General features: G+C 44.3%; 2 long non-coding RNA genes across 2 annotated transcripts; one reads left to right on the top strand and one right to left on the bottom strand.

Moving 5' to 3' along the window:
- Positions 1 to 37,295: 37,295 nt before the first annotated feature.
- Positions 37,296 to 43,290, bottom strand: LOC138569269 (uncharacterized). The gene is made up of 3 exons (XR_011303195.1): positions 38,105 to 43,290; positions 37,876 to 37,982; positions 37,296 to 37,738 (listed from the first exon to the last, which is right to left on the bottom strand). It is a non-coding gene; the product is annotated as an uncharacterized lncRNA (long non-coding RNA).
- A 14,226-nt stretch (positions 43,291 to 57,516) lies between these two features.
- LOC138568932 (uncharacterized) lies at positions 57,517 to 59,233 on the top strand. The gene is made up of 3 exons (XR_011303009.1): positions 57,517 to 57,606; positions 58,386 to 58,468; positions 58,639 to 59,233. It is a non-coding gene; the product is annotated as an uncharacterized lncRNA (long non-coding RNA).
- The last annotated feature ends 12,856 nt before the right edge of the window (positions 59,234 to 72,089 follow it).

The raw sequence follows: 72,089 nt of genomic DNA, 5'->3' as shown, positions 1-72,089 counted from the left end.
CCTGGCCGAGGCTGGTTTGAAAAGTCTCTTGGAGAGGTAGCCTGGGGCGGTGTTGTCGAGGCAGTGGTGGTGGATGTTTAGGATCCTAAATTTGATCCGTTTGTGGACTGGAAGCCAGTTTGCCACTGTCCTGGCTGCAATGATGTGGTCTTGCTTGGTTAGCCCTAGTGCGACTCTCAAGGTGTTATTTTGCATAGTTTGTAATTAGTTCAGGTTCCTCTCTGATGTGCCTTCCAGGAGAGCATTACAGTAGTCCAATTCGGAGCCAATAATGGCCCCGGCAATGTTCAGGCAATTGTCAGTTGAGAGAAAGGGTTGGCCTTCGTTGATGAGTTTGGTTAGGTAGGCAGCCAATGAAGCACTGGTGTTAACATGTCGGGACAGTGTGAGTGTGGCATGAAGATGGAAGCCGAGCAGTTTGACAATTGACAAGATGTCGATAGGGTGATTGTCAATAGAAAACAGCTGGTAGTCTGGGCTGAGCTTGGGGAGGTGTGAGTGGTTGCCAATGAGAATGAGTTCAGTTTTCTCATCATTGAGACACAAGTGATGGGAAGCCATCCAGCCTTGGATGGTTTTGTATATTGTGTTGATTTTTTGGGGCTCTGGGCAGTGATCACAAGTGAGGGGGGTGAGGATCTTGGTATTTTTTTTTTTTTTTTATTATTTAGTTGGTTCGGTCTTGACCAAAGTCAAGACCTTTCAACTTTTATAAAAATTAAAATTCATTTACATATATTTACACAATTTACACATTTTAAAATACATACAACCATGTCAATACAATAAAAGGCAATTAGATCTTTACATATAAAAAACAAAATCAACATTAAATCGGTATTTTGAGATGATGTAAATAATTAACCACAGCATACCTTACAGCTTTTCTATTAGTATGAAACAATAAAACCCATAGGCTTTCCGGGGTTAGAATCTCTTGGAACATGAATAAGGGTTTGAAGTGAGCATAGCTTATTGACGATAGTTTATCACATTCTGTGCATAGATGGTAGAGAGTCTCTGGATGTTGCTTACAGAATCCACAGGGTAATTGGCTATCAACATTAACCCGTCGATTGATCACATCATTGGTCGACCACAGGTTTAGCCTAAATCTCATAAATCCATTCCGGTGGCTTGAGTTGGGAGATCTCACCATGTAATCAGCCACAGAATTATAGCATTTAAGTTCGAAGGGAAATGCTTCAAAATTTTTATAGTTTACACAGGCAAGGCGTGTATGAATCCAGTCAGCTTGCCAGATTTTTGATTTTGCTTTATCTGGGTTCTCTACTAATAAAGTTAGATCTATTTGAGCTTTTGCTAGAATAGACTGGATTTTTTGTCGCCAGGCTTCCGGGAAGGTATCCATAGAATTTAGTAAGTATGTGGATATGATTTGGGAGATTCCTGTTGTGGCTCGATTTAGGAGGCATTTACGGTATAAGGCACATAGGTTCCATTTATAGATTGCGTATAAGGAGATTAACCCCAACTCATGTCATACAGGTGGTAAGGGCTGCGAGGTTGGTAGCTGTAAGATTTGCCTCCAAAATCGACCTTCCCTGATAGCCCAATATGTATATGACATAATGTTTCGAGTCTCAGCACCGTATAAGATGACGGGTACCAATTTTTGCTTGTAATATATAAGAACCGGTAGGAGGGAAAATGTACAATATCTCGCCTTGATGATCTTAGCTTGTGAGATGCACATTTGGAGTTTATGGAGCCCTTGTTTGTTATACTGGTCAAAGGCACATACGTTAGAGATGATGATGCCTAGATATATATAGACATTAGTAACCATAATCTTACTATTTTGAAGAGGCCAATGATACTGAGATAGACTTTGTTTCTTAGTGCCAAATTGGGTGACATTTGTCTTGGCAATGTTGATTGTTATACCATTTGCTTTTGTGTAGACATCGAGGGCACCCAATAATTGGCGTAAGCCTTTAGGAGTGTGCGACATCAAGACCATGTCATCGGCATATAATAGCCATTGAATCTGAACTCCCATTAACCTTGGAGAGTCAGATATTAGTTTGCTGAAATTATGCTGGATGTCGGAGACATAGAAATTGAACAGGGCTGACGCTAGTAAACAGCCTTGCTTCAGGCCTCTAGCTGTTGGAATAGGAGGGGTTAATAAGCCCCCGTTAGTGAGTCATACTTGGATGGTGGTGTTAGTGTATAGTTGGATTATCCATTTTAAGATGTGCCACGGACAATCAGCATCAACCAGTTTTTTGTACAAGAGTTCTCTAGGTACCGCATCAAACGCCATCTGAAAATCGATGAAGGCGAGATATAGGGGCTGTTTCCTTTGATATGCTCGCTGTATAAGGCTTGATAGGGTGATGATATTTATACCAGTGCCTATCCCTCGTAAGAAGCCCGTTTGATATGGATCTCGCAAGTTACTACTCTGTAGCCAGGCGTTAAATTCTTTCAGGAGAAGTCTGGCAAATAATTTGCCAGGACAGTCCAGTAATGCTATAGGCCTATATGATCTGGGATCCTCATGATTGCCTTTTTTAAAATTCGGGAGAATAATAGATTTTTTCCAGGTTTCGGGAATAACACTAGATATCAGTACTTGATTGAAAATACGGTTGAGAATACCTGCCCATTCTTCAATATGCATTTTTAACATAGCATTATGCAGCCCATCCGGGCCTACCGCCCGGGACGAGCTCAATTTCAATATGCACTGTTTAAGATCATCAATATCAAACATGAATACCTTTGGAGCTGTTGGCAGATTGAGATCTAATTGCATGTCAGGGAAGGGAGAGCAATATAGTTTTTGAAAATACAACTGCCATGTCTCAGATGAGATCGAGTTGATTTGTGCTACATGTTGAGGGATGTCGGCTGTACGGTTAAGCAGGGCCCAGATGCCAGCCGTGGATTTTGAAACTAGTTGTTTTAGCATAGTTATTCCCTCTACTTCGTACAACTTGGCTCTTCTTATTCTGAGCCATTTCTTGTAATTTCGCTTAGCTGTTCTGATTTTTTTTAGCTATATCAACACTCTGCGATGTCCGTATATATCGAATTTCTTGTCTCAGCTCAGATTTTCGATGTTTTATTTCTACATCATAGATATGAGTATGCCGCTGTTTAATCAGCCCATCGCTAGTGGTAACTCGAGTGAACATCTTTATGGCAGTTGTATAATCTTTAACCATCTGATTACTTTGATATATGGTCTCTAGATTATGATCTAGAGTTCTCAATTTCTCTTTGTTCCAGGACAATCTGTTTCTCTCGTTGTTTAAAACAGCACCTGTTACATTCATATTAGACCAATGCATCGTTTGAATACCATTAATCTGCAATGACAATTTCAGTTTGTGATGATCACTTAGATCAGTATTGATCACTTGAAACTTTTGTATTAAGTTAAACATTCTGACATTAATGTAAATGTAATCAATTATAGCATGCTGTACGCCTCTCTGCCAGGTGGGCTGGGCAGGGCAATCCCCCCTCACATTGCCATTTACCATCAAGAAATTGCGCTCGGTCATAATTGAGCACCACTTTATTTCATCTTCTGGTAATGGAACAGCTCCCTCTCAAATTAGATGTAGATTAAGGTCACCCAATATCAGAACTTATGTCAAGGTGGAGTCAGCGGCCAGCGCATCTAATATTTCCACCAGTTGTTTAAAGAACTCTTCTGAGGCTAGTGTGTTACTACACCAGTAGAGGTTGATAATGGCCATTCTTTGATGAGTACTTGATAGCTTTACCACCTGAAATGATTCAGAGGGAACCTTGCATTTGGTTGCCTCTAGACCACAGGTTTTATTTACTGCTACTATAAGTCCTCCTTTGGGTCTGCCCTGAACACCTTTTTTTGCAGGGGTAAAAAGTATGGTATGTGAGTCCCAGACCGGTGGTAAGACAAGCCACGTTTCTTCGAGGGCCACAATATCACTGTCAATTAGATCCCTATTCCTTACAGCATTAAGATGGCTGTGACCCCGTGTATTCCAAGAAATCAAAGTCAAAACCTTAGTATCATGGCATAGTTATGTATGTCTGGTCTGACCCATTAAATCTTGATGAGTGGACTATTAGAGGCTGATGTGAATATGCGTGACATACGACCCTGTAATGTTGAGGGACCAGGTATTGTTTCTTGTGATAGGATGAAGCCTAGGTCAAAAAGTGCCATTCTAGACTGCCACAGGGTCTCAGCTTCCAATGAGGACCGAATATATAAGCGGACAACCGACAGGTCAGTATGGTTCGTGATTTCAATCTGCTCAATATCCACTGATGAGATGGCTGACAGAGCAGGGATTTCTGCACAGATGTTAAGAATGCTAGAGCGATTCAGATCATAAGACTTGAATGGTGCTTCTCGACATTTAATTACAAAGCGATGGTGAGATGAGTTTTGTTTAGCTTTAGTTTGTGCTAGATGATCTCTCGACAACATTGGTAGCCTTCCCGGGGAACGGGCTCTTCCGTCTTGGTGACTGGGAATAATTGCCTGGGGCCCTTGTATTAGGGGCTTGAGCACGGGAAACCCTTCTTCTGTCGGTTTAGATGAATTAGTCTCATTTGCCTGTCTGATAAAGGCTTCGATAGAAGCCTTAATCTCCTCGTGTAGCTCCTGTTGGGAAATTTCGGTCTGATTAGGGACAGGGGCAGGAGGGAGAACAGAACTCTGGGGCAGATGTACAGATTTTAATTGCAGATTAGAACTGGTATTAGGCGTCAAATATGCCTCCACTGAGGTTCTAATCTGTTCCTCCACATTTTTCGCATAACAGTCATCTTTTGCCGGAGCTAACTGTGCCACTGAGCTCTGTATTGACTGGCCATCAGACTGCGAAACTTGTCTATTGTCAGGTTGTGCTAAATAAGCCTTAACCTGATCAACTATGATTATTGGATGCATGGTATCGGAGTCTTCTTGCCTTGCTCTCTGAGGTGATTTGGTTGGCAAACACTTCAGATATGATTCAATAGATTTCTGTACCTGCGTCTGAATCGCCATCAATATGGGGGCGTTCTGGCCTCCAGCTCGGGAATTGAGAGACTCCGCTAAAGCTAGTGCAGCAGCAATTGAGGAGACCGGGGAAATTGCTTCGAAGCTTTTTAACCCGGGATCTCGTTGTGCGTTATTGCTTTTAACCATCTGCACTAAATCATCCAATGGTTTGTGCATGACCACCGGTAGAATCATTGGAGTCGCCTCAGGATTCTGGATGTCAGGATAAGACATGGATGTATTCATCTGATCGATTAATGTGTCCCCAGAATTTTTGCGTTTTTTCCCCACCATTGATTTTGTTGCAGGAGTTTTCGGTTTGATGGCATGGAGTTTCCTTCTTTTAGTGGGCCGTAGTGTGGTAGATTTGGCAGTTGCCGTGTTAAAGACCTCAAATACATTTTTTTTTTTACGTTAGGGTACAAGAAGATTGGCTTGTTTCGAGGCTAACAGCAGGTACTAGAACAGCTGTATGACCATTTGACATTGTTACGCTGACCAATTTAGTCCAGGCAGATCGAGTGCTACGGCTAAGGACGTCCTCCTGTTGAAAGTGTGCGGCTGTTGCACTGCAATTCTCCACCAAACGATCCAGGAAAGAGAGAGAAAACGCTCCGGGTCCTCGTCCTGAAATGGTATCATCGGCGTAGTTTGTGTATTTGATATTGATAGAATCAAGGGGGTCAAAGAGGGGTTTGGTATAGATATTGCAGAGTGTGGGGAATATTCAGGAACCTTGGGGAGCATCACAGGTGATTGCAGTGTGGGTAGAAGAGTGGTTGTCAGCAGGAGTGGTTCTGGTCTACACATTCCTGATATTTCTTCTCAGGACTTCTTGTATGCACACACTTACAATTGCCTCGTATACTCTCCTGCCAAGGCTTCTTGTATTGCCACACTTATAATTACCTGGTATACTCTCCTGACAGGACTTCTTGTTTTGACACACTTGCACTTGCCTGGTATACTCTCCTGACAGGACTTCTGTGCATATGGGGTCTCTGCCCATTCGTAAATGTGTACATCTACTTGGCTGGATAATGTATCCTGTTATTATATGGTTCTGTTTGGGTTTCCCATGTACTCACACTGCATTCATTCAAATATTTGCAAGGGTCTTGTTTGTAAAGTAGTTCCCCATTTAACAATAAGTCCTTTTGCTTTTCCTCTCTCTGTTGCTTTGATTATGATTATTTGCATTCAGCACGGTCGCTGATACGCCCGGGTGTCCTCGCTGCCTCTGGGTGGACTCACCAGCTCTTGTTGACATTCCTAAGCTCTCCACCAGTCAGCCGGTGAAGGTACTTCACCTGCTTCCTTCTTGCGTCTGCTTTCTCTTCGTTTCCCCATCTCCCACGGTTTCCACTTGACAAGTCTGCTTCGCTCCAGGCTCCAGTAAGCGAAGCGCTGCTTTCTGTCTCCTGTGAATGCCCAGGAGTCTCTCGCCAGCTCCTGGCACTCCTGCAGTGTGTACTGCTCATGCAGAAGCTTCTTTCTTCTTGGTCAGTGAGCTGCCTGACTTCACACTGCCTGTTTGTGCTTTTTGTGTTACTCGAGAATCACAGAGAGGTGCAGCTTTCTCTCACAAACAGCAGCATCCATTAATTGTTTGCTTCTGCTCTTTACATTTCCTGGGCACAGGTGTATTTGAACAACAGCTAGAGCTCTCGCTGGGCTTTTGTCCTAACTCGCTTTGCATTGCTCAATCTCTCTTCCTCATCCTAGTATTTAGGTAATTCTTGGAAAAGAAGTCTATTGTTGATGATTGGTTTGAAAAACATGGATAAGAATTTTCAATGATTGTAAATGGCAAATCAGTCTTGGATGATTGATAAGTGGACCTGGAGTAGGCGGTTTCATATGTTTCACAAGACGGACCAAAGTTGCACTACAGGTCTGGGTAAAAAAGTTTTCCTTATTCTTCATAGGAGGAGGAGTAGAGGTATGACAATAGGCCATGAAGGTCAGAGATATGGGAGGGTTATTTTCAAGGGAAAGCAGGGGATACATTGTCTCACCCGATGAAGGCATGACATCTCCCCTGAGAGGCTGCCTCCCCCATATGATCCTTCCTCATATAGTCACCTCCAGGGTCAGGATAAGGTAGCGGCTCCTGTCCTGTGGCCACATGGGATGAGGTCACCACCAGAAAATCAGTGATGACTCCATATTGTCCATCACAATGTTTTGCGAGATGCACACATGGCATTGGGGCATGCTATTTGAAAGGATGCATGCTCACACACAACTTGGATGAGAGTAGTAGCTGCCAGGAGCACTCACATTTCTTGTCAATCTTGGAGGGAAGGGCATTGGACATTTTTGCACACCAATAAAGTGATCACATGCCCACACACAACTTGGTTGCACACAGTAACCAACACAAGTGTTTGAAGTTCAGTGGCACATGTTGAGGGAAGGGCATATATCATTGAGGTTTGCTATTTGATTAAATGAGTTCTCATACATGAGTTGATTGAGCACAGTAGATGTCACACACATGCATTTTTAATTATTGTCAAATTTATTTGCATATGTTAAGTGAAGGCTGCACATCAGTATTGTATGCTTATATATTGTGCACACACACGTCTGGGTTGAGAGAAATAGCTGACACACACAAGTATTTTAATTTCTTTTCACAGTTATCAGCAACTTTGAGGAGGGAATGGAAAATATCATTTGAGCCTGACAGTTGGTTAAATGGTCACTCTTGCTTGACGTGAATGAGTGCAATCGCTCACACCCATTTCTTGTCACATATTTTGAGTGAATGGGAAACATCATTGCTGCATGGATGAGTACAACAGCTGACACAGCTGCTCAATCATGACATGGCAGACTGCAGTAGCTAATACAAACAACACTATTGTGGGTTGCTGGTTGTAGGAATGCATGTTTACTCACAACTTGGTTGAGTGTAGTAGATGACACATCAGCACTTTTATTTCCTTCCAAGGTTGTTAGCACACTTTAAAGGAAGGAAAATTGCATTTGGGGAATGCTGGATGTTGGAACCATGATTATGCACAACTTCATTGAGTGCATTTGTGTACCCACAGAATCATTTACATTTCTTGTCAAATTTTGAGCACACTTTTTAGCACACTTTGTGGGAAAGGTAAACAGTCTTTGGGGTGTGCTGGTAGATTGAATGCATTCATGCGTGACTTATTTGAGATTAGTAGCCTTCACACATGAGCATTAGAATGTCTTATCAAAAGTATTGCCACACTTTGAGGGAAGGGAAAACATAATTGAGGTATTCTGGTTGATTGCATTACATGTTTGCATGCAGTAGCTGACACACCTGGTCATTTCTTGTCAAATGTATGAGCACACTTTAATGGTTGGGGAAAAATGACTACCAAAACATTGCTTTTAGTGTATTTCATATGATGCCAGAGGCATGATCACACAGTAGAGCACCAGCAGGTTTTGAAAAAGGCACCTAGAGCTGCCAGTGTCTCAATTCTGCACACAGTAATGTATAAGATGTCCTTAAAACCAGCAGCCAAACATGTGGGATGGGAAAGGAAAGTGTGAAATGTTGCAGAACTTACAGAAGAAACAAATGCAACTGCAGTTTTTGGGGACGTACAGTACTTGCTGACGAGTTTTGAATTAGTAGATTTTTTATCAGTTGGATTGGCCTCGTCGGTCACAGATGTCAACACTTGTCCTGCCCCATGTGATCAATCAGTAATGATTCTTCCCAGAAACCTGTTCTGGGACCCTTCTTATGTGGCCAGGGAAAGGCTTCTCATGTGGCCAGAGAAGGGCAGATGCTTCCTGATCCCGACCTTGCAGCTGGTGTACTGCAGAAGGATCACATTGGGGGAAACAGGCTAGGAAGACTGGGAAACCCCCCTGTTTAACGTTTTCCATAATCCCACACTTTTGAAGGCTGTTTGCCAAACAGAAGAAGTCACAATAGCTAACTTTGCTGTTGAGGACTACATGTCCCATAATCTCATAAGTACTGGTACGAGGAAGAGGACTGAAGAGTCATGGTGTAGTATTAGTAGTTAGGCAATTAACCCAATATGCCACATGTGAAGGAACCTGAGAGTCAAAAAGGTCTCCTCAGGTGCAGGCAATAGGAAGGAGCTGGAACTATAGCTGGAGTGTATGGAATAGCAGCAGAGGCAGAATGAAGGCACAGTGTTGGCAATACAGGCAGAGGTGGGAGAACCAAAGAGACGCTGGGACTCAAATGCATATTTCACCTGCTTGAACTGTGAGTGTCTTGTTCCCACAAACTCTGGTGTGCAGAGGCTGCACAGCGGAAAACATGCAGGAATGCTGCCTTTCCCCATGTGAGCCTAATTGCAGAGATCACGCAGAACGAACCACGCTGGAGACCGTGTTGAGCAGCTGTCATGAATCCATGGTTCTCAGGAGTGAGTAGCTCTCCCTAATTGAGTGGCCACCAGAGACACCTTCAGCGAGGAAGGTTGTGAGTCCCAAGTGAAACCATAGGTTGTAGAGGTTGTGCAACACGTGGACGAAGGAAAACAGAAGTCAGTGAGTTAAACCTGGGGTGCCTTGCACAAGCACTGCCGGCAACAGTATCCAGCTTAATACTCACTCGCATAAGAGTAGACGTGAGGTGAAGTTGTTCGTTCAGTATTTAACAATTGGAAACTTGAAATGTAGCACTCTCGTGTGATCGAGTATTTCTACTTTATTTGCGTGAAAATCAACCTCTAGGAAAGTCAATTGTTAAACCTTTAAACTTTGTAAAACCTATGAAGAAGTGGTTGCGTGTGCCTAATGATGTTTCTCAAAGGAAGAGTGTACTCTGAATCTGTTACGCTCACCTGGATTCCCACAGGGGCGTCGATCGGACCCGGACAGCTGCGGTCTCCACCAATGTGATGCATAGTGAAGAGATGACAGTCTGGACTGGCCCGCCTAATCTTGTCTGCTGGACTCGTAGAAGTATTCTCCTGCGAGTGGAGAAAGGGATTTAGCCACCCGTGGACTTTAGTGATGGCCCCCCAACAGTTCTCATTTTCCCCACTAATCACCTCCGATATCCCCTTTTGGTAATCTCACCTTATGTTTTTAAATGATGAGCCCTCCATCCTGCATGGCATGCAGGGGCGCGTAGATACCATTTACTTCACTGGGTGGAAGGTACTGGAGGAGTTCCGGAGGAATATTAACTCCAGTGTCTATAAAGTTCAAAGAGTTCAATATGTCCGATGTTCACTCTTGTTCCATTCCCTTGTTAGGTTGCAGCTGGGTCCAAAAGAATATTGCCTGGAGGCAGCTGATGGCGTCCAGGTAACAGTCTGTGTTACCGAACACTGTCCGGTAAAAGTTGCATGAGTTTAACTTGCTGTTTTCTCTCCCTTTATAGGTGCTGCATAGGAAGATGCGGCGAATTAAAGAATAATACCTCCGGTGGTAAAGCAGGTAAGCCTATGGTGGCAAAGAGATTGTCTTTGTCGGTTTTCTCGGCTCACCTTGTTATTCCTTTTGTTTTCCCCCCAGGTGCTGGATTTCGACGAAGAAAATGATGGAGGCAGCGCCGAGTTGAAAGATGCGGTGGACTGGTGAGTATAACGTGGCGCTGCTGCTGGCGAGGCGACGCGTTCTGAAATAATGTCCTTTCCAGGCTCGGAGATGTGCTGGGTCTGGAATCAGATAAGGAATCAAATAATGTCCGTGATCTAACCTCTTCTCCTTTCTTTTCCTTTTGTCTAAGGAGCTCCGGATTCGAGGCGGACGTGGCAGAAGACTGGATGCTGACTATTAGACACGGTGAGCGTCACGCTGCTGGATGCAGAATAACGCGAAGCATGGGCTGCTGTTCGAGCGTGGTTTAAATAGCCTGCAAAGTAGTCCCAGGTAAGACGTTCCCCAGAACCACACCCAAGTGAAAAATAGTCCCTGTAATAAAATAGTCCCACCCAGGCCTCACGTTGGCTTGGACTCATTTGCAGCATGGTCTGCATAAGGTAAGTAAAGTCTATGAGCTTTTTTCTATGATGAGCCTGGCGCCTAAGGCGCCAGGACTGAATCCAAACAGCCCCCAGCCGGGGCTGTTGGGGTTTTAATGAGTATCTGGATGCCTGCTCCCGGGGCTGATGGACACGATCCGGATGCCCGGGGGTAGGCATCATGACAGAATCATTATTCATGCAGACAACAACTTGTTATAAAGAGATGCCACGTGTTTAAGCATTGTATTTAAAGTTGGAGAGTGCAAGCATTGCCCAAGCCCAAGTATTCCCTTACTGAAACTGAAATCAACCTTTCTGACAACCAGAGAACAATCTAAACAATACTGTGAGCCGAATAGAACTTCAGCATTGCCTAAGATACAGGTGTGCAACTATTACCTGAAGCCAAGAGTGTGGCATCAAAGCTTCTGGGTAATTATTTTGGCTAACAGTTGGCAGAGAGATAAAGGCAAAGTTGGGGAAGGGAAACATGCTACTTACAAAATACTGAAGTTGTGATGGTACATGGTTGCAGACAGACAAGAGAGGCAAAGAGGCTGTCCCTTTGGAAAAGAGATATTCAGAAGAGGAGTGCCTTACCTATTTGAAAGTGTTGAAGTACCTGAAAGTGAATCTTGTCATAATCTGTTTAAAGTCACAAAGTACTGCGCTCTGGTGGTATATCTGGTTGACAACAAGGTGAGACTTCATTAGCACAAATTAAGTGGAATGCCATGAGGCGAAGAAGTATGCCTTCATGGTAAAACTCTAGTAGAAGTTGAAGTTGAAGTAGCAGTGCTGTGAATCCATCCTGACAGATATTCCTACTATGAATTCGTATCTTATAAGGAGATGCATAATAACTGTTAACCAATAACTATGTTTCACTAACATTGGCAGAGGTTGCATTTTCTTTGAACTGTGATCATTCTTCCTGGATAACTGGAAATAGTGGTAAAGCATTGTAGCTGGGAAAAACATTGGTACTATTTTGCGGAAGTGGAAAGTCCTTATTTCACCAGGAAGAAGAGCTTTGCTGTTTTTGGAACTTTGCTTGACAAAACTTTACATTGACATTGAAACATCAAGAACTCTACTGAGACTAAATTACTTACATGGATTTCCTTGCTCGTTTTGTTGAACATTTAAGCTGAATTTACATTTTAATCCTGGGGAAGAGAGCTCACCCGGTTAATAAGAGGTTATCAAGAAACTGTATACATCATTGTTGATGTTATTTGATTTGCCTTATATTTTATATGTGTATTTGATGTTTAAGTGTGAGGGCCAGACATCCTGTGTTAGAGTGTATTCCTTTCGTTTTGTTAGGCAGGGAAATCCTCATCAGAGAAGGTATAGTGAGGCATTTGATAGCATTTAAAATTTAATAAAATGGCATATCTTGAACAATCATCCAAAAGTTGTCTGCCTCACATTGCTGACCCCTTATACCCAGTATGTTTTCATTATTAGTCAAGCACAGGTTTTGGAGATGTTGTTAATCATTTCATCACTAGGTGGCTCCTCCCCATTGAATTTTCTGCTTCTGGCCACATGCACACTGAAAAACGTTATTTTAAAATGTGCCCCCATCCCGACAAAAAATTATAGTTATATCTCCCGTGGTGCATTGCAGGATCATGGTTTTCAGAAATTAAATGACCGCCTACTTGTTCTTCTTTATATGCAAGAGATATTCGTGGGTATAGCCGCGGGTATGGGAAAATGATATGCAGTAAAAAGCTATTTGTACATCAAAAAACATACAAATGTCATCATGGTAGAGGTGAGGGGGTGGGGGGTGGCCAGAGGACATTGAGTGAAATTTGGGAGTTGGAGGGGGCATAGGGACTGAGTTTGCAGGACAAGGCTTACTGAAGCCTCGGCTATAGCCGTGAATAGCCAACATCTTGATGCAAACTGTGTCACAGAAGCAGCGTGTCTTTTGGGGGTGAAAGGGAGAGGGCATAGGAGGTGAGGAGGCGGTCTAGGGAGTAGGGGGATCTGGCACAGATGATGGGGCAATTGGTGAGGGTCTGGGGCATAAAAGCATTTTTGTTTCTGCCGTTTTGACGATGTTCGCAGCTACATTCGAGGCTACAAAAGACTACAGATAGCCGTGGATATGTGTAGTTTGGTATGCACGGCTATATAGTTTGGGGTGTCCGTTTTTATATTTTTTGAAAGTTATTTGTTTAGGCATAGTCTTGTTGGGGGTGAAAAGGCCCACTTGGTAGGTTTAGAGAGTCTTTTTTATTTTGGATGTGTGTTTTCAGAATTTTGAACATGTGAGATTTTGGAGAGAAATAGAAGAAACTCATTTAACAAAATGAATATGAAAAGGAAGAATTGTAGTGTAGTTTTAGATGTACAATAGAATGTATTATGGGGTGTGTATTTTCAGTTATGGTTTTATATTACGTGGCTGTGGAGTGTTAGCCTACCTAGTTTATTGTTACATATTTTTTATTCTTTTTCAGTTATTTCATATAAGTACATGTGCATTGTTGTTCTGTACTGAATAATCAAGTTCTATAGTAGTAGAAAAGTCAGTCCCCTTCTCATCTAACTTTTTGTAACCATGGCTGTAATAAAAGTCAATGACTGTAGCCATGGGTATAAAAAATGTTTTTTGTTATTATTCTTTTGTATTTGTGTATTTCTATATGATAAGTAGTCCTTATAAGGACTGTTTGGGGGAACACTGTGTATAGAACTTTAGCACATCTGAGTACTGTTTTGATGTTATCAAGGAACACTGCATTTCCTTCATCGTTAGGTGTACTCCATCATGCCTATAGAAATTGGCCATGTAGAACTGTATGTTATTGTTCAAAATCCATAATTGGTTGTGGTCTCTCATGAATGCTGAAACTGCTGTATTAACATTTCTCTGGGATGTCTCAATATTACAATTAAATCTGGTGTTCCATCTACATTTTTCCCCTGAGTTAGATTGGTAAAGATGCAGATGTGAGAAAATAGTTCCATTCGTTTTTCCATGTTTTGTTTCATCATTAAAGTAAGGGACACCCCTCGTACATTCCCCAAATAATTGCCTCCACAATGAATTTGTATGACGTCTGGGTGCCCTATACTTCTCAAACTTAACAATTTTGGAAAAACGTGGAAACAACAGCCAACTGTCTCCAATCAGCCACACAGTTTTGAAAGCAGCCGTGATATCTGCAGTATGTGTCTATTTCCAGGAAAATGATTCCTGCTTTGAATTTCTAGTAGTTTGTAGGAGTAGGGTATGTACGATGTGTGTGCGTTGTACTTCCTAATTGGTGGATGGTGCAATGGTTAATATTCGCAGCTAACGAGGCACTGCTAGTCGTGGGTAGACACCTCCCCCATTGCAGCCGCACACCTTCCCCCTTGCAACCGCAGCCATATTAGAGCAAGTGACATGTCGTGTGTTTGTGGAGGAGTGGTAGTCACGCCAATCCAAAAATTAAATGCATTGAGTGTTTTGGGGGATTATAGACTAGGGGAGTGGAGGAGGATTATGAGGAGTGGAGGGTGGATGGTGCTGGTACGCATGTTGGAGATTTTTGGGAGTTTGGTGTAGTGGAAATGCAATGTAGTAAAGAGGGAAAATGGGTCAATCCCTTGCCCCCGCCATACAAACCATGGCCGCCTAGGACGTCACGACCCAAGCACCCCCACAAGCAGAATTTGTCCCATTCACTGCCGCACCAGACGTCAAGATCCACTGTGGCCATGCCCACACAGCCAGGGAGCCTGCCCATCCACCCACTCAAATGCTGGAGCCTAAGGTGAAACAGACACCGGCAGTATGGATCAAATCGACTAGACAACAACCCCAAATACTGCCATCATTAGAGATGCCATGACGAAATAGCCAACCGACAGGAACACACGTGCCACCATGCACATGGATCAGACACGCACCAACCCACACGAAGAACATACACAGTGCTATGACACAGAGGACCGTACACACCCACAGACATGCATCGTTGTTATTTTCCACATAGGCCACCTACAGCACCACAGAAACGCAAGATGCCTGAAGAGCTTGTGTATATGCTTGCAGACGCTTTCTTGCCACTAACGCCATGAAGATGCCACCCTGCATATGGACTAATGCATATTAACCTCTGTCGCCCTTGTAATCCCCACAATATGGCCAATGTACCGACACCCATAAGTCAGGCCAAGGTAGGCCGCAAAGCCAGAATCCCCAGGCCGGAGCAGCCCAGAGAAAGCTGAAAGGGATGCTGATCACGCAGAACGAGTTCCAAAAGAAGCCCACAGCCAAGGTCACAATGTTGCCACTCACACGTCACGCTCCCCGCGCCAAGGCTACACCTGCCTCTGCTAAGCGCGCCTTAGAGCCGAAATACAAATCAAATGCTCAGAATTCTGCTCCAGCCACGGTCTCACAACACGTGACCAGGCCGACCCAAAACGATGCCAAGCCTCCAGAGAGAGAGAATCGCTGGGGTCTCACGTTTGGGACCCAGACTGCAACATTGAAGTAACAAATTGGACACCAACAGCGATGGGAAAGACCTGCACACCAGCTAACAGTCAGAACTGTCCATTGCCTACCACTGACACATAGTCGCACATTGTTGCCAGCACCTGGTACACCGCGAGCTGGGAACAGCGATGGTCTCAGGCTTGGGGGCTCGCGGGTGAACCAATCAGAATACGAAAGGCCTATCACTGACGCCATTACAGTTAGCCAATCACCAAGTGTCCCCTTGTAACAAATCTGTTGTAGCAATTGTTAGGGATGGCCCAAGAGTACCACCTGACCCTTCCTCACCCAATAACAACCTTTCCTTTAGGTAGCTATACTGGTCTTACCACTCAGAGAGCCAACCTGAAGTGGCGTTAGGTTTTGGGGATCATTTTCCCAGGTGACGCATGTAGCGCGTCATACAACTACAAAATGGGTCTGCAAGCCCACTAATGATGAGAGTCTCCCGGATGCATATTGTTACACCTCATCGCAAGTGGTCTATATGGGCTCGAACCCGTCTGTGTGGTGCCTTGATTACTCATCCCGCTAGGCGGGTGGTTTCCCTTTCTCCTCATCCGACTAGCAGCGGTCTAGTTGTTGCACGCTCCCATACCGTGCGAACAGACGATCACGTGTGGCATGGAGATCATGTGACCCTTTATACGGAAACCAAGCGACCGGCAATTTGCGTCGCTTCTGCCTTTGGCGCTCCGTGAGTTCGCTACTGAATCTCTCTCTCTCCCTACTCACTTGTTTTCTCTTCAAACTAACAATTCTGATTTACCTGTCTTTTTCGATCCTCTGTAGAGTGTTCTCCCCGGTTTCTCCATCCCCGTTCATCCCGCTCGCCTTCGGTTCCACGGACTACTCTCCTTTGATTCCCGTCTCTGCCTCCCTTCCAGCTGAGTAAGTCTCCCGCTCTTTAGGGGCCCTCGTACCTCTACCGCAGTGTCTTATTCCCATTTATCCCGATCTAGATTCTCCCGAAGCCCACCTACTCCATTAACCTCCGGATATCACTCCTAATCCATCTTCGGATGGTGAGAAGCTTTCCATTACCTCTTTATTTCTTTCTTACCTGGCGCTCTCATCTAAACTTCCCTCTGCTTCTTCCCTTGTTCAAATCGACAGATCAGATTTCTGAGGTTACCATTGAGGGTTCCTGCCGGAGCTGTCCTATCCACTGCCGTCAACTGGACCACCGTGCTTGAAAGTCGTCCAGGGTTTTCTTCCCATTAGAGGGTTTCCCTGGGAATCCTGCTTCCTCACCCGGGTTACACTACCTCGGGCGGAGGTGTCAGGATTTGTTCAGGGTAATCTTCCTATCTGCTTTGAGTCTTCCGGTTGGAGTCTACAATCGCCAAGGTAAGCGGATGGCTTAGTACCTCTGTGTGCCAAATTTACCATTTACACTCATTGTGAAATTGACAGTCGTGACAGTAAGCGACGCCTTAATAGATACTATCGGTATCGCTCTTGGCGATTGTTATTCCAAATGGAACAACAAATGCAGCAGTTAATGGCTGCCATGCAGGCCATGTCGCTAGAAGTCCAATCCCTGAAACAAGACAATGCTCAACTACGTAATCGTGTAGACAGAGTGTTTTCCGATACCCCTCCGTCCTCTGTGCATTCCCTTATGTACGACGGGGATCCCTACAAATTAAAGGAATTCCTTGACAGTTGTACCGTCTTGTTTACATTTAAGTCTCGCTTTTTTCCGACCGACAAAGATAAGGTTGGATATTTGATATCACGTCTTTCGGGACCAGCCTTGGCTTGGGCAACCCCTCTAGTTACGTCCAACAATGCAATTCTCGATTCTTACGCTGCCTTTACTAATAGCCTCAAAACCATGTTCGGAAGAAAGGAGATAACAGTTGCCACACAAGAACGCCTTTTAGATCTCAAACAAGGAAACAAAGAATTACTCTGGTACATCACACAGTTCAAACAACTCTCCTCTGAACTAGAATGGCCAGATGAAGGCCTACTTACATTATTTCGGAGAGGTCTTACAGACGAACTTAAAGATGAAGTCTCTAAAGTTCCTCGTCCTGCTAATCTAGCCGACATGATCACCCTAGCCATGCAAATTGACTATCGCATGCATGAGAGGGCATATGAAAGGAAGAAAGGGAAAGGAACAACACGATTTCAGTTGGAGCAGTCCCATTCGCTTCAAAAAAGTTTGTCTTCATCGGAAGAACCCATGCAAATTGGGACCATCCGTGGACCTATTACGGCTGCCGAAAGGGAGAGGAGAAAGTCTTTAAAGCTATGTATGTATTGTGGATCTTCGACTCATGTGTTGAAGGATTGTCATCTGGTTCCCCCTCGCCGTCCTTCTTTCCCTAAGTCGGAAAACTCCAAAGCCTTACCGTGAGGGGAAGACCGGTAAGTGCCAAACAACTTTCTTCCCCGTATGCGACCAATATGTCTCTTGACGATTCACTCACTAAACAGTCCATGGTGGTCGTCTCTCTTTCTATCCAGCTGTCTGAAAGGACTATCCCAGGTATTCCGGCGCTTATTGACTGTGGAGCAGCCGGTAATTATATCGATGTAGAGTGGGCTAAGATACACAATATCTCTCAGGTACCAAAGACGTTGATAACTCCGATACAGGGGGTTGATGGCACACCTTTGAGTTCTGGACCTGTTAAAGAACAAACCATTCCACTTATTTGTTCTATCTCGGGTCATATGGAAAGATTGGTTTTTGATGTCATAAGAACGGCCCATTACCCAATCATCCTTGGACTTCCTTGGCTACGACTACATAATCCATTCATAAACTGGACTGCTGGTACTTTGTTTTTAGGATCGGATTATTGTGTTCATCACTGCCTTTCCCTCGAATCAGTAGGAATCCGAATACCTTCGGATCAGACCCTCAAACCCACTGTATCCTCCATCAATCATCTTGAGATTCCTGACTGTCATCTACTCTACCGATCCGTTTTTGATAATCCGGATTTTCCTACCTTACCTCCTCATCGCAGAGATGACTGTCATATTGATCTGCTTCCCGATCAACCTATACCTTTTGGCCGAATGTATGTACTTTCTCAAAGAGAAAAAGCCGTATTGAAGGACTATCTGCAAACCCATTTGAGGAATGGCCTCATTTCTGAGTCAGTGTCTCCAGCAGGGGCATCTCTCTTCTTCATTCCCAAAAAAGATTCAGAAGAGCTCCGTCCCTGTATAGATTATCGGGGTCTCAACAAGATAACAACCGCAGACAAGTATCCGATGCCACTCATCACTGATATTATCAAAGCTGTTAGAGGGGCCTCATGGTATACCAAATTAGATCTTCGTGGAGCATATCATCTCATCCGTATCGCACCCGGAGACGAGTGGAAGACTGCTTTCCGCACTCCTTTCGGACATTATGAATACCACGTAATGCCATTCGGGTTAGTTAATGCTCCAGCAGTATTCCAGAGATTTATGGACCACTTATTCGCTGACATTCTATTCCGGTATGTGATCATTTATCTCAATGACATTCTCGTTTTCTCCAACAACAAGGACGAACACATCAATCATGTCAATACTGTACTCGAACGCCTTCAATCCAATCATCTCTACTGCAAGGCATCTAAGTGTGAGTTCCACCAAGGACAGGTCACTTACTTGGGCTTTGTTCTATCGTCCCAGGGAATCGCCATGGACCCAAGAAAGATCTCCGCAGTGATAGAGTGGCCCAGTCCAACAGGAGTAAAAGAAATTCAGAGGTTTCTGGGATTCACCAATTTCTATCGGAAATTCATCCCATCCTTCTCTGAAATCATCCTTCCTTTGACCCGTCTTCTCAAGAAGGGTGTCTCATTTGTTTGGGATGAAGCAGCCCAGAAAGCATTTGATATTCTGAAGAAACTGTTTACATCAGAGACCGTTTTGATCAATCCGGATCAATCTAAACAATTCATAGTGGAAACAGATGCTTCCCAAAATGCATTAGGGGCTGTGCTTCTACAGTCCTCTGCTCATGGCGAAGAGAGACCAGTAGCATACCTATCAAAAACCTTCAGTTCTGCTGAAACAAACTATTCTGTTCTCGAGAAAGAACTATTGGCCATCAAACGCGCCTTTGAAGAATGGAGACATTTGTTATTGGGTTCCCCCTTTCCAGTCTTGGTGCGTACTGACCACCAAAACCTCAAGGTTCTCCAAAACGCTTACACCACTAACAGCAGGCAAGCACGTTGGGCATATTTCTTTTTACCCTATCGAATAGAGTTTGTTTACTGGCCTGGCAGACAAAATCTCAGAGCAGACGCTCTATCCCGCAAGGATTCCCCAGCTTCTTCCTTTCGTCCAGAAAAGATGTTTCCCAACGCTAGTTTTGTCGCAGTTCTGACTGATTTCCTTCAAGAGATACAATCAGCCTCCAGATGTAATAAATCACTCTGTGAAGACTTGGCTTCTCTTCACCAACTATCCAAGGAAGCAGAATATTACTTTCATGGTACTCAGGTTTTGATTCCTATTCCTTCACTACAACTGGAGGTTTTAAAATTCTGTCATGATTCACGTGCAGCCGGACATAGAGGAGTCCTTCCCACTTTGGAGCTCATCCAGCGACATTTCTGGTGGCCAAGTATGAGATCTGATGTCCAGGACTATGTTGCTGCCTGCAGGGTTTGTGCTCATGCTAAGACTCCCCGTTCCTCCCCATTAGGGCTGTTAGCAAGAATGCCTATTCCGGAACGACCGTGGCAGATAATTTCTACTGATTTCATTTCTGATCTGCCACCATCGGCGAAAATGACTACCATCATGGTCACCATCGACTACTTCACGAAATTGGCACATTTTACTCCTTTACGAAAACTACCCAGTGCCCCATCCATGGCCAAGATATTCCTCTCTGAAATCTTTTCTCGCCATGGCCTACCAGAGACAATTGTATCTGATCGAGGTCCTCAGTATACCTCTCTTTATTGGCAACAGATCTGTCACATTTTAGGGGTAAAACGGGCCCTTTCGTCTGGATTTCACCCCCAGACAAATGGTCAAACAGAACGATTAAATCAGACTCTCGAGGGATACTTACGGTGTTTCATCTCTGCAGCTCAAGACAACTGGGTGGAAATGCTTCCGTTTGCAGAATTCGCATACAACAATTCTCTACATTCTGCTCTACAAACCACTCCCTTCTATTGTACCTATGGGTATCATCCTTCATTTGCTCCATCGGTGTCTCCCTCTGGATCCGGCTGCCCAGGTATAGATTCTCTGGTTGCTGATATCCATGAAGGGCAGAAGATGGCCAGACAGTCGTTACAAAAAGCTCAGGATCGAGCCAAGAAGTATGCTGATCGTCATCGACGAGACATTCAGAACTTAACCGTTGGGGATTCTGTTTGGTTATCGTCCAGGTTTCTTCCCCGTCGTTTTGTTCCATCTAAATTGTCTCCCAAGTACTTTGGTCCTTTTCAAATCCTCTCCAAGATAGGCACTGCTGCTGTTCGTCTGGCCTTACCGGTTTCCTGGTCTCGGATTCATCCAGTCTTTCACCTGTCCCAGATCAAGCCTGTAGTACAGGATCGTTTTCATCGTGATGGGGAATCCTTACCTCCTCCAGTTCTCACGGATGATGGTCCTGAATATGAGGTTGCGGCTATTTGTGACTCACGAATCCATCGAGGTCGCTTACAATTTCTTATTGATTGGAAGGGTTATTCTCCTGCTGAGAGAACTTGGGAACCTGCCTCTGGGGTTCACGCTTCTCGTCTGGTACGACGGTTCTTCCTACTTCATCCGGGTAAACCCGGGGCGCCCTCCCGGAGGAGGGGGCATACTGTTACACCTCATCGCAAGTGGTCTAAATGGGCTCGAACCCGTCTGTGTGGTGCCTTGATTACTCATCCCGCTAGGCGGGTGGTTTCCCTTTCTCCTCATCCGACTAGCAGCGGTCTAGTTGTTGCACGCTCCCATACCGTGCGAACAGACGATCACGTGTGGCATGGAGATCATGTGACCCTTTATACGGAAACCAAGCGACCGGCAATTTGCGTCGCTTCTGCCTTTGGCGCTCCGTGAGTTCGCTACTGAATCTCTCTCTCTCCCTACTCACTTGTTTTCTCTTCAAACTAACAATTCTGATTTACCTGTCTTTTTCGATCCTCTGTAGAGTGTTCCCCCCCGGTTTCTCCATCCCCGTTCATCCCGCTCGCCTTCGGTTCCACGGACTACTCTCCTTTGATTCCCGTCTCTGCCTCCCTTCCAGCTGAGTAAGTCTCCCGCTCTTTAGGGGCCCTCGTACCTCTACCGCAGTGTCTTATTCCCATTTATCCCGATCTAGATTCTCCCGAAGCCCACCTACTCCATTAACCTCCGGATATCACTCCTAATCCATCTTCGGATGGTGAGAAGCTTTCCATTACCTCTTTATTTCTTTCTTACCTGGCGCTCTCATCTAAACTTCCCTCTGTTTCTTCCCTTGTTCAAATCGACAGATCAGATTTCTGAGGTTACCATTGAGGGTTCCTGCCGGAGCTGTCCTATCCACTGCCGTCAACTGGACCACCGTGCTTGAAAGTCGTCCAGGGTTTTCTTCCCATTAGAGGGTTTCCCTGGGAATCCTGCTTCCTCACCCGGGTTACACTACCTCGGGCGGAGGTGTCAGGATTTGTTCAGGGTAATCTTCCTATCTGCTTTGAGTCTTCCGGTTGGAGTCTACAATCGCCAAGGTAAGCGGATGGCTTAGTACCTCTGTGTGCCAAATTTACCATTTACACTCATTGTGAAATTGACAGTCGTGACACATATGATCTGAGAGTTCGTCCCTGCCTGTTTCTGTAATAAACAGCAGTATAACCCTTGCTCTTGTGTGTGCCTCATACTCCTTTTGGGACGCAGGAGGAGTTGGGGCCTCCCCTACCCCGGAGGTCTTCAGATGGCCCTGTCGGCCTAACCCCCGGGAAATCACCCCGACAGTAGAATTCAAGGTTTTTGTGAATAGCAGCGGCTATCAACAGACGTCTAAGAGGGGCTCTTGTATAGACATGTCTATAAAAAGCATGTGCGTAGGCACACCAATACTACTCTGCGTTTCATTTGTTGCGGCTGGAGCCACGGTTATATTTAAAGCTGCATCTATAAATATACATTTTCTGTGCAATAATCATACTTTTATGTTGATGATACAGTACAGATTTTTATTTGTGTATGTTATTTCATGTACTTGGTTGTTCACTTGTTTGATTTGAAGATTTCAAGGCCAATTTAGTTTGATTTGGGGTTTGCAGAAAAATGTATGTGTACCTGCAGCAACAAGTGAGCCTTGTAGCCGCATTCAATACCCGCAGCTATGTTTAATGCTGAGCAGGGTTTTTATGTGTTTAGGTGTTTCTAATTGTGTAGTGTTAAATTTGTTAATGTGTATTGTGATAGGTTGCAGTAATCATGTCGCCCATTTGATTAGTTTACTTTTAATATAGTTCTCTTTTTGTGGTTTTCATTTTGGAAAGTATGAAATTCCTCTTTTTGTCTACTTTTCTCATTTTCACTGCAGTACTCACACTGTGCAGTTCATAACTGTAATAAAATATGATTGGCATTAATAAGTTGTTGGTGATTGTTGTGTTGAAAGTTTGATTTGATAACATGTTCATAATGGGGCTCCGTGGTTTTCTATGATTTTTACTGTATTTGTTAACAATGAAGTGCTGCTGCAGCTTATCTAGAAAATGGGTGGGAATAATTATTGAACGTTGTTTATTAGGAAAGAAGTTTAATTTGAGTGAGGTCCATGATATAAAATCATGAGGTATGCTTGTTTTCAAAATAAAAGATTTATCAGAGAGTAGTAGAAATGTGATGATATCTGCAATGCTTTTTTTAATCACTTATAGTGTGTGTTAAAGTGATTTTCTAGGGTGATATAAAAATGTGTTTGTTTTTTAAAAGATTTTTTTTTGCTGGTGTGGTGTGATATTTAATGTGCCCATAGTTAAAGGTTCTGCCTACTTTGAGGGCTTCAATAAAGACTTTGGGGCAGTATTAGACGCAGGAAGGACCCCTCAGCGTTTCCGGCTTATTGTTATTCAAACTCCTATTATGTAAAACAATATGTATTAGGAAATGCTATTTTAGTACAGAAATTAGAGGTTGTAAAATATTGGGATGGTTTATTTGAAGTTTACTTGTGCAACAGTTTTAAATATGAAACACTGTTTTTATTTTAATGTTCTTGTTGCTGTACTGTTATTTGCTTTAGAAATACTGGCAGCTGTCAATGGCAGTTTACTAGGCACACAGTCCCAGACAGTCCTGTGATGTCCACGATCATCTTAGATGTTCCGGGGCATTTAGGCTTATTTGTGTATTACAGGGTTGGTGGTGAAAAGCAGTTTTTGGATGGCTTACAACTTTGGCGCCACTCAATGAAACTGCATGAAATTCAGGAATTTCATTCTAGACCTGATTCTGAATGGATTTGCAAAGTGTGGTGCTATTTTGTCATGAGGGAACAAAATTAGAGGAGGGCCCCACAATATTGTAAAGGCTTATAAATGGAGTGACATTTGACGAATCTGCAGGAAAAAGTTACAAAAAGATCTTGGATCTAAATATAAATGTTTTTACAAAGTTTTATGGAATTAGAGGGGGGTCTCGAGGTTTGTAAATGGTTTATAACTTTGCTGCCGTTTGACGAATGTGGACAAACGTTTTCAGAAAGATTATAGACCCAACCCTGAATGTTTGTGCAAAGTCAGAAGTCAGAATGGATTTTGTGAAGCGGGGGCTAAGTCATATGACTATTGTATGGACGTACCTTTTGACAGTTTTGAAAGAATAAGACATCAGCGGATTTCCAGCAAAGTCGTGTAAGCAGCATTGGAAAGGAACTGAAAGCATGATTGATTTTTGACAAGTGTCATAATGTAGATACACAGAAATTGATATATCTGTGGTGATTGAGATATAGCCTGTGGCCATGGGCAGTGGCCAGATTGTCTGGGTCATGGTATAAGGTCATGACCCAGACTATCTGGATAATGGCCATGACCACGAGGAACAACCAATGGGAGTAAAGTGGCCATGTGCACAAGGGACTGTCTATGTGGCCAGGTTGTTTGAAATTGGGAAAGGTTTCAAAGGGAAAAGCAATTGTGCTCTTTGGTACAGGTTGAAGTGTGGGATGGGATTGCAGCAAATATGTACAAGGAGGGTCAGCAAGAACTGGAAAGCATGGTTTTGCAAATATGTTCTGTGGTTTTTTAAAAAGTATAATTGGTAAGTACACAACGCACTGATGTAACTCTGGTGACTGGGCAATGGGCGTGGGTGTTAGCAAGGAGAAATGTGTACTGTAATTTGCTTATTTTTATTTTGGCATGCGGCATGGCCGAAGCAGTAGGTTTGAATGGGGAAACATATTTAACTTGCGGTTACAGCCTGAATTGGTGGACTAGATTACAACAAACATGTGTGACGAGCATTAGCAAGTACCTGCAGGCATGTTTTTTGAAATATGTGTTGTGTTTTATTTTTCCAAAATGTAAGAATGTAAGTAGAAAAACTATGACATACATTTGGTGTCTGGGTAGTGGGCCTACCCTCGGCAAACACAAATGTGTACTCTGATTTGCTTAGTGGGGAATGTGGCATGGCTGATGGCTATGCTCCATGGATTTGAAGACTTACCATGGTTGCAAGCAATGAGCAGTGGCCATTGGTTACATTACAATGGTATAGTGGACACTGAGCTAGAATGCAGGGTAGGTGCAGTGAATAATAGGGTTGTTTGGTTCGGCTGGGTCATGGTGGAGCTTTATGGCATAGGCAATTGAATGATGAGTTCTATCCCCGGCATGCACTGCTGATAACAACAGACATAAGTATGTGTTGCATAAAATATGTTTCTTAAAGTAGCTTTATAATTCTTTTATGTATGTGAAGGGTTGCCCATCTAATGTTCTGTTTTAAAGCGTGGGAACATTGATTATGATCAATTATGTGGTGCAAGTTTCCTGCAATTATGTGGGTGATGTGTATTGGAAATTGCATAAGTACTACAAAAAATAAAATACTTGGGGCTCATGTGTTATGTGTATGGAAATTGGCTGCACATCGAGTAGGTGATTTTGACAAATTTCGTCTACTTTTAATGTTCCAGTTATTCGTCTGGTAATGTCGAAGTGCTCTGAACAATAAAAATCCTCTCTTTCAAAAATGGGCTGCATGTTTGAAATATTTAATCCAAGAATAAATGTACCCTAAAAATCGCACAATCTCCAAAAACTACATGTCATTCTTATGTATATGTAAAATGAGACTAATATTAATATTTTAAGAATGAAATATTAGTCACCAAACACATATAGATTGTCTGTCTCCTATAAATTGTTTATACAACCAACCCAATTATTTTTAAAGTGTATTATATCTTCAATTGTTTCAAAATATTTGAAATATTTTCAAACAGGTGAAAAAGTTGTCGTAGTATGACAAAGAATCAAAGAAAAAGCACAACAACAACTACTCACAAACCTATCATGGATTAATTAAAACAATTAAAATGACTGTAATTGTTGGAAAAGAAGTACAATCAATTGAAAAGGATATTGAAAATTTAGAGAAATTATGGACAGTAAAAATCACATTGAGTTTGAAAACCTGAAGATGTGTTTTTTTAATGTTCCGTCACAAAAATGATCTGGTGCAAGTGCCCTGGGATGATGGATGATGTGTATTGGAAATTGGACGACATGGTCTGACCCATACTGGATGCAGTGTTTTTTGGCTTATATGTGGTCTTATATCTTTACTGTAGCTGTGAGAGGTGGTTATGCAGAATCAATCTCCACCCATTAAGGTGCTGCTAGCAACAGCCAGAGTTTTTAAACACTAGTAGCACTGGAGCACTCTATTTGAAGAGAAATTAGAAATGGTAGAGAGGTTCATAGAGGCGGATTCATTTTTTGTGGCATTGTCTAGCTGTGCCCATGGAGAGTGCAATTGCAATTTCGGATCTATCGACGCGGCCATATCATGACATCTGTGCGTGAAGACAGGAATTTAGAATTTTCACCCATGCAAATTGAATCTATCATCCGATGTAGAAGTAATTCTAGGGCCCCATGCCCATATGGGCTTTGTAATCGTGTGCTCAAAACAGAACAGGCTCTGTGGGCCAAGGTCCTGCATAATCTTTTTTTTATCTATTGCCCATTTAAAGCAAACCCCAAAGACATGGATGGAGGCACACATTTTTCCTATTTTTAAGAAAGGAGCATGGGATGCACCTGACAATTACAGGCTGATTGCACTACTTGAAGCAGACTCCAAAATATTTCCACCAGTATTGCTTCTCACCTGAATGGATGGGCTACTAAACAAGGGTATCCTAAAACCTAACCAGTTAGGATTGAGGGTAGATACAGGCACCAACATGGTAGGTTCGATTATAAATCACGTGCAGTGATTAGCCTGGGAAGGAGCAGACTTAATTCTGGCTTTTGATGGTGCCAATCAAAATATACTGTGGAAGAAACTATCAAATTGGGGTATCCCAAAAGGGCTATTGGGTCTTTTAATTCACTTGCATGAATATTCAGAATTAAATATCAGACTGAATTTAGAGGGAGCATTGTCAAGAAGTATTCCTACCAGTACTGGTCTCCGTCAAGGATGCATATTGGTGCCATTTTTATTTAACGCATACATGTAAGATTTGGGAGAGCGCCTCAAGAAATACTCATTTGTTCCACCTAAAGTTTTGGGAACCCCCATTTTCCGGATAATTTATGCAGATGACATTATTCTGTTGGATTGCACAAAGTGTGGAATTCAAAGACTGTTGGGCGGTTTTTTCGAGTATTGCACAAATAATGATCTTGTGCTGAACATTGGGAAAACTAACCTACTAAAATGTACAGCAGGTAAACGGAAAAAGATGGATTCCCTATAACTTAGGGGGCGGGGGGGAATTACCCAAGTGGACAACATGAAATATGTGGGTTTGGATATAATTAGTACCGCAGGGAAAAAAACGATCATGGAAGGACTATATATCAAAGCTTTGAAGGCAACTGAACAAATGAAAAATTGTAATTGTAAATATGGCATTTTTTCAATTATCCCGCATATAAAATTCTATTAAGCCAAAATCGTGCCGATGTTGATCTATGGCCTTGAAATCCATCATAGTTTGCTGGACGAGGACTTTTGTCATGTCGAAGGATTTCTACAGAAGAGAGTACTAAAATTACCTCAGGCCATCTCCATCGGTGTTATCAGGTTTGAATTCGGACTGCTATCCCTCGAAGTCCACATTTTATGGAAGAGAATTTTATTGCGTTACAAATTCAAGCTCCCTCCTGCAAATAAGTTGCTTGTGGACTTTAAAGAAGATGCAGATCGCTTACATAACACTTTAGTAGTTAAAACTGCAGAAGAATTGTGTCAATGGGGTTTGGATGGGGACCTCCTTGAGGAAATTCCAAGAACATATAAACAAAGGCTATGGTGTACTGACTGGTGTAGAACTAGAGATAAAGTGCGTGGATATGAGAGGTATCAGAACTTGACCCTGGGTCACAAAAAACTGGGAGTTTGCGCACACTATCTTTTCAAATTCCATTCCTGGAAAATTGGTTATATTTTACTGAGGTTCAGGCTTGATATTTTGCCAACAAATGGAAGGATAACAAATGTCAGGATGACAAATGTAGATTCTGTTTGGAAGACAGTGAATCCCTTCAATATCTGCTCTTGTATTGCGCAGTGATATGAAGTCAACGTACAGCCTGCTTCTGAAAATGTACTGATCTTTATGGTCATAATACAGGAAATGTTATTTGGGAGTTGTGTTGTTCTAGGATGCCTTACCAGTTGAGTAAGTCCTTGTTTCAATGTTTGTCTATGATTTTGTTGGTAGATCCAAACTACGGAGCAGAGGGAGGCAGGCTACGGTATAATTTGAAAGAACTCTGATGAAGGTTTGATGATGTATGTTCTGATTTTACACACCTTATTTCTTTTTGTCTTTTTATGAAAAGTTGTGTTTTAATGTGTTTCAATGGAAATAAAACAAAGGTTTTAAAGTTAGCATATCAGAAGAAATTAAATGTATGTACAAGTTGATGAATTTGGGTTTCATTCTGGTTTTTAAAACTGAATGCACAATAAATAAATAATTAATATGTCAAATGATAGAACATGTAGCGTCTACTCACCTCAAAAGGTGGACAATGACTGGTGTGCCATCCCCTTACCAAATTTCTGCTGCTAGCTTTCAGCAATTCAGTCAAGTGTGCCCCCCACCAACTTCTTTCAATGTTTCCAAGCCCGCCTACTCCTTACACCAGTGTCTCATCCACCTTCCTTAGGAGGCATATGCTGACTGGTGTGTCACCCTCCCACCCCAAATCTCTGGTGATATCACTTGTGCTGTACACCCAGTGAACATTTCAAAATGTTTCACACAGTGATGCATAAGCAAAACCAAATCTGAAACCAAATCCTAAATCTCTCACTACCCTGTCTTCAGACAACAACTTTAAATGTGCTACACATTATGAATCCTTCACGAAACATTCTAAACTTTGTAGTTGCAATTGCATGTCTACCACAGATGTGGAGAAATCAATCTTTTTTACTGGTGTGGAGCAGGTCAACATGATTTGTTTTTGTTTCAATATCATATTTGTATCATCATTCCTGGAAGATTACTGTTGGAATTGCTTTTCCATACTTTGTAATAGTGAGTCACAGTCTATCCATCTAAAGTTTGTAAGAAATATTTTATTAAAAGTGTGGTGTGCAGTCTCTTCTTTTGTTGTGTACATTAAACCATCTATCTTATCTTTCATTGCTCAGCATGATATCCATTTTCCATACCCTCTTCCCTCCAACATGCACCTTTGCTCCTTTCCGTTGTTTATACACTCTTCTCCGCCCCTTCTCTCAGAGCCTTCAGACAGAACCCAGTTTAACTTCTACTCACTTTCCCACTCCCCAACTCCCTTGTCTCCCCCTGTACCCACATCCCAGAAATCCAATGTTGCCATTCTCCCAGGATCTACAACTGTATCTCTCTGCCTCGCCTTCCACATAATACATACTCCTCACCCCATCTCGTATCATTCTTTCACTTGAACCAAGGAATGCACGGTCACTCTGCAACAGGTATTCCAGCACAAGTGACCACTTTGACTCTTTTCTTCCTCAACAACTTTTTGCTATCACAGAAACCTGGATCTGCCTGATTGCTTCTCCTACTCTCCCCGACCAGTTTGGAAGGTTGTTGGCATGGGGTTCCTTATAAATAAGGCCCTCACCACTGCCCCACCCCATCCCACTCTGACACCATCTCTACCTCTTTTGAATATGCCAATATTTAACTTCGCCTTCCTACTCCTCCCAATGTTAGGACTCTCTATGAACACTGAGGTGAACTCAACACCTTCTTCCCTGACTTTAACCATCTCCTTGAATCACTTCCTAACAGCATCCCCATTGTCATGCTGGAAGACGTTAACCTTCTCAATCCTTCTGCATCCATCTGTCTTGAAATGAGCTCCTTTCTATCTGAAAACTCCCTCAGCAGCCTACCCACTCTGGTGCAAACTATCTTGACCATGTCCTCCTCTCTACTTTGCTTTTTTACTTTGACCTCTCTAATGGCCCCTCTCCCTCTGATAACTCGATTATTCAGTTTAACATCACCCATTTCTGCTCTTCAGTGACCAACAGGAAAGTGAAGCAGAACTCTCTTGGCCCTTACCTTGAAGATGATGTCAGGACTGCTCTCCTTTCTCTCTCCTCTAATCATGACTCTTCCATTGGCTGTGCTTTTTCAAGTTTGACTAGTCACAAAAGACACCTTTTGACCAACACTATCCTGCACATACATTCTCACCTCCCCATGCCTTTCCTCAGCCCTGGATCACCTCTGACATTTTAAAATGTGTCATGCGCTATGACACTGGCATAAATCACTTACCCCTTCCCCACCCCACAGCTAGCCTTCAGTAATTCCCTTGCTACTCTCACCTCTCCTCTGGATTCCTCCTACTTAACAAATGTAATTTACCCCCTTTGTAAGGAAACTTTCATATTCCCTCCAAGCGTTGCTCACACCTCCCAAGCCGATATCTACTGCCCCCTCCTTTACTGTTAATGATATTGCTTCCATTATGTTCCTCTAAAAGCTATAAACATCCTGCCACTAACCCAACCCTCCTTCCCTCCTTTTGCCAACCACATCTACAACTACTCCTTCTAATATCGACTACTTCTCCCCTACCTTTGAAACCAAAAGACGTATCCTTTGCAGCGCCAACCCATGTTGTGCTCTTATCGACCCATTCGCTCCTCAAATTGTCAAATACTTAGTCTCACTCTCCTTTCCATATCGCTCGGAGCTCCTTAACCTCTCTACTGCCATTGGGCTTCTCGTTGCCTCCTTTCCGTTTTGAAGAAAACCTCCAATGACATAACCGCTTCCTTTTCAAATTAATTGTCCAAGTCTACGTAAATATCAATGGTCTTGCTCCTTAGTGCCTATATGATATTTTCTAAATCCACTCACCATTGCATTCCCTCTGCTCCTTCTCTGCACTTAACCTCAAAGTCCTATGACCTCTCTGTGCCTCCTCTTGCTTCAGCTCTTTCCCCTAGTCACCCCACTCCATAGGAACAATCACAGACAGCCCAACTGTGGATCTTTTCAAATCTTGGCTAAAACTTCACTTACTAGCGAAAGACAGCGCTTTCCCTGCCCTCTCCCTTATTCTCTTCTCTCCAGCACTGCATAATAATGGAATAATGCAATGCTTTATATTTGTAATGTTCTCCTCTTTAGCTTGGCACACCTGTCCCTCTAGGTTAATGTTATCTTTGTAGGTCTTCTCTTACTTATAGTTTAATTCTTTATTTTGTTTTTATTTGTCCTTGGTGTATGCCCCACTCTATTCACACCCTCATAACACACCTCACAACTTGATCTATCTTTGTTCTGTGGAATGCCTGTACCATGTTAAATACTCGCTACACGTCTGTAGGCATCCAGAAACCACTGGATTACCCCAGGTACTACCTAAGAGTGATCATTTCTGTAAACATAGATGGCAGTAAGTTGAAAGGGGGCCTCCAGAGTTAGGAAAACCACTCAACTATGCCTTATGTACATCACCTATGTACTGTATGTATCTAGATACCTTACATTCAGGACTAAACTACTTTCAGGGCCTATTTCAACCAGCCCCTATGGTTCTTTTTATTCCTATAACTTTAAAGATCTTTGCATTAACATACCTTGTTGTACATTGATGTATCCTGGAACTTCTTGGAACACAGAAGTTATCACATTCAATCCCACAAAAGACAATTAGTATTAAAGACCCAATGACAAGGAGCGCGACTAGTACAACCTCTCTTTTAATAGCAAGTAATCAGATGAGCAATAGGAAGGTTGTGCAGTCTTTTATTTACATCTCAGCACGCAACAGATGCACAAATAGGATGATCCATTCCCAGAGGCATGTCCATACTTGCCATTATATGATTTTGTTGTTCTCAAAGGCTGTGTCTGGAAAAAACAACAAAAGAAGAGAAGTTAAGAGAAACACAATTTTATACAATTCTGAAAACCCTGGCTAGAACAATACTGGATATGGAAACAGTTTGTTCTGACATTGTGCACTTCGAGGGGAACAACCTGACTATGGGAATGTGGCATAGCACACACTGCGGGCAAACGTTCATGGTGGTAGGTTATTTATAGGTTATTATTCTTTTTTTAATTATTATATCTGGTCTAAATTAAACCTTTACTAAACAATACATCACAAATACATATTAGACAAAAATACAGAATAATAAATCAGAGCATTTACATAGGTTGCCCAAAATCGAACACTCCTCAACAAGTAAAAGAAAAAAAGAAAAAATGTCCATAACTTTGCTCTTCAATTACTCAGATTACAAATCGAAATAGCAAATTACCAAACAGGTAAAACATAATAACAGAACATCATGGACATTTTGGATATTTAGGCATCTTTTCCATAGGTTTTCATCTATTCATCCTAATCGGTACTTCCAAAGGGACCCCATATATTAGTGCTTCACAACCAAGAACCAAATGCTTTACGGATTCAAAACCAGCATTACAGAATCTACACCCACTTTCAACCTCAGTTATTAAGCTTCTCCTAAGCAATCTCTCCTTTGTAGGTAGCAGATTCCAACGTAGCCGGAGGCTACGTAGCCCTATGATGTTGATTAGGGAATTGGGAAAGCAATATGCATGGGATTCCTCAGCACTTATGCTCATGGGACACACGTCTCATAGATGAGTAAGAGTCGAATATATCAATCGTTATGGCCCAATCAAGATCACAGAGAGCCCTTTTTACCCTGTAATGATTGTTAGTTAAAGACTCCAGGTCCAAGCCAATTCTTAAGAGAATTGCTTTACATCTCTTACCAAGCTCAGCTAGATAGTCTGAGTTAACCTGGGAGTCATTATTACAGTTTAGGGAACCACCCATGGTCTCATACAAAGAATCTGGAAGTGGTGAGGTTAATTTTGAATATAGGGACAGCAACCACCACTCAACTTGTGCTGTTAAGAATATTACACCCAGTTCCAACCTAATAGCCGCTAGAGGTATCGCATTTGGGATAGCCAAGATCTTTCGCCACAGCTTAGCCTCAATCCTATCCAATTGTTTAAATATAGCATAATTACAAAGATCAAGGCCATATATTAGCTTTGGAACAATTTTTCCTTCATAAAACATGAGGGCCGGACTAAAGAAAAATCTGCCAAATTTGCAATCGATTTTAATGATCTGTCATTGAAGCTGGGCTAGTTTTTGGAAAAGAATATCTGAGATATTTCTTATGCCCGCGTAAGCCCCAAAATGTAATCCCAGATATACAAAGCTAAGGATGTTCCTGATGTTTGCATTCTCAACAAGCCAAGAAATGTTGATTCTTTTTAGCTTTCTCTTTGAGAATGCCAAGATTTTGGTCTTACTAGTGTTGATAATTAGCCCATTTTCTTTAGCATAATTTGAGAAGGAATTCAACAGCCTTTTGAGACCAACCTTCGCTTTATCAATTATCAGAAAGTCATCGGCATATGCCAGCCATGGGATTTTAGACTGGCCTACCTTTGGACCAATAAGTCTGCCTTCACTAAGGCAATCGGCCACATCAGACAAGTATTGATTAAATAGCCAGGGGGCCAGGACGCAACCCTGTCTAAGGCCCCAATACGAGCGTATTCTCCTCGAGAGATTGCCCTGTTGATTGAGCAGAATCTGAATTCCAGAATTTTCATAGACACCATTTACCAACCGAAAAAGCCCCGGAGGCATACCCAAACCAGCCAATTTAGACCATAACCAGTTCCGATGGACACAGTCGAATGCTGCCGATAGGTTGATTGAGGCCATGTAGGGTCAGCCCTCGGGCGTCACCCATGCTGATTCTTGTGTACACTTTATTACAAGAACATTTATGTTGGTAGAGTGGCCTTTGAGAAAGCCTGTCTGCAGTTTGTTTAACCTATGAGTGGAGTGCAAGGTCCTCATTGTAGCAATGGGGTGGCCAATGTGATCTCATCTGCTTAAATCTGGGGTTAGATCTTACCCGAGTTACCAGATCAGTAATGAAACTCTGCAAACCGTTCACATTAAAGTTTGACATTTTCTACTTAAATGTTGTAGCTTTCATAATTGAGAGGAGATCCTGATTTAAGATGTCAATATTTAGGTCTGACCATCGAATTGCATTATCTGAATGGGTAGTACTTAGATGTAACAGATCTGTATACTCTCTAGTAATTATCACAATGTAAAAGTTCACCCTTAATATAGCATGATCACTCAAATCAGTCCTTAACACTGAGTATGTGGCACTATAATTTGAGAGATATTCATCAACAAAAATGTAGTTTAAAGTTGAAGAGCTCACCCCTCTATATCATGTGTACATTTCAACCCCATCAGTTTGATTAGGGGGCATCCCCATAAGGGGCTGCAACCCAAGGCGAGGCACCAGCATCTGGCAGCTTGAGATTTAAGGTTCTGCAGAATCATATCTGAAGACAGATCACATAGGTCCAAATCCAAATCTTGGAAGAGGCAGTTGGCATTTAGGTCTTCTGTTAGTATCCTGCTAGTATAACTCTTCCCCGAAGCTAACTAGATGACCATGAAGTTATATATTCACACACCACCTTCAGAAAATAGGTAAGATCAGCAACTCCCTTGTGCCAATATAGGTTTACCACCAGTAGCTTTAGTGCTAAGACTGTAGAGCAGAGGGCCACCCCCATGGCTCCAAATGGAACATCGGCAATGGGAGCAGCAGTCATACCCAGGCTGAATCCAATACAATTAGTAGTCCTCCTGATGCCCTCCCAGCCTTGCTAGCCTTTGCAGTTTGGGTAAACACTTGGTAGTTATCCAACACTATGGCTTCAGTTAGCCAGATCTCTTGTAGCAGGATAAAATTTGCCTCTTTAAGAATAGCCATAGCAACAGGGCTGGTAAAGAGATACCGGCTCCCACACATATTCCATGATTTGAGACATATCGATATGTCCCTCTTCTCGGTTGCCATTGCTCTCAATAAATTGTGGGACTGGTTTCCACCATAATGTTGACGTAACCGCTGCCCAATCAATATTTCCGCCATCTGCCTGATCATCAGCCTTGGCCACTCTTCGGCTCCCTTACTAGAGGGACACACCACAATGCATATTCCCAAACGAGGGCTTGGGGAACCACCCACCTCCAACAGAATAAAACATGTCTAAAACGCCCAAAGCCTGTAGGCTTGATCTTCGGGAAAGGACAAGCTCCTTCACCAGCAGCGAGTTAAAATGAATAATAGAAGTGTCAAGCTGGTTCCTACCTGGAAAAGCCACTCTATAAATGTCAGAAGAGCAAAGGCGACATGAAGCTGGTATATCAGCAAAAATATGTAAGATATTAGTCCGGTTTAGGCAAACCGGAATTCTAGGGCCCAATACAGTTGTCATTTTACGTTGGAGCTCCCTTTTACCCATAGAGGGTTCTATCCTCCACTCCGCTTGATTACGATTATTATTCTCTCTTGCATGCATCAGCAAATCTTGGGTGAGGAGACAAGGGGGATTGTGATGTTGTTACATGTAATCACGCCCAGTAGCTGGCCAACACCAGCCGCCCTTGGTTCCTCACCCAAGATGTGTTGATGGGTAAAGATTTGATGGCAAGTTTCTTATTATATGATCACCCACCGCCCCTATGTCAATATGTTTGTCCCGACCCCCAAGATCAAGGCTAAGAGATTGAAGAGCAGCCTGATTTGCTCCAATAACTGGGAGACATATCGACTGTAGCAAGGCTTCATGTTTACCCATCAAACTCCCTTCTCCAACCTCTATTGGAGTAATATTCACACATGATTTAACAACCTGATTACCAAAGATGACAGCTGGAGCAGAGGTTTGGGTTACCGATATACCTGGGAAACGGGGCTGGGCCTCACTCATAACACACTTGGCATTAGTCTCCACAAAGCATGGGGGTGCAAAGGCTTGGGTGAGCGCTAAGAGGGCGACAACCTTTAAATCAACTGAGCTAGGTGCCCTGTTGGAGATAGGCATACAGACAGGCACAAAAATGTCCCGAGGGACCAGTTCCGTCTGCGATATTGAATCAACGTTAGGGTAGGAGGCTTAACTGTAGCCAGTTTCAACGGGGTTCCTTCTTCCAACAGCGGAGGCATATTTGAGCAGAAGACTGGTTTATAGTTAAGTCTCAAGCGACTTTGTCGATTCCTTCATTGTGAGATTTATTTCTTCCCATTTTTAGACAGCTTCCCTTGTGGCGGTTTACTAGCTCAGGCACTTCAGAAGAGGCCATTATGCCTTCATGTTGGCTTGAGAGAATCGATAGCTACTCCATCAGATCTATCAGAGGAGCACCCTTAGTAGTAGGGCAAACAGGCCAAAGAACATTATCTTAGGATCGACCCTGCTCTATTGGAGGAACAATGGATGGAGCTGAATCATGTTCAATGGCAGACGAGTTAGGTGTATTAGAGCAATATTCACATCTACCCAGATTTTGCAGTGGGTGTGCAGACTCAGAGGAGAACATATGACCCGGTGAAGAGACACCTTAGAATACATCGGATTCATATGCGTTGATATTCCCAGCGAAACTGCAGATTCAGCATGGAGGCAGGGCACACTTTTTTGAAACCCCTGCTGAAGCTATGAACTATGTAGAATCTTCAATCCTGGCCCCAACTCAGCTCCATGATGCAGATCAGAACAGGAACCCAAGACTCGAAGACGAGAGAAGAGATCCCGCTGACTGAGTTATGGGACCTATGATATCCTTTATGTTCTGCACAATAAAGTTGAACAATCAGTTAGCACTGACACACACGTTTTAGAGCAGCCCCGGCGGTGGTAAATAGAAGGCAGCAGCCATGGATTTGCTGCAGCTAACGTGCCTCGGCAAAGTTCTATGCATTACAGGGGGGAACATCATCCAGTTGGGGCAGATGGTTTGGGTGGTGGGAGGGCACAAAGTATAGACCAGTTCAAGTTTAAGCCGGAGGTGGAAGTCAGTATGTCATGTTGTGGTAACTGGAGGGACAGCCCTAGGACCGTCAGAGCAATGGGCTAGGAATACTAGGTACACAAAGGGGGTCTGCTCTGACGTCTGGAGGTTCTGGGGACTACTTATTGACTGCAGTAGGCCTAGATTTATTCTGTCATGTCATATACATGCAAAAACACTTTAAATGTGGTAGTGCTCATGAAGTTAGGAAATTCAGACAAAAATAGATGTCAGTGTTACAGCTTTTGTTTTATTTGGCTGTTAAATGCATTTAATAGTCATGCATTTGTGGTTTTTTTGAGAGATAGAAAAATACATAGGTACAGTGTATTGAGGGTGGTTAATTTATAGTCTTAACCAATCCTTAATATAGCTGGTTTAGCAACTGAATTGCAAATATCCAAAGATACAATAGACTAGTGCTTTGGTAACAATGTGTAACCACCACCTATAGTGACAAGTGATAGTGTAGATATTCAATACAAGACAACCAAACTGAAAACAATAAATGATATAACAATAGGTTGTATGTAGCCAGGCTAAAGGGTGACCTAACACGTGGTCGACGTCTAGATCTGAATCAAGAGGTTGAAGGGACCAGGTGGAGTATGGAATGCTGGTCCTTTAGACGTTTCGGCAAGGTGCCTTTATCTTGGGCCTGGAATAGGTCTCCCTAGAAGAGAGATAGGGGGACTCTATTAGTGCCTGAAGTGGGAATTTAAAACTTTAAAAACATGACATAATACAATCCAAAATTGTGGTACACCATTGATAAGAAAGGGTTAAAAACAAGGGAGGCACAGGACTGACCTGGGGGGAGGCAATGCAGGATAGATCTTGGAATGGCTGTTCCACCAGTGTAGAGCAAGCTGTAAATTGGTCTTTGCTTCTGGGGTGTGTCAGCAGACTGTGGTCAGCTACAAAGTTAAAGGTACACAGAATGCTAGTTTTATCGAATGCATCAAATGTTACCAGTATGGAGCCAAAGGCAACTGAATGATAAGAAGGTGGGGGGGAGAGAAGAGTGGCTGGTGCTTACCTTACTCAGTGTCCTCACGGTGGGGAGACACTGGAACTGGATGCAGGCTGTGTGTCATCCTTTCGGAGTAGGGGGGCCAAGGAAGTGGTTTTGACTTGGAGCCCCAAAAGTTGTTCCCAAAATGGTAGCTATCCTGTGGAGTGGAGAAGGGCACACATGAAATTAGTAATGCAGCGTAAGGGGGCCCTGCAGTGAAATGGGTAGGCCAGGGTGCGTGATTACCTGGAATTGAAGTCCGGAGCTGGTATTTGGTGCTCCTATGGAGCCGCGTTTGCAAGGTCTGACTGGAGCACCGCGTTTAAAAAGGGACGAAAGAGAGCCGAGCTGTATGCGGCAGGAAGTGCCGCGCATGCGCACGGGGAGTAGTGTTCCCATGAACTAAACGGCTGTGCATGTGCGGACTGGGGAAGCGGTGACGCTTCTGGATGTGCATGGTGAAAAGTGAAAAAGATTCTATACCCCTGCGCATGCGCGGTGAGTCGGGACGTCTCCAGTGGGACTATGGAGACAGCAATGTGGCGATGAGGCCAAAAGCTTGGATACGTGTTGGCCGGGGATAAGCTGTGGGTGACATGGAAGTAAGACTATGTAGACCTGTCTGCAAAAGGAGTCGTGCTGGTTGAAACAAATGGACAGGATTGTGTGCAAGGTTGAATTGCCAAACAAGAGAGAAGGAAAGACTAGTGGGCTGCGGAGTGCAGGCATGGCCAAAAAGCTTGATAGAGGGCCATAGGGCTGCCGGGGCATGGTAAGTACCTATGTATTTCTCTATCTCTCAAAAAAATCTAAAAAAAAATCACAAATGCATGACTATGACATGCATTTAGCAGCAAAATAAAACAAAAGCTGTAACACTGACATCTATTTTTGTCTGAATTTCTTAATTTCATGAACACTACCACATTTAAAGTGCTTTTGCATGTATATGACATGACAGAATAAATCTAGGCCTACTGCAGTCAATAAGTAGTCCCCAGAAGCTCCAGACGTCAGAGCAGACCCCCTTTGTGTACCTAGTATGTCATGTTGGACGAGGGTTGGTTGTTGCAAAGATAGGCTTCCAAGAAATGTTGTAGCAATGTTGGGGTGGGGAGGGGATGGGGAAGAGAAGGAGTTGACTGAAGAAGTTAAAAGTTGATAAAATAATGGTCATGTTAAAAGCAAATGTATGATTAATGGGTGTACACAAATCATATTTGTTGGTGGAGCTTGTCGTATATAGTGGTTAAAAGACCCAAAGACAGAAGGTTGCAAATTAAAATGTTGACCTGGAATATCTGTGGCCTTAATAACCTGGTTAAGGCAAGGAAAGTCAGTGCATATGTATCACGGACTTCAGATACTGATGTTGCAGGAGACACATGCTCTGGAGAGCGTAAATACCTCCTTTGCACAAAACTGGGGCCCACTATGATATTATACGGAATATTCCACACAGGCCCGAGGCGTCCTCACCCTTGTCCACCCCTTGTTGAGTTTCCGGTGCACTAGGAACAGTGTGGACCCACTGGGTTGGTATGTGTGGTGTGGGGGGAGCTAGCAGGCCTTCCAATTGTATTGGTCAACACTTATGGACCCAATTAAGATGATCCAGTGTTCTATCACCAAATCTTGATCCCACTGGATGAGACCTGAGTGATATGGGGGAAATTTTAATACCATTCGGAATATGAAATTGGACAGGTCATCAAATGCTCCATTGGTGCTCACTAGAGCGGCACACACACTACATCAAATCTTGCTGCAATTCCCCCTCACTCCCTCACCGATATTCGGCGGACACTTCACCCACAAAGCAAATAATTCACATATTATTCCTCTGCCCATGACTCAAGAGTCCCGGTTAGATATTTGGCTATTGACCCCTCGGATCGCTAATATGATCCAGAATTGCATTATCCTCCAATGCGCATTGTCCGACCACTCTCCAGTCTCCATGACCCTTAAAATTTCTGACTCTCCAACACATGCCCCGTGATAGAGAATGCCTTCCGTTCTCCTGAGACCCCTGTGTGACCGAAGCCCTACACAACAAAATTACAAAATGTTTTGCCACTAATGTGGGATCTGTCTGTACCCATACAGTGCTCTGAGATTCAAAGTGTGGGAAAGGGCCATCATAATGGCCAAAACCTCTGCTTCACTCAAAAGTATCAGACAGGAATTGGGCCAAGTTGAAAACCAATTTAGGGAAGAGGAAAACAAATACAGTAAAGCACACAGTGAAGAGACTCTTGCACAGATACAGGAGTTATTGGGTGCATTCCTCAAATTAGTGCATAGGGAGGTTTTATATTTGGCTGCCCCCAACAGGGCTCAAAGATATGGAGAAGGGGATAAAGCCGGTAGATCACTGGCAAATCTGGTAAAATCTGAAAATCAATGTAACACTATCAATGGGATTCAGGGCTCGGATGGCACGGTTAAGACAAGTGATAAAGACATTAATGACACATTTATACAATTCTACTCCACTCTATACTCTAATCAGGATGAGGTTACAGAGGAGGAACTCACAAAATATTTGATGTCCGTGGGACTTCCCAAGCTTTCGAACGAAACCAGGCTCACCCTGGAACAGCCTGCAACACAAGACCAGAGTGTTAATGCCATTTGGTCGTGGGCGTCTGGGAAGGCGCCAGGTTCCAAAGGGTTGGGGTTCAAACTCTATAAGGAGCTCCATCAGGAGCTATCTCCTATCCAACAGGGGGTGTGGGAGGAATCCATGGAACAAGGTACACTCCCGCAATGACTGCGCGAGGCCACTATCGCAGTGTTGCTTAAAACACACAGACCCCCTCATGATTTGGCCTCTTATCGGCCACTCTCATTAATTAATACGGATGCTAAAATATTTGCGCAAATCCTGGCTTCACAGTTTCTTCCGGCAATGCCCCAACTGGTGCATCTAGATCAGTTGGGCGTTATCCCTACAAGATCAACGGCTTTGAATCTGTGTCGCCTTTTTGGGGTGATGGCACAGGTTAGTCCTCATGCAACAGCAGCAGTGGCCGGCCTTGATGGCGAAAATGCATTTGACTCTGTGTCATAGAGTTATTTATTTTTGGTCCTGCACTGTTTCGGGGTCGGCCCATATTTCTTGAGGATCTGTTTGACTACTACACTCCAACCGAGGAGCAAGAGTCTTAACAAACCAATATAAGTCAGAATTGTTCCCCATTACATCTATTACAGCTATCACCACTGAGCCATCTAACATAGGAGGGTTTAAATGGTCACCAGCAAATTTTCGGTACTTGGTCATCATGGTGTCAGGCGACCGACAATCGTTGTACGCAGACAACTATGAAACCTACTTGCAAGAATTGGCTACCAAGCTACTTCTGTGGGCACAACTCCCAATTTCACTTTTTGGTGGGTGGTGCTGCTGAAAATGGTGTTTCTCCCAAAGTGATTGTATTTCTTTGGTAATATCACTAAGATTAAATCATTAGCCTCCACATTTGTTTGGGGTTCCCGAGTGGCAAGAATACAATGGCAATAACTATCTGAACCATATGCATGTGGGGGTCTTGCGGCACCTGATTTCGAATTATATTACTTGGCATCACAGGCCCAATTTGCAAGATACAGGTATAACACTGAGGACACAGCTACACATATACTCCTGGAGAAATACGGGGTGCCCCCCACAAACCTTTGTGAAGTTACATTATCAAAAGTCATAGGAACTCCTGCACCTGTCAATGCATGGATGCAAATCTTTTGGAGGATTGGGGTAGAGGTGCCCTAGCAAGACTTCATTGTGGTGTTTCCCGGGTAGTTTCCCCACGTTTGAAAAGATGCTTTCGAAATCCTGGGATCCCTTAAGGCAATTAAAGATAGGTGACATGTACACTGAGGGGAAATGTGTCACCCAAAAAGACTTTGTTGATACTCTAGGGGGAGGTCAGTAGAAACTGCTGCAATACCACCGAATGTGAGGCACATTCCGCAAGAGATGGCCATCATTCCTGATGGAACCAGAGTCACATGAATGTATAAGCGCTATGGTATCAAAAGATGGTAAAAAAAGCGAAGTGTCCAGATTATATAGATTAATACAATCTCATCTTTCCTCTCAGAACTCCATTAAAGAAGTATGGGAAAGACACTTGGGAGCCACAATTGGAGATGATAAATGGAGCAAATACTGCCTACCAACCAAGTTGGTATCTCTGAATGCAGGGTTGTGGCTGATTCAATTTAAGGTCCTGAACCAATTGCACTACACCCCTGCCAGAATGGCTAAATTTGTGCCAGATTGCATGGGCAAATGCCTAAAGTGTGGGAGGCCGCAAGCGGACACCCTCCATATGTACTGCTCGTGCCCCCTGATCATGACATTCTGGGTAGGGTCTCTAAGGCTATAGAAGACAAAGTACACATTCCATTCTCACTTGTTGCACTCACGTACCTGTCTGGGGATATTGGTAAAACTTTTGAGACTGCAAGAAGGTTGTTTAATGTTGCATGTGTTGTTGTGAAAAAATGCATATTAAAATGTTGGAAGTCTAAGAATGCACCCAGCCTTGACGACTGGTTAGACGAATTAACCTACGTTCATGAAAGTGAAGAGAAATGTGTTCTTCCAGTACCCCCAACATGCCGCCCTTAGGACATTTGGACCCCATTCTGAAAGTACTTGTGTGAGATTTATTCTGACATAGATAGCACCAGAACTCAAGCCGATACCCACTCGTAGATGTTATAGATGTTGATCACCTATGGAAGTGTTGTACACTGTATGTATATGATTGTGAATAATGATGCTTGATATATGACCATTGACTAAATAAAGTTTTTAAAATAAATCTGTTGGGAGGCACGTACAGTGTCCTAGCCATGCAAAAAGGTTCAGATGGAGAAAAACCTTTTAATAAGTGCCTTAGTGGAAGCAGGTGATTTTTTCATCGTTGGAAGGCGCACGTATCACTTGTAGTTAGCTTTGACACTAATATATACATTATACAGCAACATGGAAGGAGCCACAAAAATATGGATTTTGCGGTTTCAGAAGTTGTAGATATGGCACTGTAGCATAGGCCCTGCATTTAGAAAAAGTACACAAAGCTATGTTTTCAGTGAGGTGCAAGAAGGAAGCTGACGCAGGTGGAAAATGAAGTCAGAAAGGCAATGTGGTAAAGGCGAGGTCAGTGGATAGACATGGCAAAAGTGCTGTCATATTAGATTTCAAGGCATAGATACACAACAAACATAATCAAGACCCTGATGGGGAGCTGTGGCTCTGTTTAGATCAGGTCCCAGATAGATCCGTTTTCCATCCCAGAGGAGAGAAGCTGAGGTCAGAGGCACCCGTGCTGGGCAGATAACCACTAATTCGACCCAGCTGCAGGGCTCACAGGCAGTGGGAATGGAATGTTAAATGTGGGGAGGACAGGCAAGGATGCACCCTTGTTAGGCCAAATTCCCAAAAACAGGGCACAAGGTTTTGTGATGACAATAGGATAGGTGAAGATTTAAAGTAGTACTGCCCTCACCCCAGAGGTGATAATGCCATTTGAACTACAAGTAGATGCACAAACCAAAGAAACACATCCATGAAATTGAAGCTCTAGAGTGTTGTCCTGGTCACATCGTTACTAGGCACCTGGGGTTTTAAGGCGATAAGGGGGAACCCGTGTCTGGAACAGGCCGTGACTTGGGATAGGAGGAGCAGGGGTGATGCCAATAAATTTAGTCCAAGGTCAGAGGAGCAGCTTGTGTGTGTTGCAGCATCTGGTATAATGAGAAGGCCCATTGTTCTATCAAGGCAGAGTTGGCCTCGCCAGTCTTACTTTGAACACGCCTGGTACGGATGGGTGCACATCAAGTGACAATTGAGATTTATTACTGTATCAATGAACCTATTAGCCATCAAGTACTAGGATTCAATAGTGACGATCTAGTGGGCGACATTCAGAGTTAAGTTCTTGGGGTATGGAGAGCTCCTAGTCAGTTCAGTTCTATGGGACCGTCTGAGACCTTTGTGTGTAATAAAATGTGGTTTGCCTCGTAAAGCAGTGCAGTAGTAATTTTGCCTTCTTGGATTACTTTTGTCATACAGGTTTTTGGTTATCTCTCTCTCTATAAAATTGGTGACCAATGACATGATCCCAGACTCTCTGTACGGTCAGGGGTGTCCCAAACATGTTTCCTGTGCAGTGCACCTGTCAGCAGTGACTGGTCCCCCCATGCACGACTGAAGAGGTTTTGCAGGCGGCCTATTGCTCTGACTGCTCCTGGGAGTGGGATGCTGTGCCCAACTGTGCAGGCACATTTTCGGAACCCTGTATTAGAGGTGCTCAGGATAGTGTATAGATGTAAGTGCACCTTTGCAGGAGACAACGAGGGGAGAGTGTATAGGGAGTGTATTGGTTGTGAGCATGTTGATTTTGAAAGACCACGTGGCAGTATATCTTTGTATATTGTGGTCCCAAAGGGATCTCCTCCCTTGAGAGGAAAGGTGATGTCACAGTAGTGTAGCATGGGAAAAAGCAAAGAGAAAGGAAACACTATCTCCTCCACTGGGGGAAAGGGAGTGCCGCAATTAAAATAGAGGTGAGGTTCATTATACGGAGGATTCTGGGATCCCTTTGCCCGGCATAAGGGGGTGTAAGGAGGTAAATTCCCTCTTCCTGAGGCACGGTGACAGAGGGTCTAAACCATTGTGTAAATAATTCTGATTTTGTGGTGTAGGTTCAGTATATGATGGACCTGGGATTCCTTTGCTCATCATAAGTGGGCACAATGAGGTAAATTCTCTAATGTTGAAGGCGAGGACGTGGAAGGGTCTAAACCATTGTGTATATAATTGTGTTTTATTAAATTGTTGTAGTGTGGTGAGGGGAGTGTTGAGTGAGAGGATTTGTTGAGTGGGGTGAGAATAAGAGGGGGTGGAAGAAACAGGAAAGTGGGTGGTGTGTTGGAAGGGTGGGTGTTGGAAGGCATCGCTGGATTGGTGTCTGGGGGAACAAGTGTAATAAGTGGATAACAAGAAGTAACAATGAGTATTGCGACCCCACTTGAATATATGTGCTCTGCATGATATTGGGAAAAGATAGTTAAGTATCATCACAATGCTTGCTGATATGCTGAGAGGAATGTATAAACTGTGGCCTGAAGAAGGAACAAATAATAAAGGCATGCTGGATCACATGTATACATATTTGGCTGTGAAATGTAAAGGGAGGAAATTAAAGAGCAGGAAATGAATCCTTGAGCTTTGGAAGAGGGTTGAGGATTTAGAGGCTGTTCCGGAGGATCATAAGCGATGAAAGACTAACCGTAGCACCCTGTGTTACCCTTGCATCTTGTGTAACTCCTGCAGCCTGTGATGCCCATATACCCCCACAGTTCTGCCACCTCCACAGGGATGTTACCCCATGCAAGCAGCCACAGGTTATGCCAAACCCGTGTATATGACCCCCTGCAGCCCTGGGATAGAGAGTCCCCGCCATATATGAAAATGTCCTACAGCCCCTGGCAGCGGATGCGACACAAGACCCACTAGCTGTGGCGACAGAGAACAGGGTGCAAAGAGAATTAGAAACAGCGCTTCTAAGGACAGTGGCAGAGTTAGCGAGAGTAATGCGGGAACAGGAAGGAAAGCGAAAAGCACCAATAGGCACAGATGAATGGACACCAGGTGACATTTTGTTTCAAATTGATAGTACAGTGATTAGAGACATGCAGGTTATGATATGATATGATAGGTTATTTATAACACGCTTAATACCCAGAGGTTTCTAAGGACGGACCCGGGGATCGAACCCATGTTGCTGCATGTTGTCTTGCTTCCAAGGCGAGCACGTTTCCCCTGAGCTATCCTCCCGAGACAAGGTTGAAATGAAAGATGATGGCGACAACAATGGCAAGTTTGAATGAGGCTGCAGTGGGCTGAAAGTTCAGATTATGAGTTGATTAGATTGGATACAGATGCAGGAGTAGAAGAGGAGGAGGAATGGGCAACAGATGAGGAGCAGGGGAAGAGGTGCCACCCAGGTGACACCAACAGTAGAGTTTTTCTGGGGACCAAGATTCAGAGCGCGACCAGGCCACATGGAGGTGGCAAAAGGGAAATGAGGGGGGGAGGATGGTATCATCTAAGCAGATGGGAACAGAGCTTCCATTGCTCCACAAAGGTCCCTTAAGGGCACAATAGGGGCTCTGGCCACCTATGGATAGAAATAATTTAATGAAGGCACTGCTCTCACAGCGGGAGCAGACAAGTGGATACACACACTTGAAAAACTGACAGCAGGCATTAAATTATCGGTAGGAGACATGAAAAGCTTGTTTGCTGCATTGTTCTGGGGCCTGGGGCCTCAATACCTTCAACTCTCTCTTCCCAAATATCTTCCTTCTCGAGCTCTTCGCTCATCCGCCTCCAACTCCGTCAGGGACAGTTGCTTCTCCAAGCAACAAGTTGGTGGTAGACTCTTTCTTCTGCTAGGTTCTCCCTCTGGAACAGCCTCCCTGCCTCTCTGAAACTTGAGGAAAACCATCTCCGGTTCCGGAAGCACCTCAAGACCTTCCTCTTTGCTTCTGCTTTCTCTCCTCCTCTCCCCCCGCTGATCTCCTGGCTAAAACTGAAATTGCACTGGTTACCTGGTTACCCTCTGAACTCGGGCCCAGGTCCACTCCCCGCCAGTTGCACACCTGCACTGCCCCCCTAGAAACCCTTGCACTCAGGGACTGTTTCTGTATTGCTACAGCTCCCTACCAGTATGTGACACCTGATGTCTGCACTTACCCTTGCACTACCACCAGCTGGCCGCACTTTTAATCTCTTATTTATTTTACTGTTTATCCTATGTACTGCATTGCCCCCTCCTCCTTTCCCCCTGCACTTTTCCCCTTCCCCCTCTCAATGTCACTTGGCCTAGTAAGATCCTTGTCTCTTTTTTCCCTCTGTTCCCCCTCCCTGTTGCCTCGTCGTGCCTTGAAAAACATGTGTATAGGTGCGTTATGAATGCCACATCATATCATATTGTTAGGTGATCAGACAGACAATATTTAGAGGTAAATGGGATATCCAGTGGTACAAATGGGCAATGATAACCATGATGGAGCACATTTTAATGATTGTCAAGTGAAAGTATGGGTTGCCTTAAAGGCAGCATATCCGGACACACAGGACAGAAACTCGATTACGATGTGCATTATGAAACCAGATGAAGAACTTGCACAATACAGTAACCAAATTCCGGAGATGTGGAGGGCAGAGACAGGGGCACCATGGGACAGAACAGTTGCAATAGTTTATCATATGTTAAAGAAAGGACTCCCAAAGGATGTACAGAAAGATTTGGACAAAGTGGTGGAAATTGAGGCTAAATGATGGGCAGAGATTCAGGCAAGTATAGTACAACTTTGTAGGCAATAGCAAGAAAAGGAGAAGGAAGAGGGGTATAATATACAGAAGGCTGAAGCTAAGTTGGTGTAGAAGAAACTAGCAAAGTTGAGTATTGAAGGAGCAGTGATTACCTGTCCGCCTGTAGGACAGGTGGAGGGGAGGATGGTACCAGAGTGGACAGAGGAGTGCCAGAGTTATCAAGTCTACCAAGGTTATCAGGGAGGATATAAGTGAGGGGGGGTTTAGAGGAGGAGGGTATGGCCACATGGGCGAAATTTAGAGGACTGGGACCGTGTTGGTCATGTAGGAGAAAAGGGCATTTTTCGCGAGATTGGAGAAGTAGACAAGCGTATTATCCTGATCCCCACGTCTATACCAGCAGACCAGCAGTTCTGCAAACACATAATGTGCCATCAAGAAAGATGCCTTGGAGCGCCCCATATGACCCAGGTACTGTGCAAGTGCCCAAGCAGGGAAAACAACCACATTATCAGTATCAGGCGACTGCACTACAACAAATGCAACCCCCTGCACCAAACACAGCACCAGCATATGTACAGGAGCAAACACAACAAACAGTACCCCAAAATGGGACAAAAAATGCTCTGCCAAACAGCACTGTGATGCACTGTACAGTGGTGAGTGTAGTTGGAGAGAACCCTTTCCAATTACCAGGCTGGAACACTTAATCAGATTAGGATAGCCCAGAGAGAGCCCTGACATGCCCAGTCTTGTCAGTCACTGTTGACCCGGAAGAGGAACACCTGGTAAGTTTGAAGATAGGCAACCAATCATTTGTTTTTGTGGTTGATACAGGTGCAACAAAACCATGCATAAAGGAAGGGTGCTTCCCCTTATCGCGAGAGGTAATGGACATGCAGGGGTTCTCTGAAGCAATAAAAACAGTTTCCTTTAAAGAAGATTTACCCATCAAGGTAGGTACCGGAGAGGTGTTAAATCCATTATTGTTTTCAGCACACACACCAGTGAATTTGTTAGACAGGGACCTGCTAAGCAAATTAAATAGGACAATCTCATTCACAGAATATGGTCTAGTGTGTATCACCCCATGAATTTGTTATGCTACAGTTGCAGCAGTGATATGAGCATTATATAGTGATAGAGCTAATAGAGGAATAACCTTGCACCCAGATGTGTTTTTTATGGAGAAAAAGTGTTGTTAGGTTGGGTATCTGGCATCAGAGATAAACCCTGGAGGGTGCAGTGTGAATTTGTGTTCAGGCTAGCATTTCCCAAAGATAATTTCCCCTGGCACCATCAAAACCTTAGATTTGGAAGCAGTGATGATTTCAGAATACAAGGTAGTTTTAATAGGGACTGGTGATGAGTAAGAGGAGTGTTGTACAATATTGTGCATTAATCTGGCAGAGTCATCAAGGGGTGGGGGTATCAGATGGAAAGCTTTACAAAGATACTGACAATGATGGAGAACTAATTTTCCAGATATTTATTCCATGTCAAATAATGATCCAGCATAGACATGAATCCCATTCTATATTGATTACCAAAACTATGCCCGCATATGTACTGGAATATATGGCAAAGGTACCTAGCACTTTATGGAGTGACAATCCCCATGATATAGGGCTTTATCTAGAGAAGCAGATGAGAGAATAAATGAGATGATAGTGGCATACTGGAAACAGGATATCAATCATAGTACCTTCAGAGTGCACATGCAACATGGTGATATATCCTATCAAAAAGCAAAAGGGTCAATTTGGAAGATGATACAAGACCTCTGCCCATTGAATAATATTGTTGAAGCTGAACTCCCAGGAGTGCTGAATCTCACCGCAATGCTTTGCGGTATACCCACTGAGGCCACATAGTTTACTGTGATTGACTTCAAAAATGCATTCTTTTGCATTCCACTGCATCCTGATTCCCAATACCTCACTGCATGTATCTATCGCGGGCAAAGAATTCAACACACACAATTCCCTGAGGGGTTCTGTGAGCCCTCTAGCATATTCAAAATGGTGCCCCAAATGGACTTGAATAACATACATGTACAGAGCACCATTATTCAGTATGTAGATGATCTCCTGGTGTGCAGCATAACAGAAGACCAGTGAAGAGAAGATTCAGTGACACTATTGTTATTACTTACGGAAAAAGGATACAATGCAATACTGTCGAAATAGGTAGTATATTTGGGAAAAATTATATCATTTGCAGAGAAAAGAGTTACCCCAGAGAGAGCATCTGCAATGCACAACACACCACAACCAACCACAGTCAAAGAAATGCAGCCGTTCATAGGGTTGTGTAACTACTGTATGGCATGCATTTTCCACTGTTCTAGTTAGACAAAGTGTCTGCTACAGGGATCTAAGGAAGCACACAAGAATAATGGAACTCTCACCTGGACAGGAGAAATGGCTACATGTTTCCAGGAACTAAAGAATGATACAAGCATTGCACCAGTGCTAGCAACGCCTGATTCCAAAAAAAGATTTGTATCTGGTTTCCCATTCCAATGGACAGATTATGACTGCAGTGTTGACCCAGTTAACACCTATGGGGCACAAGTCTTTAGCATATTGCAGTGGGAGATTCAGTGATGCAGGGTCAGTTTCCTTCTAAACCAGTACTCGTCGCTGAAGCCTTTGCATTTGAAAAGTCCTCCACTATCACTACGGGCTGCTCAGCAATGTTATACGCAGAGCATGCTCCGTTTGCAATTCTCGAGCAATCCAAATCCACTCTAACAGTACAAAGGGCTTCCATATATGAAGTTATCTTGTCAAGCTATTACTATTCACATTGTAAGGTGCAATTCCCGTTCAGCCAGGAGAAGAAGAGCACAATGGTGTTACCTATGAAGGTCATGAAGATGATTTAATGCAGGTGAGGGGGATGCACTTGTAGAGGGGGAGGTCCTCTCCGATGATGGGTTATCAACAATGGTTCAGGAGACTGGACAAAGGCACACGGGCGCAGCAGATGTGCGCCTTGTAGATGGGGAGTACAAAGTTATAGTACAAAAGAGATTACCAAAACATTATTCAGCACAGGAAACAGAATTAATTGCATTCATTGAAGCATTAGAGGATTCACAAGGATGTTTAGTAACAATATATTCTGACTCTACCTACGTAACATCCACTAGACTTTCAGGGCTGTCTAGATGGAAGAGATGAGGATGCAGGAGGCCAGACGGCACTCCCGTACAGCATGCATCCTTATTTGAGAGATTAATTTATGCGTGATCCAGCCCAATGCTTGCGGCAGTTGTCAAATGCGCTGCCACACCCAAAATACAGAACCTGTTTCACTTGGCAATGAAGTCACAGACAGGGTCGCCAAAGAAGCAGCTTATTTACAAGAACATGAAATCACTGCATATCCTGAGGTGGCTATGCAACAACTGCAGTTAGCAAAACCATTACACAGCAGTACTGCTTACCAAATAATTGAGTTACAATGCCAGGCACCCCAAGAGGAGAAGGATCTCTGGGTTAAAACAGGGTGTTCACTTTCACCATCTGCATTACCCAGCACATACCACTAAGAAACACATTGCAGATGATGTTCAAGAGGGCTTGTTTGTGCCCAACTTCAATGAACATGTAAACACATTTGTGACAAATTGGACTATGTGTATCATCTAGACAAAAGTGAACAGCTACCCCTTCCTCAGATCTCCTGTTCTAGTCAGAACTCTATTTACAGTGCAGATATACCATTAGAAATGTACCACATCTTTTTATTTTTCTTTGTGCATACACGATTATTTATTTCTGCTTGTTATGCACTCTCCATATTTGGTCATAATATTAACAAAACATACATATCATGACAAACATCAAAACATATAACAACAATTTTCTCATACAATATAGTCTGATTTTCCAGTGTGCCTCTAATGTGGAGTTAGTATTCAAAGTGCTTTCATTGCAATCAGGATATCGTTATCATTTTCAAATGTTATATAATGTTTTTTCTGGGTGAGTGCTAACAACCATAGAGTTTTATGTCTAGTCAGATTCAATATCACATCACTTTCCCATAGCTAAAACACAGTGTATTTTATTTGGTAATGGTTGCATAGCTAAGCTTTAAACACCCGGCGGCTACACACAGATATTCACAGTAGCCACTCTTCAGCTTTTTAATACGATGCTGTTTTAACAGCTGCTTCGACAAAGTGTGTTTTGGCCCTTTTGGTACTGGTACGCACATCCAAGCAACCATATCATGAAATGGGATCTGGACTATGAGAGCCAGTTTCCCCATCTCTCCCGTCCTGATGAAGGTCCACTAGAACATTACATGCTATGGTCACTTGGATGTGCGTACCACTACCAAAAGGGTTGAAACATTTTGTGTCGACGGATCTGTTGTAACAACATCTGAGTAACAAGCTGAAGAGTGGCGATTGTGTATATCTGTGTGTACCTTGAAGCATCATACTCTACACCCCAGTGTTAACCTGTGGTAAGCCTGCTACCCTCTATTGGCAATACTAGTTAACTGCAGCGCAGTTGAAGCTGTTATTCGAGGACGGCATTGTGCAGATTAACTCCCATAATATGCCCTGGACAAGCATTCCATGCTTGAAAATGCTATGGTGTTGATTTGGCATAGTTCAGTGGTGGAGTCAAGTACCATAAAAAACAATTTAAAACAAAAGCTGGTCAGTGTTTTTGGCAATCTGCATAGCACCACCTATTGAATGCATCTTCCTTCGTCTCCCCACTAATCAGACCCCCCCATTATTTTTCATATCTGCCGGAGTTCCTAGAGAACACGGACATTTCAGCAGTGTGTGGTACAGATCCCAATAATGTAGCTTCTACACCTTGCTAAAACACGTACACACAGGAGTAATGACTTACACAAGCTGATCTCTATGCATCAGAGAGATTGTGTGAATGCAGCACATTTCACTCAGACTATCCTTGGGTGATTTAGGTGTCTTATTTGTTGTGCAAGCTCTGCACTCTGCCAGTAAGTGAGCATTTCACAATATGTGCTTTTTATATATCTTTGCCTATACCACCAAACTAAATGGTAATGATGAATTATATCTAGCTCACAGCTTAGGGACCTAATACCTATACACTCAGATTGATTGTTCTCTTCTTCCCCTTCCTTCATGCTTGCCTCATGCTTTTCTCATGCATTTATCTATGCGTGTCTCTGTCCTGGTGGCGACACATCTGTCAGCTGGCTGGGCAGAACCAGAGAATGTTTCTTACACTCTGTTATGGTGCTCCGGCTCTGAAAGTAGTTGACAGATTTCAAATGTACTGGGTCGCGTTAAAAGCCCAAACATTCAAGAATGGCATGAGAATACCTATAGAGTTTATAGATATCTTGCAAAAAATATGGGACAATACATAGAGAATACATTAAAGATGATATATCTGGAATATTATGATATTATTACCCAGATAAATGTATACAGAACGGGCAAAATCAATATGAACTTCTAAACATTTATAATTAAAAACAGCTCATGTGGTTATTCCCACTTCAGAAGAATGTTTTGGGAGCCATAATTGTGAAACAAAATGCTGTTATTAACCAGTTCCTACTCAGAAACCCTTACAAACAGTTGAAAGTGCCTGGAACAGCCTGGAAAGAGAAGTGTATGTCAATTTAATTTACTATAAATATATGTGAGACAGACAATAAAAATTCAGAAGAATATATTGAAATATATTTTAAATATTGTACTTGTATTAACCCATCCCTACCCAGAACCTACTTAAACAGGAATGTTGTGTGGAAAAGCTATGAACCAATGGCAATTCTACTTTAAGCCTTCAAATATGGATGCAAAAAGCATGTGCATTTCAGAAGAATGATTTGTAAAAAAAACATTTGCAGTAAATAATATGGTGTCATTAACATGTCCCTGCCTAAAAACCATTAGAAAGAACTAAATGTGACTGGAATAGACCTGAACGGTATATCAGTTCCAACTAATGTATTCCAATCTTTGTAAGAATGACATTTAGAATTAAGAAGAAATATAAAAGAGTCTGCTGCTCTTAACCATTTCTTAAACAATTCTAAACAAGTGAAAGTGCCCTGAACAGCTAAGTACTTCCAATTGAGGTATTCAAATCTATATAAAATTGGTATCTCGACATTTGAAACATAGGTTGGAATATGAAAATATTAAATAATGAGGTGATATGCCCCTAGGTGGCGGGTCGACCCTGTTAAGTCAACGTTAAGGGCCCGAGTGCAGCAATGGTCCCATAACAAAGGTGGCATTGTGTTACCAACAGGGTTGGCCCACCACCGAAGGGCTTATCACCATTAGGACCTGTGTAATTCGCTACACAGGTGCTAAAGGTTTGGGTTATTTTAAATTGGAAAGTCCCGTTCACGGAGAGAAAACACTATACCAATATGGCTGCCATGGAATTGGAGGGCGAGGTTCTGCATGGAGCAGCACAAGCCCTAGCAAGGAACAAATGAAACATTACCATTGAGAATCTTAGACTGTTACTACATCCTATCACCACAGCCAATCATCCTATCATCAACTCAAACACTTCTTCACTAGTTGAATTATACAATGACCCTCTGGAACAAGCGCTGAACCAAATAGCATCACTCAAATTGAGAAAGACCAAACCAATCGCCCATGTGAACAAATGGTTCTCCGCAGAATTAAAATCCCTTCGCAACCTCAAAAGAACTTCTGAAACTAGTTCAAGAAAGGCCCCTCTATCTCCACTAAAGAAAAGTTCTCTGAGGCAGCAACTACCTACATAGCTGCTATCACTAACGCCAAAAAATATATCTTTAATACAAGAATCCACAACGCCAAATCTGCCACAAAGGAGTTATTCTCTATCCTCAGAAAACTGGAATCACCTGTGCCCCCCTCTGATTACTGTGTCAATGACAAAGCTTGGTGCAACAACATCCAACTAGCTCTCTCTAACAAAATAGCTCTCTTGCAAGCCAAGATAGAATCCAAAAAAGCGAACCTTAATGCCAAAGATCACTCTAGCTACACACATAGCTCTCCTCATCCTGAATGCCCGCTCTTCCACTTTTCTTCAGGCACGGAGTACAAAGTAACTAACATAATCACTAGCCAAACCTTCAGCTGTCTATAACATGGCTAAAAGACACCTCAATGAACAAGAGATAAGAGTGCTTGAGAAAGGTTTCTCTTTCATCCCCATGAAGAACCCCACTAAAATGGAGGTTGAATTAGAGTTACATAGTTTGTTTCGGAAAATACGGCTGCAAGATTTTTTTGGCAATTGTGCTTCTTCTGATGACAGTGATGATCTCCACACACCATTTAAATGCAAATCTGCATTTACACCGACCCTCCAAATGGTTTCTGACGAAACAGCTATTTTTGAAAAGGCAGTCCTTAGGGATTTCAATTCTATTTACAATACATCTAATGAAACTAGACAGTGACCTTTTTTCAACTTTAGTAAACAAGAATGGCCCAGTTTTCAACACCTTAAAACCGACCCTGCTATCGTGATTACACAAGCAGATAAGGGGCGAGTGGTGGTAGTTTTGGATTCTGATCAGTATGATAATGAAGTTATGGGCCATCTTAACAACTCTGCATTTTATTGCAAACTGCAGGGAGATCCCATGGACAGTATAAGAACTCAAATTATGTCAGTCGCTTTATGCGCGCGTGAAGCGGGAGCTAATAATGAGAAGGAATTTTTGTTTCTTACAATCAAAAGGACAAGGACCCCTCTCATATATATACTCCCTAAAATACATAAAGATCCATTAAACCCACCGGGATGCCCCATTGTGTCACTTTGTAGCTCAATATTGGAACCCATCGGCCAATTCCTAGACTTTTTCCTAAAACCTTTGGCAGCATCTACTGAGACATATCTTTCTGATACCACTGACGCCATCACTCACTTAGAGGGCTTACCTTTTGATTCCAGCACGGACATTCTACTGACCCTTGATGTGGAATCTTTGTATTCCAATATACCCCAACTCGAATCTTCGCAGGTTGTGAAAGACTTTCTTGACCACCGACCCGGGGTTCATCAGGTTCCTAGTGAAGTATTAATAGACCTACTGGAAATAGCCCTATCACTGAACTATTTCCGTTTTAAGTCCACTTATTATTTACAAGTTAAGGGCACGGCAATGGGGGCTGTGTTTTCCCCCTATTATGCCACCCTTTACATGTGGAATTTTGAAAAAAGTTCCATCTTGTTCACTACTAATCCCTTCAGATCTGCTATTAAAATCTACAAGCGATACATTGATGATATTATCATTATATGGGATAAATCTAAAGGGGACCATTTGTTGTTCCTCACTTGGATCACCACTATGGACACTAATCTCAAATTCACCATGTCGGCTAGTAATTCGTCTTTACCATTCTTGGACCTTCTTATTAAAGATGGTGGTGGGTATATCATAGTGGATTTGTACCGAAAGGAAACTGACCGTAACACTATTTTGAGGTTTGATAGCTTTCATCCTCAATCGTTAGGTGAAAGCATCCCCTACAGCCAGTTTCTTAGGGCTAGGCGTAATTGTTCTAGAGTTGAGGACTATAAGACACAGGCTGACATTATTCAAGATAGACTCCAGCAATGAGGATATCCCACACACTTACTTACAGTCTTGTAAAAGGGCTAAATTTCAACACCGCGATATTCTTTTGGATAAGCCTATTCGCGAAAACATTATTAAAGAACGGATAGTTTGTGCCATGACATTTAATACACACCATCACAAAATAAAGCCAATTATTACAAAACATTGGCACTTGCTCCAAATGAATAACCCCGATCTTCCGAGCCCTCTATATGCCTTCAAGAAAGAAAAAAACATGAAAAATTGGCTGACTAAAGCAGACAGAACAACACTCGTTACTAGACACAATACACTTCCGAGTTTGTGGGGTGTCAAAACCATTACGGGCCATTTTCCTTGTGGCTTTTGTAATCAAGCGCATATACCACCGCTTGTACCTCTGTCACGGGTGTGCAGTCAAAATATTGAATCAATAATGTCGAAAGTCATAATCTCGAAAACAATAATGTCGAAAAAAAAAGTTTTTTTTTAAATTTTTTAATTTATATCTTTTTTTTGGGGTCCGGGAATAAAAAAAATGGGTAAAACAAAAAAAACAAAAAAAGGGGGGGTTGGGGGAGGAACCCCCCATTTCGAATAAAAAACGTAATTAAAAAAATGTGACTTTTTTGTTTTCCACATTTTTTTTTCAAGATTATGACTTTCGACATTTTGACATTCGATTATATGACTATAAACCTCTGTCACGATTAATGGCAAAAACTGGCACCTTAAAGATCATACCACGTGCAACACCAAAAATGTCATTTATGTATTATTTTGCCCATGTGCTAAAACATAACTTGGGAAAACATCTAGGCCTATTAAAGCGAGGATTGGCAAGCACAAATCCAAAATCCGGAATAAATCTATTTCAGCCCCTTTGGTAACCCACTTTGTGGAAAATAACCATAATTGTAATGATTTAAAATGGTTTGTCTTGGCAAAAGTCTTAGGAGTTGACTCCAACAATAAATCATCTAGATTGGCTCAGAGGGAACAATGGTCGATGTATAACACTAGGGCTCAATCGTCAAGAGGAATGGCTCCATTGTGTCCCTTAAGCCTGCTCTCTGCCTCTATTATGGCCTGAAGTATTTGCTTACCTGTCCTGAACTTTTCATGATTTAATTATTTATTCATTTCAGCTATTTTTTTAATAGCTTTCTCTACGGTTTATTTTATCATATTATTTCTAACAAAACATTTTTTCCGGTTCTAATCAGCCTCTCTTTTTCGTTTGGTAACTATTCCATACCACGCCTTTTTGATTTCCTTGATTTATTTCCTTGGCCATTGCATTTTCCATTCAATTCGTTTCTGAAGGACCGACATCGGTTCATAGTCTTTTTTAGTTTCATTATACCTTCGACAATGTGACTAGTCCCATTTCCTTTTCTACACTCTCGTGTGTACAAGAGTGCTTTGCTTTCACAGCGTTACTAGTTTGAACGAGAACGCGGTACATGAATGAACACAAACAAACAGGCTTGTGCATGTGGACGCTCGCGGTCGGTGCCACAATGTGGGAACTTCACCATCATTATTATGCTCCAGCAAAGTGGTAAGCCTATTTTGCTCTTCCCCTCGAGTACGTTACTTTCAGTGCTATTGACGATCGCGGCACTCGAGAGGAACGTTTAGAAAACGTGTCATTATATTTATCCATAAATATGACATACAGACGCCGCAATTTCCTAGTCTGTTATGCTACCTTTGATTGAAACTAAGTGAGCTTCACATTCGGCTCACTTTACGATTCCGAGCCGGAACTTGTAACATCTACAATTCCGCTTCTATGCAAATCCCAACTGCAGAAGGATTGCCAATTATACTATCTTGGCTATACTGTGAAACTATTTAGTAACTGCATGTAATGGCTGGGTGTTACTATTCATCTTCGGGTTTTGGCCATATGACATCTCGGAGAACTGACTGTGATTCAGCCTTTATGAGTCTATTCTAATGTTCTTATATGTTTATGAGCTTTTGCATCAGTTAATAATACGTTTTTTCGTTTCTACATTTTTATTCATACATACCTATTATTACTGTGTTTTTCTTCTACAAGGCCGTATTAAGGGGCTATTTTTTACTTTACTCCATTGAAGTTCACCAGTAATACATTGTAATGGTATTTTGGACACAACATTGTTCAACACTAAAGGTGTATAGACTTCAGTGATCTACTTGTGTACATGTTTGGAAACAGCATAAACCAGAGGTTAGTACTCTTTTGAAATTGCAGCTCTGTGCATGCCTTGGGCTAGTATTCTTTGTACAATAGTGTTGAAAGTTGGGATCATTTAGCTATATCTCCAATACCACTTTCTGTCTCCTCAGATGCTATATGGTTATCATCTTTTTACTTGTCAGGCTGCGTGAATAAAGCACTGGTTCTCTGCGTCTTTTATGGATTAATCAAGGTGAACATGTTATGTTTAGTACTGATAGTCCAATATTTTGAATTCTAATTAAATGTGGGGTCTGTTTGACGTTCAGTCAGTTTTTATTCTGATGTTAATTTTTTGTTCTTTTCTCTCAACATATTTGTTTGTGTTTTAAATATTTTTACCTGGGTTGATGCTCCTATTAGAATTGAGATCTGCAATCAAGCTTGGATTACTACAACGATTCAACTATGGGACCCAATGGGCTAATTGTAAATTGCATACACATCTTTATGTCAGTGTTTCTCCAATGTTATCTGTACTCAATAGTGCGCCCTGATGAAGGTAACCATCAGTTCTAATCATTGAACTAGATAATATCTTGTCACCGAAACTGTATTTTGAAGATACTATACTATTCTTTATCCACAGTAGGCACATACCACTTTTTGTCACTAAGCACTTTTTGTGACGGCACCTCCATCATGACTCAATGAAATCGTTTACAACACAGATGGTCTTGCATCACATTAAGTAGCAATAGATGGGTTGCTTTTAGATTTAATTCTTAGTCTTTTTTCTAATAATTTTGGTTAAAATTATTTGTTTGTACTGTTATAGAATTGAAAGAATTTTAAGGATGTTATTCTGTCAATGTATTATGGATTTGTATGCTATTATGATGTCTTTGATTAATATTAAAATATAAAGTTATAATTGTTTATCTGACTGAGCCTCTTCCCTCTCCACATTGATTTGAATCAATTAGTACTTGAAAAGTTTTTGTACTGACCCATGTGACCTTTGTTCTTGCTTCTTCAAACCATCTAATTGCCTAGGTGACCTATGTCCCGCAACTCCTCGTTGAATAATTCTACTTTCTCAAACAACGTTGAAGAGGCATGGGTCCTACCTCTTCTCAAAAAACCTAACCTAGACCCTAATACCCCAACAAACTATAGGCCCATCACAACTGTACCCTTTCTCCTAGAAATACTAGACAGAGTAGCATACCTCCAAATACAATGACATTTGGAAGACAACAACCTTCTTGGTCTGCGACAATCTGGCTTTGGACCCAGGCATGGGACTGAAACAGCCATCCTGGACCTAAAAATCCAAACGGACGAAGCCAAAGACAAGGGCAACCTGACCATCTTGCTCTTGTTGGATTTGTCTGCAGCCTTCGATCTAATTGGCAACCAAAATCTCACCAAACGGCTCTCTTCGGCTGCTGCATTCTCCCAGAATGCCACCAATTGGATTTGTTACTTCCTATCATACAGAACAACCAGGATATTTGCCCCTTCAGGCGGCGCCGCAGCGGACCCTGTCCCTATCCAATGTGGAGTCCCCAAGGATCTTGTATCTCTCCCATGCTTTACAATGTCTTCACTAAGCTCCTCTTTGACCATTTTGATGATCTGGGTGTTACATATACTAACTATGCTGATGACAAGCAGGTCCTCATTGCACTCACAGGTAGCTATGAGGAAGATGTTGCAAAGCTAAATGAGATCTACCTTGAAATCCATGCATGGATAGCCACTCACAGCCTCTGCTTAAACGACAAGACGGAACTGCTTCTCGTCGGATCCCAGACCCGCCTCAACAAACTAGACTCTAGATACCAATCCTTTACCAAGGATGGCAACATCAAAAAAGTGTCTAAAGAAATCAAAACACTTGGTGTATACCTAGACTCCACCCTTTCACTCAAAAAAACAAAACAACGCCACCATCTCATCCACATCCTACACTAGCAAACTTACTTAGCCTGTAAACCTTTTTTTTTTTAAACTTTAGTTTTTATTTGCATTTTTATACAACAAACAACATTGAGAGAACTGAACGCCCTTTCACCCCCCCACCCTTAGTAGCCCGCCCGGATCCCCCCCCCCCCCCTGTGTCCGTTCCGGTGATTTGTCTTTGGGAGACTTCCTATGTGGCTCCGTCTCTTGAGCCTCGAGGTCGATGCGTTTTGTGACCGCTTCTTTGGTTGGCTTAATGCCTCCGTTCCCCGGGTCGTGGGGGCCCAGCCCTTATTGTTCTGGCTTGCTGGGCTCAGCCCGTCCTCTACTAAAGAGGAACCATCCCTTGTGTTCAGTGGACATCCCATCCCCAGGACTGCTGCACCCCATACCAGTCTGTAAGGAATGAGCTGGTGTCATTATTGACCCTGGCGGTTAATTTGTCCATCAAAAACATGTTTTTTACTTTTTTCAGCCAGTCCTCCTTGGAAGGGGGTTCGGGACTCTTCCATTTCTGGGCCAGGGCTACCCTGCCTGCTCTCAGCATGGTTTCCCACATTCTTGGGTATCGGTAGAGTTCCGTGTCCTCCGGGGGGAGGCCCAGTAGCATTGTTAAGGGGTTTAGCGGCAGACTATCGTCCGTTACTTCTTCAATCCAGCCCCTCACCGACTCCCAGTAGGACTGTACTTTCGGGCAGTGCCACCACATGTGGCTTCTGTATCCCGTCTGACCGCAACCCCTCGGGCACCTCGGGGACACCCCGGAGAACATTTTGGACAATTTGACTGGGTCTCTGTGCCACCCCTGTATTATCTTAAAGTTATGTTCCATGTCCGCGGTGAACAGGTTCCCATGAAATGCTATCCTGAATATTTTGGCCCAGGCGTCCTCAGAGATCTCCCCGCCCGCCAAGTCGTCCCAGAACCGGCGGAAGCTCCTTCTTCCTTTAAGATTGTAGGTATTCAACAGTTTGTATATACTGGACACTGCCCCCTTCCTGGATGTCGTCGAGTCCAGCAGCGTTTCAAAAGGAGTCAGCTGCCTACTCAGGTTTGGGCCCCAAGCTTTGGCGCAGAGGATGCCCTTCAGGCGGAGGTACTCGAAGATGGAGAGTGAGCCTTGACCGAGGGCAGCTTTCAAGACCTCATAAGGCAGAAATTCGCCCTCTTTGAACATCTGCCCCGCCCACTCCAAGCCCCCATCTGACCAAGTCTGTGAGTTCCTGAACCCCTGCCCTCCCAAGTTGATAGGGTGGCCCCAAAGAGAGGACATTGGAGATGGCCATGTAGTTAGATGGGCGGTGCTGGGGCCCTCTTTCCAAGTGTCCCAGAGGATTCCCAGGGTCGGGTGTGTTTTTAGGTGTTTCGGGATCGTCTTGCGTGGGGCCCATAGGAGGTCTCTGACCTTTAGGGGGTGAGCGTCCATATCCTCTAAGTAAGACCAGTACGTTCCCAGCTCCTCCTTCATGTGCTCCATGAGGACGCGCAGTTGGGCCGTGCAGAAGTATAGGTGGAGATCCGGTAGCCCAAATCCCCCCTCCTCCCTTGGCAGGGTCAGCGTAGCCCTTCCAGTTCTCGGGGTTTTCCCTTGCCATACAAAGTCTCGCACTCCGTTCTGTAGGTCTCTGAAGCACTGTACTGGGATTCTAGTCGGGAGGGCAGTAAAGAGGTACAGAAGCCGAGGGAGTACGTTCATTTTGATTGCGGTCATTCGGCCGTACCAAGAGAGGATCATCTTCCCCCACCTCCTCAGATCTGAAGTGATCACCGCAGTCATGGGGTTATAGTTGGCTGCTCCCAAATCCGCTAAATCCCTGGTGAGGAGTACCCCCAGATATTTTATGGCAACCCTACCCACCCTAATCCCGTGAAATCTAACCAAGGGGTCCAGTAATGGGTCTAACGTTCTCATTGGTAGCATTACCGATTTCCCTGTGTTAATTTTTAGGCCAGAGAAGCGACCGAATGCAGAGATCAGGGCAAGGAGGGGGGGGAGTGAGGAGCCCGGGTCCACCAGGTAGGCCAGGACATCGTCCGCAAATAGAGAGAGCTTAAATTCCACCTCGCCCCTTTTAATACCCTTGATATCTGGGCAGGCTCTAACCGCTATTGCCAACGCCTCCATCGTAAGGACGTATATCAAGGGAGAGAGTGGGCATCCCTGCCTTGTCCCGCGAGATAGGGGGAATGGTTCAGACAACATCCTGTTCACCTGTACCCTTGCCGTTGGGGCCCGGTAGAGGGCGGTTATCCAGAGCATAATGTGAGTTCCAAAGCCCATCCTCCGGAGGAGGAGTTCCATGTAGCGCCACTCCACCCTGTCAAAGGCCTTCTCGGAGTCCAGGGAGAGGACGCAGGCGTCCAAATCCGATGTTTGGGCGAAGTGGAAGAGGTCTATTGTTTTACGGATGTTATCTGTCCCCTGCCTTCCTTTAATAAAGCCCACCTGGTCCCCGTGTACTAGTTTCGGCATTATACCTTCCATCCTCCTCCCCACCACCTTGGCCAAGATCTTAACGTCGATGTTTAATAGTGATATGGGGCGATAGGAAGAGCAATCCGCTGGGTCCCTTCCCTCTTTGGGCAGGACCGCTATAATGGCTCCCATCATGGATTCTGGGAGGATGTCCCCCTCTAGCACCGCGTTGAAGACCCTTGCGAGATAAGGAGCCAGCGTGGAGCGAAATTTCTTGTAAAAGAGGACGGAGAAGCCGTCCTCCCCCGGGGTAGTGCCCACCTTCATCCCACTGATCACCTTGCCTACCTCATCCTCGGTTATCGGGCCCTCCAACCCCTCGGACATTTCCCCGGAGAGGGCCGGGATCTGTATGGAATTAAGGAAGTTTTCTATCTGGGTGTCGTCCCCTTCGTATTCGGAAGAATAGAGGGTTCTGTAGTATTGCCGGAAAGCCTCTCCTATGTGGGGAGTGTCACCTCCCATGAGTCCCCGGGTGTCCCTCACCTCCTTCACCCTCCTGCTTTTCTGCACCTCTCTCAGCTTCCAGGCAAGAATCCTGTCTGCTTTGTCCCCCTTCTCATAGTATCTTTGCTTAACCATTTGGAGACTCCTCTCTGTTTTGTGTAGGAGGAGGTTCTTCAGTTGGAGCCTATAGTCTACCAGTGCTGCCACCCGGTCGTGGTCTAAGGGTCGGGTCGGGGATCCCCTCGGTTGGAGTCGGGCTATCTTTTCTCGTAGGGCTTTCTCTTGGGCCACTCTCTCCCTCTTCTTTAGGGCACCTATTTTTATAAGGGTACCTCTTAGGGTTGCCTTGAAGGCGTCCCAGAGCGTGTGCGTAGTCACCTCCCCGTTGTCATTAAGCTCGAAGAACTCTGTTATGGAGTCTAAGACCTCCTGGGCAATGACCTCGTCTTTTAGCAGGGCGTCATTGCATTTCCAGCGCCCTCTGCTTTCCCTGTTCCAGCCCATCGTGATGGTGATGCGGGCCATGTCATGGTCAGACCAGGGGACTGGGTCTATCCTGAAGCCTGATACAAACGGGTGGAGATTATCGTCTGTTAGGATGTAATCTATCCTGGAAAATGAGTTATGTATGGCTGAGTGGTAAGTGAAGGAGGGGATATCCGTCCTAGGGGTCGGGATAGTATCCATCAGGCCCAGATCGTCATTTACTCTCCGGAAGCTCTGCGCCATGGCCTCTTCTATGGGCCTGGGGTTGTGGGGACCCGTCCGCTTCCTGTCCACGGTGGGATCCAGGACCATGTTGAAGTCACCTCCCATCACCAGTGGACCCTGCGTGAATAGCATGAGTTTGTCCCGGGTTTCCTCCCAGAATTGGGCCTGGTTTTCGTTCGGGCCGTACACCACCGCCAGGGTGATGGGGGCCCCCTGTAGGGCGCCCCGAAGCAGCAGGTAACGGCCTTCGGGATCCTTCAGGGTCGCCTCCTTCACGAACCCTACATTCCTTCCTATTAGTATGGCCACCCCCCTTTTCTTTGTCCTATGGGACGCGTAATAGACCTCCTCAATTCCCCCTCCCCGCAGCCCGGGCTCCTTCCCCCTAGCCCAGTGAGTCTCTTGGACAAACAGTAAGTCCAGTTTCGCCCGCCTAAACTCTCTGCAAATCAGAGATCTTTTCGTGGGGGTGTTCAGCCCCCTCGCGTTCAGGGTGCCCACTCCCAGGGCCGGGTGGCTGTTAGCCATAATCAATGTTTCCTGCCATTCTGGTCAGCAACTTCGCATCTGTGCTCCCTTTTCGCTCCCCTTGATTCACCGGTTGGACACTAATGAAATGAACCCCTAACTGCCCCTCTAACCCTCTCCCCAACAAACTAACCCCAACCTGGTCATATACCCCCACCCCCTCCCCCGGCGTCCAGCCAGATAGTTCCGCCATTACTGGCTTTTTGGCCGGACCACCAGCCTGCCCCTCTCGGCCAGGCACTTGTTGCAAATTCTTCTGCGTACGAGCCCCCCCCCCCGATTCCATTCCCGTAGTAGCCCCCTTTTTGTACTTGCTGTTCAGCCTGATTCTGGTGCCGTTCTTGCCTTTCGGCGGTCCCCGGGTTACTTCCTTGCGGTTAGTCTGCTAACTCCGGCCATCCCGGGAGACCAGTCTTTCGCACCAGTGCTGGCTGGAACCCCTTGATGATCATCCCTCCGAGTCATTTCGCTCTGCCTCTTTCACTGGTGAGGGTGTGTTCATTTTTCTAAATTTCCGTGCTCCAGATTTCTTCCTCCTTTCGCTCGCCGGTCCCGAGCCACTTGCTCCACTCGCCGCCGGTCCTAATGGCTCCCTTCGGGGGGGCGGGTCCACCACGTAGTCCTGGATGGCCCCTTTGATGTCCTCCTCAGTGGTCAGCGTCGTCCTTTGGCCCTGATATTCAAAGGTCAGGGAGAAGGGGAAGTCCCATCTATATCGTACTCCCTTATCCTTCAGCAGTTGTGTGAGGGGGCGGCACATTCTGCGTTTGGAGAGTGTGTATGCAGTGAGGTCCTGAAAAATGGAGACCTGTGAGTTATTGTACGTTATCTCTTGGGTTTTCCTGGCTGCTTCCAGTACCCGTGTTTTCTCTAGGTAGTAGTGGAACCGGACCAGGATTGAGCGGGGGCCCCCCGCTCGTCCTCCCGCCCTGTGTACTCGGTCAAATGTGAGTTCAGTGGTCATCTCTTCCTCGAAGAGGAGGGTGATTATGCTCCGCACCACTCTGGTTAGCTCTCTCTCCGTTTCCCCCTCTGCCTCCGGGACCCCAAAAAACCTGAGATTGTTTCTTCGTTCCCTGTTCTCAAAATCATCCATTTGTCTGGACCTCTCCTCCTCCTTCTTCTCCAGGGCTGTCAACCTCATGTTCGTCTCTATCTCCAGGGTTGTTGAGGAGGATTGGTTGGATTCAACCTGTAGGAGTCTGTCCTCCACTTTGTCAACCCGTCGGTCCATCTTCTCAAACTTCTGGGCTATGTCGGAGCGCATGTCTCTAATTTCTTGGAATATGGATGCAAAGCCCCTCTCCATTGCCTCTGTTGCCGGGGTGGCTGCCTCTGAGTGGGCCATCTCCCGGACCCGGGCCGGGTCTATTCCTTGTGGGCTTGGGTCCCGGTAGCGGTATTTCTGTAGGTTCTTTTGCCAGTCCATTCAGTCCCCCTCTGTGCGCTCCATTGGTTGTATTCGGGCTGGGGGGGAGCTCCTAGTGGGGCCACCTGAAGTAGTGGGGGGGCGGGCACACGCCCCACCTGTCTCAGGTGGGGGCCTCACACCCGGTGACCGCCAGGCTTTGTGTGCCCTGTGTGTTCTGCTTGGGCCCATAGCCTTTCTCCGGTGGCGAGGTTGGGGGGCTGGGGGGGTGGGGGCCTCGCGCCCGGTGACCTCCGGGCCTTGTGTGCCCTGTGTGTCCTGCTTGGGCCCGTAGCCCTTCTCCGGTGGCGAGGTTGGGGGGCCGGGGGGGTCGGTCGCTTCCTTCCCCTCTCTCCTGCTTCTGTTGTGCCCAGGAGACCCCTCCGGGCGGGCACACGCCCCGCCGTTCCCCGGCGGGGGCCTCACACTTATGGGCCGACCTTGCCCCTTGTGTCTCCCTTCCAGCGGGTGGGGTTCCCGCTCGTGTTGTTGGTCGCCTCTGACTGCGGCTCGCTGTGGGGGTGGGGGGTGGGGAGGCCGATGTCCGCCCCGTTGGCCGCCCGTTGGCCCCCAGGGCTCTCACCTCTTGGTGGCCTATTCAGGCCGGTGCTTCTCTCCCGCTCCACTCCCCGGGTCGAGCGCGTCTCTCGCGTGCACACCGCCTTCTTCGTCCGCGGTCTTCACCCCCGGGCGGGTCTCCCCGGCTCCCGCTCTGCGTTGGCGCCGCGGGGGATGTGTGGTCACCGCGGCGTCGGGGATCGGCTCTCCTCTGCTTGGCTCCGGCTTCCGGCTGCGCGTCGCCTGGGCCCTCTGACGCACCTCTGCTGCTGGTCCCGCGGCCTTGAGTCCGCGGCCCTGGAACTCAGCTTTTCCTGGGTCTTTCGACTTCGCTGTTTCGCTCCGTGGGGGGCGCCGGGGGTTCTCCCCGCTCTGCGACCTGTTCTTTCGCCTCGGGGGGGTCTGTGGGGGGGCTCAATCCCGCTTCTGACCCGGCCGGTGGCGGAGCGCGGAAATCAGGCAGCCATTGCCTGTGCGCCCCCTGGTGGCCTCCCTGTAAACCTTTTTTATCCACCAATAGCTGCCTCACACTGGCCAGTGCTCTCGTATTGTCCAAACTGGACTACTGCAACACACTCTTCCTCGGCTCTACCAACCACAACCTGAACAGATTACAGATACTCCAAAATAATGACCTTAGATGTGCACTCAATCTCCCCCGCAAGGCCCACATCTCGACCTTCAGAAAGGACTCTCACTGGCTTCCCATCCATGAGAGAATTAAACTTCGAGTACTTGTCATCTCACACACATGCCTCTATCTGACATCCCCACGCTACCTTTCAGACAAATTCACCAGACACAACTCTACCAGACCAACCAGATCCCTGTACTTACACCAACTCAACATCCCAAAGGTAAATCTGAAAACAGCAGGTGGAGCAAGTTTCCCTGAATTAGCAGCAAAATTCTGGAACGTGTTTCCTATGACAATCAGAGCGGACACCTCGTTCTGGTCATTCAGAGCTAAGGTGAAGGAAATGCTCACCTCTCACCAGTAGACTGTTAACTGCACTTAGCTAAATCCTGTACCCTTGCTTCAAATGTATACTGACACTGCGATGGACCAATTTGTAACCGGTCCCTTACAACCGAACCTTTGCCTTATTACCACACTGTAATATGGTCCCCTATACTATTCACTTTACTGTACCATCATCTATTGTCTCTTGTATGTGCAACTCTCTGTAACCTATGATTTGCCAAAGTCTAAGCGCCCAGTTACCCTAGGGTTGGGCTGCGCTATACAAATAAACAAACTAAACTAAACTTCAAACCTAGCTAACATAGTTATATGCACTTAAGAATAACATTTCGTGACTCAAGAATGTGAGATGGTGTGATCTCATTAAACATATTGACCAAAACCCCATTCTAGACATTAAAAAGAGCCTGGACCAGCCATCATCATAATTGATGTGTCAATTTAAGCATTTATATCTCGGTGTGGTAGATAGCTATAATTGAAATTAAACGTTTGGGGTGGAAAAATGTGAGAATAGGGTTTCTCAATCGGTATTAGCCAGAACCCATTTTAGAAATCAAAAAGTGCTTGGGACAGTCCAGAACGCCATGGTACTTCCAATTGCAAGGTTTGGTGCTTCTATATGGAGCTATACCAACTTGTATCAAAGAGAAAAATTGCTTTGTGAAAAACCATCTGTCCCTTCCGGGTTCGCTCCGAGCTTCGCTGTCCATAGAAAAGTCTATCTGAAGTTCATTGAGGATGTGATGGCCCTGGGACCCACTCTTCTGTGGTTACAAGTCTGGTCCAATCTATCTGCTGTGTTAACCCAATCCATTTTAAAAGATCTGTTATCCAAAAATGTTGTTGATAGGATTGGGTGGGTATCAAATGTTAAGAAGATTTTGAGGGGTGTAAATGCTAATGCTTTTTTGGAGAATCCAACACTGATAAACATTATTATACATCGAGTTCTCAAAAAAAGATTACTTGAATGGATTTCAGATGATAGAGAGTCGAGGGAGATTCAAAAGCCACTAAATAGGCAGACAATTGATGATAATATTCAGTCAAGAATCTAAGGACTATCTGAGCTGGTCCAATAATAAATTACAAAGGGCCCCAATTATGAGAGATTGGTTTGGGTCTATATTGTTAGTTGGTGTCATAAGCTAAAGGTCAGGATGATATTTTGGAGCGGAATGCCCAATGTGAAATGCTGATTTGGAGGACATGGCCTGCTGTTTTGTCCTGAATATGATTGTATAAGCAACACATTATTAGTGCCTTTATTTAAAGGTTGTGGTTTCTTACAATATTTCCCAGCTTTATATTTTTTGCTGGATGTTGCATCTACGCCAATATCTTGGGCACTATCCTTGTGTGAAGAATTCAACTATGCACATGGTGGGTGTGCGGTCGCCTGTGCTTTTTTGAAATTTTAAATGAAATTGAATGATGGTATATCAATCTCAATGTGTGGGGCTAATCTGCATACATTTGCCTATGCTCGCCACACAACATATCAATAGATCTGTGTACTCTGGGTGGACACAGCCTACAGGCGCAGTTCCCCCTGGTCATATTTAGTTGGAATATGACAGGAGGAGTACATGATGCATCTCCAGAAGGGGGAGGGCCAAACCTTTCACCTTCCATAGCCAGCATAATTAACTATCAAAGACTCCATGGATCTGCCATGTCCTTTTGTTGAGCCCGGTTGCTGGTGGCAGCAATCCATATACTAATCGGAGAGTAATTCAAACAGGCCCACATGGGGCCTGGATACAGAGGCTAACAAAAGAGACAGGAAACCCCAACACCCTTTCATATGCACTGTCAACCTGAAGCCAGCTCCCATCCTCAGTAGCGATTGAGAGTGAAATGTCATGCCTGGGGCTGCGTGTTTATAATACTCATCCACGCAGGGGGACCCAATATCACGAATATCTGGTTTGCAGGAGCTAGAAAGTCTGGTCTAACCGCAGCTTCAGGGGAGACCTGCTACTTTAATAAGGAATCACAGAAAGATCCATTAACCAGAGGGACACTTTGATCCACAACAGACAGGGAGATGGTCAATCCTTTATCGTTTCTGTTGCAAAGCACTCTGTTTATGACCTCACGCATACAGGATATTGTTGCTGGGTGCCCAGGGTTGGCTAAGCCTACATACATCCTTGTGGTCCATTTGGCTTTGAAAGAGGGTTGAGCCCCTCTTTTGGTAGATCATCTGAAGGCTTCACCTGAAGCAGAAGGAAGAACTCATTATTGACCCTTGCAAAAGGTACAGTCTGCCTTACATCTTCCTCAATGAAGGAAGGCCAGGACTTCCAATAGGGATGTAAAATCCCTCCCCTAGACATTTCCCAGGGAACAGAGGGAGATACAGAATCCATAGGGCCCTCCAGCAGCTCCAGAACTGGTCCTCAACCAGCACACAATGTGCCCTGATAGGCTCTGCAGCAAGCTTCCTAGGTGGGAAGTGCAAGAGAGTCTCTGAACCAAACCAATGACAAGGCAGCTGCCTGCCACACTGTCCTCAGTTTTTGGCTGTCCAAGTAAAAGGACGACATGAGCCCAGTGATGTCATGACCCTTACCCCTAGCCCTCACTGGCAAGTCAGTGTTCCAGTTAGAGCTAGGTCAAAGGCCTTAAAACCTCATCAAAGACTCTCTTGCAGTCAGTCCTGGCGCCTCCGGCGCCAGGCTCATAACCATCATTAGAATGGAACTATTTACTTGGGACTATTTAACTTGGGGGGATTCAGCCAACATGGAGGCACACACATCGCTCAGTTACAAGGACCTGAGCTATGCGGTCTAGTCTTTTGGGTGTGGCAGGCCTGGGACTGCTTTGCATAATTCTGCTGTGGGCAGCGTAACGCTCATCGTGTCCAGTTCTTTGATGCCAGATTACCTGCAACCAAGGACCTGCAGAGAGAGAAAGAACACTACGGAACTTACCTGGAACAGTATCCTGTCTTCAATCCATCGTCAACTTCAGTTCCACTCACCTGAAGGTACGAACTCCATCATCCGGTACCTCATGCATCCTGGAATACCATAACTTGGAAACAGGAGAAAGAAAGACATCATTAGTAAGCGTTTACTCACGTTTCCTCCCGAACGAAGAAAGCCACACATTTCTTACCTGGGTAGTCATCTCCTGGTCAGTATCATCGCTGGAACATTACGGCGCTCATCGAGGAACATTGCGACCGTCAAGGAGAGAAAAGACACAGGTTAGCAATATAAAAGGCGAAACAGCACAGCACATCGCGCATGATTCACTGGACAGCATCGCTCACACCGCGCTTTCTCCTACCGGCCCCTGCTCATCTTCAAACTGCATGACAACACCAAAATACCTTTCCATACCTAAAAGGAAAGAAGCAAGACATTATTATTCGAACTAAGAGGAACATAAGAACTGCATGTAAAGACTGTAAAGCAGGAAACCTACAGAGTCGCAGCAGGCCTGGATTCCCACAGGGGGGCTTGCACCAGTGAAGTAACTTGGTCGCTGTTCAACCCCCACATCTACGCGCCCCTGCCACGAGGAGCAGGACAGAGAATCCACCTTTTACAATATTAAGGTGAGGAGAAGGCCCAAGGGGGAGGGAGGAAGGAGTTGAAGCAAAGGGAGGTGGGAAAACATAAAGACAATCTGGTGTTGAATCCAGCTCTCCTAAAATGCAGACCCATCTTTAACCAGAGGCCTTACCAAGGGACAGGGAGAAGGTTCAAGAGTGCAAACCATCCAACCAGGGCTGGGTGGCGTCCCCGTGGATACCAGGTGAGCGTAACAGTGAAGACGCTAGGAGAAGTGCATCGACAAGCTCTATCGACGTCCATCTTAAATGTCATTTTTGAGCCAGTCGGGTCCCTCGAGCTCCAACCAACTCACTGCTGACTGTTGTTACGCCACAGTCGCTAAAGCCTTCTGAGATGTCTGGACCAATGCCTTAGAACTTCCAACCGAGACAACAATTCCTGACCCGAGCCCCTGTGGAGGCCAGTCTGCAGCCATCCGTCCAGCCTTTCAACTTGAAATCCACAGCTGTCTCCTGTCTTGAATTCTGCCACAGAAGCTGCAAAGCACCCTGAAACCGACTCGGCCCTGTCAAGCACCAAGAACTCCGACAGCACAAGATACATTGTGGTTCTGTCCCCCAGATACTTCTAGGAAGGACCCTAAAGACATTTCATGAACCATTGCTCCCTTTATGCTGAAACCAAGTATCCATGAACAGTTGCAATTATTTACTATACCTACTATCCTCCTGTCAGGAGTGCACGCCTTTTTCCTTCTTTGAAACTGTCTGTCCTCTGCATTCCTTTACAGGGTGGGTTGTATTTTTTAGTGTTGCTAGAACTCTCAGTTGTGATGATAATGAAGTCAATATTTTTATACAACCTTGACTGGACAATCCCTTTTATCATTGGGTAATAATTGCTTTTCCGGTGTGTTGCAATAAACCAACAACGCATGACCTTTCGGAGATAAGCCTGCCGTTCCGTCCAAGCAACCAAAATTGGACAAGGAGGTTTGTAATTTGCTTGTGTTTCCAATCTGTTTGGATCCCTTCACTACAGGTGTGAGGCTGATTGATGGTTTAGAAATGGATATTCATCTCTGGACCACTGGTGCCCCGGAAGCTGATTCGTCATACCTTGTTTAAGAAAAACTTGCAAACTACAGGAAAAGAAAAAGTCTATGGTGAACTAATCTTTACCTCTTGATATAGTGTTTTATGAAATTGTATCATGAAATTGATAAGAACTATATATCTATACGGTTTGTGTTGTATT

Source organism: Ambystoma mexicanum, chromosome 2q (assembly GCF_040938575.1).
Source record: "Ambystoma mexicanum isolate Mex_15411 chromosome 2q, UKY_AmexF1_1, whole genome shotgun sequence".
Classification (NCBI taxonomy): Eukaryota; Metazoa; Chordata; class Amphibia; order Caudata; family Ambystomatidae; genus Ambystoma; species Ambystoma mexicanum.
Note: the sequence above shows the minus strand (reverse complement) of the source record. Positions and strands in the feature narration are given on the sequence as shown.